Raw genomic sequence first — 65027 nt, 5'->3', positions numbered from 1 at the left:
CTGCGGGGCAAAAACAAAGAGATTCGGGACAATTTTCCTTTACCCCCTGGGTCTAAATTTTTGTAGCTCATTCTTCTTCAAGAAGCCCTAGAAGATGTTCTCAATGTTGAAAAAAACAATAGATTAGCAAAAACTTAAAAACACTTTTAACTTTGACCTGATAGTTTAGCCTTTTTATTTCCCGAAATACAAGCAATCCTACATATACAAACAGTATGTGTAAAATAGAAAGATATCTCCTCGCTCTTATTGGTAGATGACCACAATGGCTTAAAACGGGAGCAAATATACTTCAGACTTTCCTGTCTAAGTCAAATTCAGTCATTATTAAGTTCTAATCTTTAACAGAGAAATCTATTTCGCCCCAAAAAACTTATGATGTCATATTTTTGCGAAATATATTTCTCTGTTAAAGATTAGAACTTATTAATGACTGAACTTGACTGATACATCTAATGTATATCCTACTTAAAGTACCAATAAGTGCTTTCAAAAGATCAATCTTGGTTGAATGCCGTATTTTTTATTCAAAGGTGAAAGGCAAGTGGCAAGAATATCTAATCTCATTTTACTGCCCACAAGCTTTTGCACAACCGGCTTCTTCAGTGAAAAGAAAAAACGAAGTAACCCAAGCTCGCCCTCAATGATGTATTGTTGCTGAAAAGCAATTACAAATATCAGCCTTTGTCATATGCGGGGATTTTTAAGTAGAATATTCTATTAATCCCCAAAAATTAAATCTAAAAGTTAATGTTTTTAGGTATCATATCAAAACAAAAATTTATCGGTTCGTTCTAAATTTACCACAAGATACATTAGCGTCTAGATTTGAAACCAGCAAAATTAATCACATTTGCACTAGAAAAGGAAAAAATGTGAAACGTTTTGCTAGAAGCGACTTAAAACGCTAGACGTCAACCCTCAAGAAACAAAGCCTTGTTGTTCGACCTTAAATGGGCTGAATATTACGCCATTATCGTCATAGCACGCTTGAAAAGAAAGGTGAAAAGCGTTATGTTCTTACGGCATTCTAAAACGCCTAGGAGTGGCCGAGATAACGCAGAAATCCTGCGTATACGTTAAAGCTAAATCGGTCTCTTGGGCAAACACACGGCAACCCATCTTAGGACCAAGCCCAAACTGAAATGAAGCGCGCAAAATCCGCTTGGCAAAACCGCTGCGTTCTTGTTTGACCCTATAGAAAGATCGCTTTTGACGTATTTTGAAATAAGTGTGGAGGTGCCGAGATCTATCAGTTTGGAACCAGCAAAAACAGAACATCGGTAGTAACTGGATCGTCACGCACTTTTATAAAATGCAAGTAATTTTAAAGACTAAGAAATGATATATTTTTTAACCCATGTAATTGAAGCACTTGATGTATAGTTCGAATATAGTTCGGAAAATAAACAGTATAAATGCCAATGTCAAAAAACGACAAATTCATAAAGTTTATTATTATACTATTGAAATTATTATTTGTCAAACACATAACTGAAGCTACAGACAAAACTGTTCTTTCCAAAAACATTTTCCTTAACGCTTTTCAAAATACCAATTATTGAGATATATTGAGTTATGCTTCAGGCCAACGCCCAGGTCCACTGTTCCGATTCGTTTAGAAAACGAATAATTTCGTGCCAAATCCACAGCTAAGCTTAGCTTGGAAAACAACTTCACATATAGTGTGTTGATGTGTCAACATTGACACGCCCTGGGAGACTAAAAACAGGAGTATAAAGCGACAACAAACATTTTTCAACTGACTGAACTCGCAAAGGGTAAAAGCGTATTCGCGTCCCTCGTAGTTATTGTTCACTTTTGGGATGCGTCATGACAAACGTCAAATGAATATCAATGCGCCCGACTAATTTATAATATTTTCTCGTGATCCACCACTTTACCACGCCCTAAATAACCACAATTTGGGGTGAAAACAGTGTTCATGAGATTTTGATAATTATATACACTAAAATGATTGTCAAAGTCAGAAAGTCCGAGTACATCGACACAACCTATGTATTGTTACCTTCTTGTCTTTTATAAATATGTCATTTTTAGTTTGCATAATGCTGTTTATGAGGATACAAATTCGTATCTAAACGTCTTTAGTATATAGGTGCCTATATATAAAGACGTTTTGATACGAATTTGTATCCTCATAAACCCACTTACATTTAAAAAAACAAGTCGTATGCAAACTAAAAATGACATATTTATAAGAGGCAAGAAGTTAAAAATATATGGGTTGTCATTTTTATAATACGATCTTTTAATTTTGCGGGCCAAATAAATTTTAATTAATAGAGCGTTTTTCGTAATTTAATTCCAAAAAACTATGACTATGCATCTGCGTGAATATTGATAAATAAATGATTTTGTCTGCAAGACCAAGATTAAACTATGAACGAGCTAACAAAAAGAATAAAATCAGTTTTTTGTAAGATGTATTTATATCTAGTTAAACTTTTAAACAAACTGATTCTAGCTGTAGAGCTTGCAGGTAAGCCTTTCCCACTTTAAATACTTTAAAAGTGAGTCAGGAAAATTCGAACCGAATTTGGGCGCAAAACAGACGCGACCTTTGCGTTTTCGCGCAAAAACACGCACCAATAAGCGTCAAGCCCCCCAAATAGTGCTTTTCGCGCAACATATTGCCGTGCAAACCACTTGAGTGCCGCGCTAGGACGTTTAGAGGCGAAACCAAGCGACACAGCCAATGTTCGAAAACAGCTACTCGCGTTATTTCCTGACAAATTGCCGCGCGTGTTGCTTCAAGAGGGGTTCCGTTGCCATAGAAACGCGGGGTGTGGCACCGACGAAGACCCCGAAGCGGTTTTATGGGGTCCATTCTCCGCTCACCCACCCGGGCCCCAACGCGTCATTCGCATTTCGGCGCCGTTATAAATAACCAGCGTGTCGGGCTTTTGTGCCTTGCAATGTCGAAATACAGATTTCGCTTGTCATTACCCGTATACACAGTTTTCGCGTCAGGGCGTGCGTTTTGGTGGCACCTGAAGCGCGAAGTCGGATCTGCACGCGATTTTTTTTATTTTCACGTCGGATTAAGGCAATTTCCCGCGCACTTGGTTTGTATGAAAGAGCTTCTACTGCTATGACATACAATAATCATGGGTCCCGCTAATTCGATAAACCTCCATGGCAGGCCCGAGCAAATTGCGTCAAAGCGACCGCGCGCTGAACTTCACCTCGCCGTAGTTCTTTAACAAGGGATAAATACATCGTTTTGCAGCAGTTGCGCAATATCTGTTGATTTCTTATTAACGCGGATCAAAAAAGGCGGGTTATGGCAACAAAAGAATTTTGGTGCCACTTATATTTCGACATCCCGGAAGACGGTGTGGTAAACAAGTCATTTTAAACTGATTTGGGTCCCAGTCAAGTCATTTGTGATATAACTTAAGTCTAAGTCAAGTCATATGTAAAATAACTCAAGTCCAAGTCAGGTATTTTTGAATAATTAGAGCAAGTCAATTCGAAGTCAAGCTCTTGTCATAAAAATTATACATTCAACTATTAAAATTGGGTAAACCCGTCCGAATATGAGCAATACCTCAATTAAAAAAGGCAATAGAGGCAAGCAAATTTTTTTATGTGCAAAATTAGAACAAATAACCTAATTTAAAACAAAAAGCTCTATGAAAACACTTAATTCCCCAAGTCATTTGTTTAAAAGACTTAAATCAAGTATAATCACTTGCCCAAAAGACTTAAGTCAAGTCATTCGAAAACAGTGACTTAAGCGCACTTGAGTCATGCCATAGACTTAAGTCAATAAAACACTGTCGGGAAATCGTTTTTGTGACCATTTGAAAGGGAACGACTTATTGTAAAAGTTAAGTTTCACTTCTCCATATTTCTTGTATACTGTATAGTATCATTGATGATCGTTGATGTAAAATTGGAAAATGAATATCGCGGCGATTTGGAAATATATCGACACTCTGGAAAAATCAATTCGATAAATCAAAAAAAGAACGTCAATGCTTATTATTTTTAACAATGGCTTATCGTTTAGTTTCATTTCCATTTTCATGAAGGGCTACTAAAACGGTATTATTTTATGTCTTCACATGCCACCTAAATTTTGCCAAAGTTTAGCTGGTCGAAATTATTCTATAGTATATAGTTTAAATTTTTTCTTGCTTCTGTGAGGCTACATAACCCATTTTTTCAGTTAACAAATGATTCAGTCGGCAATTTTTGCGATAAACGTCGAATACCTCGCAAGCGACGTCATTTATTTGCACGCCCTTCGGTAATGGCCCGTATAGCAAACCATTAGGGAACGTCGCCGATTCTTTTAACCCCAAAGTGTTAAACAGCTTAGAAAATCGGGCGTACTCGATAAAAAAAACGGTTTCCATCCGAATTGTTAAAAGTAAGTAAATCGGCGCCCAATGAGTAATAATATTTTTTTAAAGTTAAAGGTAATTTACTTACTTTTAGCAATTCGTATGGAAACCGTTTTCTTCGAGTAAAAGTAAGTAAATTGGCGCCCAATTAGTAATACTACTTTTTTTATAGTTAAGTGTAAGCTAAATGATATTACTTGTTTTTAAAAGTGTTTTGCCAATTCTGGTTCGCATTCGCAAAATTGTACGATTGGTACAACGTTAGTATGATATCAATACGAAGCAGTTGGTTAACCTAAGTTTGTCAGGCGGAAAAACTCACTTCCTCGTGGAACTGAAATCACCCACGTGGGTTAAATAAACAAAGGACTTTTTGTACGCCTGGCAATGTCTAGTCAATTAGAAAACAGCGGAAATACCAGCCAATCCGCATTGGTTTCTCAACTTTGGTGAAAATCCCATTATACAAGGTATCCTAATAATAAAGTCCTTTAGGTGTAGGTCTGATGTTTTAAACCTTTTTAGGCTTACCACACCATAAAATATAACTAGTTCGCGACACCCTTACTTGCATTTTCGTTTAAGTGATTTACTGGGATGCCAGAATAAACTAACTTGAAACATTATATACCAGCTGTACACAAGGCAAAACAACATCCGAATTGGTTGCACTACAATCATACATGAACAATTGTATCAAGAAGCTCATAATAGAAAAAAATTGGGATCAAAATGGATTTGAAATACCTGGCATGGGTTTTTCTTATGGGGCTCCATGAAGGCCAAATTGAATTCAATATGTATCATTTAGAAATGAAACACATTTTTTTTAAGAAAAACGATTCGTTAAAAAAATAACCTGTAAAAACGACCTTTGAATGTTTCAATTTCACCTATATTTATTCCGAGGATCGCATAACTTCATTTGGAATCTGATTGGATCTCGATATTTGTTGTACAAAGTCGGAATAAAAAACACGTGTTGGACATCCCTATATAGTTAGCATAGTAACTATATTGCGCGCCTAATAATAAATGCATTTTTAACATTTCTTTTCTAAAAAAATAGATTCATTGTAAACAACCTAACAGAGCTAAATGGTTAAAGTCGCCGAATTTAAGCACGTTGAAGATACAACCAAACTCACGACAACCACGTCCTGTTGGCGACTATAGCCACAGAAAAACCGCGCCCAATAAAAAGTAATATCCGGCGAGGTGGGCGACCAGGGGTGGGTCGGCACGTTTTGGCCACTTTTCTCAATCCGAGCCCGTCAACGCTGTTTCCGGGGGTAAAAAGAACATTGTTAAGGAGCAGATTTGGGCGACAAAAGAGTTTGTGTGTCAATAGGTAACGCGCCGCCGACGTACTTCGCATTAGCCCCATGTTTATTTACTTAAAAAACGACCGATCATCGACTTTTAGGTGATTAATACATGTAGCCCCGCCCTAACGGACAATCATTACACTATTGTCAACGTCTGTGACTGTTTGTCGTTTTATTACAAACGCTTTTTTAATGGCCGGCTGTGCAATTGGATGCCGCGTTAACAACAAAAGTATAGTTGGCATAAAAGAGAAACAACTGCAATTATCCTAATAGGGTTCCGTTTCTCAATGGATAGCTTGTTTTGTAATTTAGTGAATGCAAAATCATGTAATCAACCGTTAATAGGATTATGAATGAGGGGTCGGTATCTGATTATCCCTATTTCGTACCACATTCCGTAAACAAAATTAGCACGTTTTGGCAACATATTTTACAGACAGGCATACGCCGTTTTCGATCGGTCGGGTCCACAAATAACTCGAAAGAACGGTTTTCCGCGCGTCACAACATTAAAAACATGGGCCCAACCTAATTCGAGGCAAGTATAGAATATGGACAAAACATAGCCGCCCTTATTAGCAGTCTTGACAACCATTCAGATTCGTCTAATCACCTTATACACGGGCACTGGGGCCTCAACGTTTGTTCCAACGAAGCGACTATTGCACTGCGTCCATTCGGTTCTGCTCAAATAGGCATTAAAGGCCAGAGAACGGCGATAAGCGAGGCCTTGAAAAGGTCCAATTGCCTTTGAGGTGCATTGGCCGCGCCGCGCGTTGTCTATGGACGCCTTTGTGATAGGTCAAATATAGCGACGGAGGTATGCGCTCGGCTCAGCACAACAAGCAACCACGTCATCCGCAAGCACACAAGAAGACAAAATGCTGCAGTGCTCATAAAGGCACAAGAGAAACAGAGAACATTGTCCCGACCGCGCCTCAGGCTACTTCTGGATTTGAGCGACAATAGAAAACAGGGCGAGGTCTCGGCTGATTCTTCTTTCATCACCCCTTGGACCCCCTGTCCCCCCTCATCCGATCTAATTCGAGACCCCGCGGGGCCAAAGAGAACCGCCCAGCTCGCACAATTGTCCTACAAGTTTTTTTTATCACAGCGGTGCGGCGGTCAAATTCACGCGCAATGATGACGGAGCTCGGGCGCGAGTTTTGTGACGTAATAGGGCGCGTCGATGGACACGCGAGGAAATCGCGCGTCGATGAGTCACGGCGCGACCCTGAATTTGGACGCTGGAAAGAGAAAGAAATAATGGCGACAAGTTATTCGTAAAGCGATTCTCAATACTTGGCATACTTGAAAATAAATGACATTTTATTGACTTTTTTTTAATCTTGAATAGTTTTCGACGAAATAAATATAAGGTTTTTCTAAAGCGCACAATATCTTTACATAAACACCTATCGATAATGCAAAAGCATTAAATAGCAACTAAACTATAGGGAATTTTTTTTTTTAGTTGAAGATTTCAATATAACGGTTTTCACATCATTCTTCTTCAATTGTGTGCCCAGTGTTGAGCGTAAAGGGCTCCATTTTAGTTATAATTCAACTGCCCACATTTGCGCCTGACAATGTTGATTTTAATTCTATATATTTTAAATAACTAAAACTTTATATAATTAGCAATTTTTAAGGGCGAATATCAAAAAGCTTGCTGCTTTTCATTTTTTTATGCGAAAAAAAATGTTTAAAGCAATTTACTGTCATTTTACGTGCAAAATACCTTTGATTAATTGATAAGCGACCACCGCGATTTTACAAATCCGCGAGTCGCAAGAAAAGATAAAGAAAAAATAGTTCTCAAGTTCTCGGTTTATTCGTAGGAATCTTTTTCATTATTTTTACGACGGGGAAAACCGGCGATGAAAGTTGCACAATAACGGAAATCCATTCGTTCATGGAAAAGACTTCCAGACTAAACATAATAGCGACCAAACGGGCCACACGGTTAAACCCTATATCGAGGTTCATATGGGCCTAGATGGTGCCAGCCTAAACAAATAATTTTAGACAGAAGGTAAGCCAAGTTATAACTGTATTTACGCGGATCCAGTCAAGGACTTGGCTCGGGGGTTTATGAAGGATCATTTGGGGCTTGAAGGGATTGTATTAATAGTCGCTTGAAGGGGATGTAGAATCGTCTGAAGGGGAATTGAACTCGACGGGGTTTTCCTGACAACATAAAAAGAAATAGTGCCGCTAGACATAATTTGGCAGTTTTTTAAATATAGTTGGATGTTTTAAAGATTTATTTTCGATGAAGTGTTTCGTGACCAACGTATTTCAGAATCCTGCTTCATTTTAAAACTTTTACCATCGTCTGTAAAAGTGATTTAAATGACGTCTTTTCTAAATGAGATAGCATACAATCTAGGAATAGAAAAAGTCACACAATCAACGAAACTTCAGAATTTAGCAACTAAAAATGACCAATACCCAACGTCCACAAAAATGGCGATCTTGTAAATATTTACAAGGATACGGTTCGCAAAATGCAAAAATCAAATTTCTCTCATATCAATGCCAGACCGCAAGAAACCCAGCAGTTCAAACGCTTTGCCAACAACAGAGGGTCAATAGAAATATGTTATGATTAAAAGCCTTTGTCGTGCGCCGGCGGCTTGTAATGCGGCATGGAATAGCTTTGAGTAAACACGGAGATAGGCTGCTGTAACAACAAACAGTGACCACCTGCGTAGCTATGTGGTCGGTCACTGAAAAGGCTAAATTTACAATAAAAAAAAGAATAGGTAACTATTGTTCTGCGAATCTGGGCCTAGTTTATGGCTGCACATAGCCGACGTACACATAAGATTATCCTCAACGATGTCCATTTGCCCTTTTATTTACATAGATACATAGAAACGTAGCCTTAGTGGCCAAATACTGGGCCATATAGGCACCAAAGCACAAAACTTCGAAATGTTAGATATAAAAACAACTTGCGTAAAGTAAAATGTGAGGGTGAAGATGAAAAATCATTGCCAAAATTCTAAAAAGACATTAAATGATCTATTAGCCGAAAATGTGCATGAAGTGTAGATAACACTTTACAGCATGCGGAATTTCACAGTTTCTGGTAAACGTTTAAATTCAAACAGATCTGTTTAGTTTAAAGTGAGCATTCACTTCATCTAAAAGAAATGTTCAACTATAAAATGTAACATTTTTCGAAGTGATACACACAAAAAAAACTTCGCAACCCTATTTAAAAACACCGCCCTCTCTTTTTCCAAGAGTTCACAATATTTAAGGAAAGCAAAAAAGTAGCAATTTGTGTTCAATCAAACCCGACTCCCCGACCAGATGAAAAAATCCACACAAAATCGATCACAACCATGTTGCGCAATTACAGCATAAAAGGTGTGGGCCGATCCAAAAGTAGTAAGAAGCCAATAACACAGGAAGCCGTGCCCCATTCGGGGGTTTAACCCGCCTTTGATATCCGATTGGGGTCTAAATGGGTCACAAAGGGGAAATTAATTTTCTCTGTGTCGGGGGCATTTTTTGGCAGATTAGAAAAATCGAGTGGGTTGGGGAGGTGTAGTGAACGGCCACGGAGCGTGAAAGAAATTCGCGTTTAGGGAGAGGCATGTATAACATTGCGAAGACTGCTTTATATTCTTAGGGCTTTTATAATGGGCTTTTATAATGACACAAAGACGGGCAACAAAATTAGGCTTACATTTAGGCTTAATCCGTTTCACAATAGTTGCATCGAAATACAAAGCCCTTTTCACTTGAACGCATCATTTTTACAGACTTACAAGGCTTATATACAAAGGACACGATACATAAAAAAAGTTATAAAACACCAAATAAAAATTTGGGTACCGAATATGCGCGGATCTCTAATGTAGCTGGATAATGAATTTGAGAGCCAAAAATATCGAGTATATCGACATCATCTAAATTAGGACGTTCGATACGAACTTGTATCATCCTTACCAAATAAAAAAAATGTAAAATCACCCAAAATAAACTAGAACTCTGACGGTTTAAATCGCTTGTTTTGCCAATTATATGAATAAAAAGCAAAAAGATAAAATATGTTCGTCTGTCTATGTTCACAGTTTTCTGGAATATTTTTTTTAATCGTTTTAACTTCTGAATGTTATAGGCTTTAGTTTTGACTACTTTTTTATGTTTAGTGTAAAATTCTGGGTCATGTTCTAAAAATATTTCAAACTTTCGCAAACGACGTTTGCAAAAAGTATGCCTTTAGTTTCGTATTAGGCCACAACAAGTCACTTCGTATTGCATTCCAATTTCGAGAATCGTTAACAAATTTTATGAATGACTCTGTGCCATGTTCGTAGAATTGTCACTATAGAAGATTTTGATTCTAAAAGTTTCTAGAATAACACTTCCAGAATATCGATATCTAGTATATTTTATTCAGTATTTAATTACTATTTTTTATGAAAAGGTTAGGGTAGGGTGAGGCTATTCCACCAGTTAATAAAAAATATATAAAATCAGGTCAAATTTATTTCCCAGATTAAATTTATTTTAACATAATGAAGTTAACCTGGGAAATAATGAAGTTGGACGTGATGCCCTCGACGAAAAGTTAAATTGGCCTCATGCCGAAAGGTCACATAAATATCTTTCGGTCAAAAACATAAGCAACAAAACGCAAAAATGTAGAAAGAATAAATTTTGAGTACCATCGGAGGACATTCAATTTTTTTTTCTTTAGGACAAATCCCATTAAACGATGACATAAGGTGCAACCACCATCATGGATTTTGTGCACCTATAGCATTTAACGTTAGCCGCTTGCCAAATACCATTCGATTGATGCTTAATTTCTAACACGACAAACCGCTGACGTGTAAATAAATGAACACATTTCACGCAAGCATGATCAATGTCGATCATCTTTATAAGAACTAACTTATCCAAATTAGACACTAGCGTATATCAACATCAGACCCAGCCTTCCCCGTTAAAATGACGTGTTTTGAAAGTACTATTAGCGGTTCCAATTATCAGATATAAAAAGCATAATCGAACAACAGATATAAACGACATTTTTTTGTTTTCCTTAAGGTTCCGATATTCTACTTTAGACATTCGTAGTAGCAATAATGTCACAGCACTGCAGAAAATTAGAATAAATATATATGTTGTCGAATATAAGCCAACAACGGTTTAAAACAAGCAGGTATTAGTTGTCTGACTAATAAAATGAATTTCGTATTATGAAGGTCCTATTGTCGAGTAAACCGCGTTGTTAAATTCCGGTATTGCTTTAACATCAAAAATAATTTACTTGTTTGAAGTAGGATAACCGTCCAAATCACGAACATGGAATGTGAGCGTTTTTGGACGCCCTGGAATTCTCGTAGGGCGTCAAAACGTCCTGAAATTCGACCATTTTATCAATAACTATATGTAGAATAATTTATATGGCACAGTCTTAATTAACCAAAACAGTTTAAAACTTTCCTGAATTACCACATACACACGAGTCCACATAATTTCCATTCTATGTTTCATATGTTTTGCATTTTTATCAAATCATTGTTACGTTTAGCCCATTTTGATTAAAAATTTATAGGCCTAAAGGTGCGAAGATAAAGTTTTAAAAAGCGAAAAGGTAAGGGCTCACGTGCTTTTATCTGATCAATAGGCAATTTTGCATTGTCTAGAAAAACGTACTGAAAATTTGAAAGTTCGGCTCCTATGCGTCCAATCTTAAGGTTTGAATCACCGATTATGAACACTGCACTCCATTAAACAAACAAGTGAATTAAAAATTTTTTTTTTCAAAATAATTAAAACAAAAAACAGGATAGGCATTAGAAAAACACTGATACATATAATGATGTCCTACATTTAAATTCTAACGTTGACAAAAGAAAAGATCGACACATATTTTACCACATGAGACACTATTTCGTCCATGTGTGTTAACTATACCAAATGTCCCTTTCAGATCCTACATTTGATTGACATTGGGAAGTTTGGAGTGAGGGGTATCGCTCTCTACACTGAGAACATGTCGGCAAAATATCCAAAAGACAGAAAAGGGGGTTTTAAAAGAAACCGTTTTCCAACAACCCAAGATTTACGAAAATTTTATGCGGTAAAAGTTCAATATTTGTCGACAAAATATTTTGTTGGCAGGATAGGATATGCACACATCCAAGTGCCAGCGAATTTTCAATACGAATAGGACAACATATTTTAAAGACGTAATATTCCAAGTATTCGTAAATGGTTGAAAGAAAAAATGTAGAGTTAAAACTAAATAGCAATGTATTACTGTCGGAGCGATAAGAGTCCTGTTCAAAATTTAAAAATATCACCTGTACCCCGCCGTGTGACTCAATTAATTCAAGAAGTGCGCAAAAGCCGCGAACAAAAATATCACCCACACCCTGGCATCAAAACAAAACCAAGCGACAGTGGGTGATATCGACCGGATACCGCTAACAGGGGGCGGGTGAAAGGCACCAGACGTAATCGCCGAAAGTGCTTTTCACTTTTTGTCACAAAAGCACTCCTCTTTCCAATCACTGGCAACCTTGCGGATAGACGTGAGGGTTTGGTCGACTCGGGCGGCTGATAGCTTCTTTTGTTTCCTTAATTTGTTCGTTTTTGATGTTGAAACATTGGGTGTGTGTGGGCGGAGGGAAGGGAAAGGGGCTCTAATTTTTTAACGCTAAAAAATATTTCCTGCGGTCCACCTTGGGATTGGTACCTCTATATAACGACGCGGCTGAACTGGAAAGGTACAGAGTCGAGAATTGGCTGCAAGTGACAAGAAGAAATTCGATGTTTTGCAACTTGAACGGTTAATAAATGCGCTTCGGTTTTTGCCCACTTTCGAAGAAATAGATTTTGCATTTTTTTAAATGTTAAATTAGACGTTTTATTTAAAAATGACAAGAATTCGTTTATACCCGTATAGCCTGGCGAATTAGTAACCGCTAGTGGTCGTTTCATGAGTTAAAATATACGTAAAGGCCGTTAAATATTTGATAAATTTTTAGAAAATTCGGCTTTGTGAAATTTAGCTGGGAAAAATAATGGAGTTCTGTCGGAAACTTTATTTCTAAAACTATAAATTACGCACGTGGGCCATTTGGACTGTCAAAATGTTTTTGTTGTTCGGAACTTTTACAAATAATTAGTTGAACATAAAGTTTTGAATAAAAATGTTCAAAAAAATTTTTCTTCTAATTTTTCTCCAGAAAAATTTTTCGAAAAAAAAACATTTAGAGAAAAATTATCGCAACATTTTACTTTTCAGCTACAAGCAAAACCTTTGAAAAAAAGCAAGTTTTTATTTGCCCGTGAACAAAACGAGAATTCAAAACGAAAAAGAAGAAAACAATGCAGAATTCCTGCTTACTTTTCGCCGTTCTTTTGATAGGAGCATGCTGCTACGTCCAAGCTGTTGACACGGATGCAGGTGAGTTATAAACATTCTTATGTTTTTTCGTTGTTAAACGTAGTAATACTGATTTGCTTTGCTTTGGTTTGTGCTTTTGCGTAAATATACTCTCAACATGTACCGTTTATGTAGAATTTTCTATTTGTTTCAACCGAATAATTTTTGGACAATTTTAGGCAAATATTGTGCATACTGTAGTATTTTTAAAGTATGCTGCAGTATTTTAAGTGTAGCCTATACTGTTGTATTTTCAGTGCAAACTGTAGTATTTTGACCGGTGAAAAGGAAAACCAAACATAACGATTCTTTTGCAGCTTTCTTCGTATACAACAACAACCAGACAGTGGCTGGTGTTCCGGGCGCTCCGTTAAATTACACACTCATCCAGGCCGGCCCTTTTGTGTATGCCAATGTCACCGAAGCCCAGAACGTGATCGCACTCCTTACGTCCACAGATGTTACAAGTAGGTTGAAAACGACATTTTATTTTTATGTTTGTTCAATCGAAGATGAATGAAATGAGCTGAAACACTTTAGAAAAGTAAGGGTCTTCCGCGGACCATAAATGTAAAAGAAAGATTCTTGTCTTCGTATGCAAACCTTTTCGGACTGTTTGTTTATTGAAACAGATAAAACATAAAATCGTCTCTTAAAATGTTTTAGAAATATATATTACTCCTATAAGGAGACTGACGATGCCTTATAGGCGTAATATATATTTCTGAAAGATTTCAAGAAAGAAATGATTTTATGTTTTATCTGTAAGTAAAATAAGGCAGAAAACATTCAACGGACGCTGATGCGCAATCGAGTCGGGGTATTTTTTGATATTATCGCCTATATACATATTTTTTGACAATAATTAAAAATGATAGACCACGGGCGCTAGGATAGGTGATAAAATATAGGTGTCACATTGCATCAAAAATATTTCTTTCATGAAAATCTCCAACATGTAATCTTGTGGCTTTCACTTCACAAGTCGAAGTTGTGTAAAAAGGTGTGCCTACCCCACATTAGCACGTTTAGCTTAAAAAGGTTAATATGTACGGAAAAACTACTTGGTTGTCTTCTTTATAAATTGCAAACATGCCTTTCGATTTGCAGTCCCGGATGTTTGCGCCACCAACAATCCGTGTGGTACGAACGGAAATTGCACGAACTTCGGACCTTCTGTGGCCAAATGTTCCTGTCCGTCAGGTTTCCAACAAAACCAAAGCACAGCCACGTACTCTAATAACCCCTCTGTCACACCAGATGGGACCAACTGCCCAGGTAAGATTTACCGCTACAGCAGTGTTTTGGCGACCGTATATTTTAAGAAGGTTCTTGACTATTTGACCGGCAATGGTTAAGAACCTGTTTCTTTGACATTTTGGACAAGCCACATTGTGACTTAATGCGATTCTTTTATTTGAATTGCCATTGCATTGATAAACGTTTGGCCTCTATTATAGGCCTAATAACAACCCACCACACAGAATCATAATACTGTATACTGAAGGATTTCTTGGCCCCATAGTCACGAAATATGTGGTAGAATAGTTTATTGATACAACATTTTCAGTTTAATCGTATAAAATTTTTTGTAAAAATACATATGTCAATTTGGTATCTTGTATGCCATAACATCCAACTATGCCAGTTTTAACTTATGTATCGCAATCTTCCGTAGGAGGGTTTGTATATTTTTTTACAAAATTTAGTACCTATAATGATTTATACATTTCCATCGGCCATGAAGCGTATTTTTGTGACATCTTTTAACGCCACATAGTAAAATGAATATGTATTGCATGAAGTCTACTCTCGTGCTAAATGTTTGCCATTTGGTACGTCGTAAAGCGTTACAGGCAGAGCAGCTGGATCCGACAACCGAAAACCGATTAAATATCAAACCGCATATGTTGTTTAAGATATTGACGAATGCGCAACCGCGAATTCAACCGTATGCGGAGCACAAACAGCGAATTGTAACAACACGGTGGGATCGTACTTCTGCACTTGCAACGCAAACTACTACTTCAGCAGCGCCACAATGCTGTGCGAAGGTAAGGCCTTTGGCGTAGAAACATGTCGTTTTACTACGTTTTATTTACTTTAAGGGTAATAGGCTTTTTTACATGTCATACAATCAACGTGGTTTCAATTAATTCCAGTGTACACATACTGTTGAGTTGTTGTTGTTGTTAACATGTTTGTCCCGTTTGTTGCTCTTTGTATATGGTGTCACGATAAAAGCTTTTTTTTTCAGTCATAAGACTATCCCTTTATTATCGTTAAATCGTTAATAATAAAAACGTTTTTTCTATCAGAACAAAAAACAAGTTATGCACCCAAACGACCTAAAGAAACTAAACTAATAGATAGCATCGAATGATGCAATGATTTAGTAATTATTTAGAACGTTTCTCTGTACATGGCCTTCATAATATAATTTACTAAAAGCATAACTTGCTAATGTCAAGCGAACTTATGTTGATATACAGGTTTAAAACACTCAATACTGTTTGTGGTCCAAATAAACATATTGGCCAGGTATTTTCACTGATACAGCCATCGTTTTAGTTTAAGTTTAGTAAAGCAACCCAGTCACTTTTTTAAAATTCCTGTTTTTACTTTAGACGTGGATGAATGCGCCAACTCGACTTTGAACAACTGCTCTTCCACCGGCTCAGTATGTACCAACACCCCGGGAAATTTCTCTTGCGCTTGTGCATCTGGGTTTACTGGTGACGGCGTCAATTGTACCGGTATGTTAATCAATATTGGTTTAACGAAAATAAAAGATACACACACTTCAGAATGTAGCGAGCATTGACGTATGGTTGTTTTTTGACTCCCTTCTCTCTAAGCCTGTGTAGCTCAATTTTAAGAGCGACTGTCCCGGTATTACAGGTGGTCGTAGTTCGAACCTCACTGGAGACTAGTTGTTTTCCAACCCTGCCTTGCTTGGATGACTGATCGACATATTCGTTGAGTCTGCGATAACTTTCGGTGTACTAACATAACGAAACGTTCGATTTTGGAAGAAGCTCGTTTGAGGCTCGGTTTCTATTTGGCAGGGCTTTTTGTGATCCGTTTTGTTGACTGTTTTATTTCGTACAGACATCATCGATTGTGGCAATGGAACGATATGCGGACCCCAAACCTTCAATTGTACCGACATCCCCGGTTCCTACCAGTGTACTTGCAATGCCGCATACGTATTTAACAACGCAACACTTGTTTGCGAAGGTAAGCAACTATATACGTTAATTGACAAATCTCACAGCTTAAGGGTCTCTACGATTTTTTAAAAACTTTTTCCAATTTGCCAATTTACCTGGTAAGCGTTTGAAGTTGTACAACAGATGTTGACAGGCTATTAGGCCGGGGATTCTTAAACTGGGGCCATGGACCCCTTGGGGGTCCGTGAACTAGTTTTAGTGAGTTTATGAAGGCCAATTTGAAATATTAGTTTAAATATATTTAGGAAGTAATCATTTTTTTTAACGGTTTTGCACTGATTGTATTTAGACTCTATTCCACGTTCACATTTTTGGACCGAAATCAGCAGACTAAGAAGTCTATTTGTACTATGACGTCAATTAAAGACGTCATTTTGATTTTTTTTGCCTATCGTGTCCACGCGAGGCAAAAAGAGAATTTAAGGGTCCGCGTTAAAAAAAGTTTAAGAACCCCTGTATTAGGCAGAGTTGTAATGACTGTCACTGTTTTTTATAACTTGTCTCAAATTAAGTCTTTTCGAGTAATTACTTGGCTTGACTTGCTTTCATAACGACTTGACTAGAACTTGCGTTGGGCAATTGATGACTTGGACTGGGACTTGTCTGAGATTTTACGAACTCGACATCATTTCATAATGACTTGTTTACAAGGCTGTTATAAAGTCCGTAAACCTCAAACCTAATGCAAAAAAATACATCGGCGATCTTGCCATTTATTTGGGCGATGGATCCATGTTTTGCGATGCAACGTAGAGATTTCTAATAAAAAAGTTAAATTTGTAAACACTAGAAAAATCAAAGATAACTAGACTTTCTAACGCTCAAGCAAATTTAGGCCTATTTACCTTAACATGATTATCATTGCCCTTAAAGACCATATTTGTGACGACAATTGGTATCGAACCGCGATAGTGCAGCCCAAACTATCGGATATCGCCATCGGAACAATTCAATTACCGGCCATTTTTATACTTACAAGTAGGAGTCTAGAATTGCACAAGAAAATATTTTTACCGTATTTTAACCGAGGCAATCGGGAAAAGCAAACGCTGTGAAAATAGAGTTGTTCGGTTTTATACTTTTTCAAATTCACGAGTATCTGTCAATAATTTCAAAGTACCACACGCAAGCTTAAACTGATTGATTCATAATAAGAATATTAAAGCCCATACAGAAGTAGGTATTTATTTTGAATGTTTCGAATAACTCTTTATTCATTTTCAACATGATTTTTTTATTACGTCTTACTACAACCTCCAACCATTATGCTCCAATGATTAATTCATATTTTCCCATCAGATGAAGATGAGTGCCTTACGGGCACCCACAACTGCCACACGGATGCCACCTGTAGCAACACTGTTGGATCTTTCACGTGCACTTGTAACACAGGGTACAGTGGCAACGGAATTTCTTGTAGTGGTGAGTAAACGATGATTATATTTAGCACGTATGGTTAGGCAACAACGTAGCACAATTGTTGATAAAAAAGTTTCTCAGTTGATTCGCCATCAGTAACCACCCAAAATTGCAAAGAAGTTATTCGAGTTACGAATCCGACTATATTTTGCAGATTTCCTTTAAACCGATTTTTAAGTTGTGCCAGATTTCAGATTTGTCAAACTGTTTCCTTTGAGCTGGGCATCGAACGTGACTAACTAATTGTATTCATGAATATGAAAAATCATTGTGACTGTTTTTAGACGTCGATGAATGTACTGCCGCGAATCCCTGTGATACTAACGCAAATTGCACAAACACGGTTGGAAGTTTTACTTGCACCTGCAACACAGGCTACACTGGCAACGGAACTTCTTGTATTGGTGAGTAAACGTTGAATATATTTAGCTATGCTGTCTTTTTAAGTATATAACTAATTGAAATAACATTACAATTCTAAAATTGATGGAAGATTGTTAACTTTTTTTCATTTCTAATAAGCAAAAGAACAGTATAGCAAAAGGAATTAACACTGCAAACTCTATTTGTTTTCCATTTTGTTCACAGTCAGCAACAACAACTTTTGTTACCGCGCGGTTTTCATCGTGACTGGAGCTGTCTCGACCAACGGTACCGCCGGAGCTGATGTAAGTAATTATACATTAAAGGACTATAGAATAAGGAATGCCCGATAACATCTGATCGGAGCCGATACTCAATGTATAGTATCGTTACTCGTCCGATATTAGGGTGGTATCGGTGCCGATCCGATACCAAATTAACATAGGAATGTCAGCCTGGTGTTGCGATCCAACCAGAGATTTTTATCTTGAAACACACATAGTGGGTATTACGTGATAAGATTATACCAAATTTTGACATCTTAACCTGAAAAATGTGATTTATATGATTTTATTTTATCTTTGTGCATGTTCAAGCAAATTAATAGCGTCATTTGGTATCGGATCGCGATCATATGGAATTAAAAACTACATGACATTCCTAACTAGAATGCTTAGAATTCTTCAAAAACAAAGGTTTCTCGCGTAGCGCCAAGACCCTCCCTCGGTTTCATAACTGCGCACTCCAAAAGTCTGCAGCTAAAATTGTTCAGCAAACGCTAAACGTATACAGCACACTATACAACGGTTCGCGGATATTGGCCTTACACTTGGCGGCTTTTGATTTTCCAGTTCTTTCTCTCTCTCTTAATGTCAAAACCACGTGCATTTCAGGCGATCACCATCATCAACGAAATAACTTCGTTCACGCATTCTGCTGTTAACGCCACTGTTGACCTTGTCAACACTGCCACGTCTGAGTTCATCATCAGCTACTGTTTCACCGGAGCTTCGAATACGGCTGACGAACTGACCGCTCTCTTGGTTGCGCATAACACAACCAGCGCGCTGAACACATTTGCTGTGACGTCGATTAACGGTGAGTCAATAGTTCTTACTTAATAATAAATGTAAAGCCAAAATGAGTGACCATACATTAAGTGCAGATCAAAGCCGACGAAGCTTATAAGCAGTGCAAAAATCATTGTTAATCGCAGAAATCATGTAACAGGTGTTAGATAACAGCTTTTGTGCTCTTGCACATTATGATCAAAACAAAATCACTTTTTTACAGCGCCTTCAGGCTAAAAAACTTGTAACTGGCAAAACGTAACATTGAATCGAAAAATATTGCATTTACGTAAATTTAATTTTATTTTAAATATATAGTTCTGGTTTCAATGGCCTCGTGCCTACGTTATAGTTCACGAAAAGGTGAAAAATAACTAAGCAATAGGAAATAATTTCGCACACTAAAAGTGACGGGTAACTTTGTCAAATTCCAGGGCGTTTTTAAGGCCCTATTAAAGAGCGTCTAAAAACGCTCTACACACCCTTGTTTTGATCCTATGTTGTAGAGCAGTGTTTCTTAACCTTTTTAGCGCTCGTACCCTTTGAGCTTTGGTGAAATGTTTTCGTATCCCCTGTCTATGATGGTCGACGGAAGATTGTAATAAAAGGAATTAAACTAAGTGTATTTATAACTTACGTGTTGAATGCATGCATTAAAAACAATCTTCTAAGTTCAACAATATTAACAACACACAAACAATCAGTCAATTTTATAATGCCTTTTTTGTTATTCCTTTTCGTAAATTACGCACTCTTCACAAATATGCCTAAGAACGCATAGTTTCACAGTACATGTCGTAACTGCTACGGTGCTTCGTACCACCAAAGGGTACACGTACCCCTGGTTAAGAAACCACGCAAGAGTGTAGATGATGCAAGTTCGTATCGAAACGTCTTAATCAACATGGTGGCTATCTACGCGATATTTCTGGCTTTACAATCCATTATCAAGCTACATTACAAATCCATGCATAGTGTGTTGTAAACTAGGTTTAGGGAGGTCTAAGCGTCAATGGTGCTTGATTGCTCGATTGAAAGCGGTGGTAAATAGCGAAAACTTAAAGATTAAGCTTACATTTATTAAAGCTATTTGGCTGCAAGAATGTCTTTGCATGAAGGTACGTTTGAAAAAATGTTGAAAAACAATGTTAAATCCGGTAATAGAGAAAAGATTTATTTGCCGAACAAACTAACGATTTTCAGCTGATGACCTAATATTAACGTATAGCAGAGTGTTGCTCATCCAGCAGTTTTATTATAATCAATCGACGTTTCGGCTACACAAGACGCCTTGAGCAGGATAATGGTAAAAAGCGTCAAGTTGCAACACATGCAAAAACAGCGACAGTTTTCTTTCATCACTACTAGGTGCGAGTCTGTAAGCGCACGCTTCGTTATTGCTTGTATGTGTTGCAACTTGTCGCCTTATCAAAAATCTGTCTTGCATGATATGATTATCCTGATGAAGATGTCTTGTATAGCACGTCAAAGGATCAATTGATTATAATGAAACTGCTGGGTGAGCAACACTATGCTATACTTTATGCCAAGCAGCAAAAGGTGATTTCTAAAATTAACATGTTCGTTTTGCAGACTACGACGAGTGTGCGAACGGCTACGGTAATTGCTCGGCGTTATCGAATTGCACCAATCAGAACGGAACTTATGACTGCGTCTGTCCAGCCAATCTTTACGATCAGTCGCCGGCAGGCTTTACCGGAGTCACTTGCAGTAAGTTGACTTACCTGACGGTGGTCTTTAACCGGATGACTGTGTCCTGCTATTTTTTTCCTGGGTATAAACTGGATTTTTTGGGCTGTATAAATACTAAAATTAATACTACTATTTACACTGACATTAACACTTACAGCATTAACAAAAAGGTTAAAACGTTAATCTTCTGCCGATGCGCAGTTCAACTCTGGCCCTACCTCCATGTGGCGGCATCGTCTCCTTTGGGAGAATGATTGTCCTGACGACTGGGCCTGAACATTTACTGACATATCAGGCATTCCCGGCCAATGGGAAGAATACGTCATTACACTTTACCACTTTGTTTACAGTTTTGTTTAGTTTAAAAAAAACGTAAATAATCGACAGCATTAGTAGCAAGCGGTACTGCAAATATTATTTAATATGGCATCATTTCTATAGTAACTATATACGTGCGATGTGTCAATCTGTTCCAATGCACCAAAAAATAAGTCCAAAAAGCGACATTTTACCTCCATTGTATATTTGAGCAACAAGAATGTTTCTTAATACCAAGCCATGACTACGCCGCACTTAACCAGTTCGATTATCACTATACAAGTTAGTATAAGCCTATTCGCCATCGCGCGTTAAGCATGCAGACATTTAATTAATAGTCCATTTCTACATGTACGAAAACTTTATTTACACCATTAGTTGTTTTACAACATATGAATCATAGGGCGACGACCATATTTGATTAACTATATGCTTTAGCATTTCTTTATGCCTTAAATGTTCCTAAATATTATGTGTTACGTACTTTTTTAGCACTTCGTAATATCATTTTGAGTATAGCTTATTCTTTTATTAAGAATTCATATTTATCGGATCGTTTTTTTTTAAGCTAGAAAAGTTAAAAATATATTTTAGGAATAAAATATCCACAATAACTTCCCTATTAATGAAGGGTTTCGGCAAATGTATGAAAACTAGAAATCATTTACCATAGTTGAACTTTTATTTTCAATTTGTTCAACAAAACTGTAAATCGGTTTCAGATGCACTTTGTCGGGACGCAGAAAAATAACATTAGAAAGGCACCTTTGTTAAGAGGTTTCATAAAATTGCACTCCAGAACCGTCCACGACTTTAGTGTTCGGTTTGAGTATTGTGAAAAATGTCTGATCGATATCTTATTTACTTGCAGAGATATTGCACGGATAATTTCCGAGCCGCTTGCTTGCCTCTGTTGGTGTTTGTAACAGTAGAAGTGCACCGCATAAAATGCAAATTACGTTACAGATGAACCTGTGACCGTTAACTGCATCGGAAGCAGAGTCGAAGTAACAGCGGTGGAGGCTTACTTCGTAAGCAAGGGCGTTGCCAAAGCGAGTGATCTGTTTTTCGGTGACTGCAATGCTACGGTAACAGGCGGAAACTGGATATACAATGGCACTTGTAGTCCTGCTTTAAGCGTAAGTCCAACCAGCATAAGCGATTTTTCGTGGCGTTATTGGTGTTAAGAGTAGTCCTGGTCTTGACGTTATACACAAACGTAAAACTCACGACGACTGCAGCGAGTGGTCGGTAACGTGAGAATGCTATCTGAAGATTTTGGCGAGATTAATAAAACCTGATTTTATAATTTGAAAGTAAAAGTCGAGTTGCATATTTTAGACGTTCGTACCTAGCCGAGTTGTAAATCGTTTTTGTCACTCTTGATGACATTATGAAAATGTGTCAAAATTAATAATTATGCACAGTAGCCTGGAACGCTTAATTTCAATGCATTAAAACGTACAAACAACAGAAATTGATTGTAGGGTTACGCCGCCTGCTGTTACTTGAGAAAAGAAGAATGCGCCACTGAAAGTTCACAATATTTTAAATAATAGCACCTTAAATTCATACGCCTTTCGTTGCTATGCTACACGCTAATAAGACTGTACAGCTTTACGCTTTCTGAGCCAAACCCGCTTATAATAATTTTAGCTGAACAACTTTAAAAACTTTGATCATTTACCGATGTGCTTCCGCTAACAAGAATGTTAGCTGAAGATGTCCAAGACTGTAATCAAGCATTTATAAATTGGCTGGTCATTTATTGCCTTTCTATACGTTCAAAATTGTGATATTGTTACAGGACAACGGAACGCACATCCTCTCAAGCTGGAACCTGACAACCATACACCCATCTGTGTCGTTCTATACCGGAGCTCAACCTCTTTTTCCTATCACCTGTCTTCTGAACAAAAACACCAACATCACTTCGGGCGGCATTAACGTATCGCAGTCGTAAGAAAACTGATGTTTTAAATTTAACCTATAGTTGTTAACTCTTGGTAACGGCCAACCAATTTTCGCGAAACTGAAAACGAACAAAATTGACAGACGGCAACTGTTTCATTTTAGTAGCAATTGCTAAATCTAAGCTAAAGTTAGGGATAGGTTGTATTTTAGGTGTTCGTTGAAAAATTTGAGAAATTTGAAATAACGTTTTGGTCCCTTAAATTATCTTAAATCACTTTACGTTTGTAGAAAAAATTGTTGTTTCTTTTCAGTAAAAAAACGAACGCTGTTTAGGCGAAAAGGGAAGAACATTATTTGCTACAGTTTATAAGTAAACTACCTGTTTATTCCGTACATGAAACCAGGGGTACTATTTCTACCAATTTAATTGACGACAACAATCTCTTTTCGCTGTGCATATCAGTAAAAGAGCAGAATTTCTTACAAACTAACATTTACCGAAAAACTCATTTAAAAGATAGAGGTGTTTCCTTCCAAAAGAGAACAGGAAGTGAATAAAGTCATGAAAGCGATAACACGCCAGTAAAATTGTTCTGAGGTGATCCATAGAAGACAACAACTATACATTACATTGCAGAGTTATTACTGGAAACAACAACGCAGTGTCAGGTTCCCTTGATTTGACAGTAGTCCTAAGTTTGGACGCAGGAGGCCTTGTACCGCTTCCGTCAACGGTTGGAACCACACAGAAGATTTACGCAACGGTAAGATTAAAATAAGAGAAGGAAAACTCAGTCGACAAAGAAACTGGGCGTAAAAAGTCCAAACCAATTCAACCAATGTTTAGACTAACCTTACAACACATGCATAATTTACCATTTTAAGGCTGTAGCAATGATTTTTTTGTTTTTCAAGGCGGTTTGTCTGCCCAGTAAATGCCTTACCAATTACTAAACTTGCAGATCGAACAATAGAAACAATAAAATGTCACATATTACCATATTAACAGATGTGCTGTAATGTATTATAAGGTGTCACCAAAAGAAACGATCGCTTCCGGCCTGTTCGTATACATTACCACCGTCTACACGTATGGAAAAGGCAATCCAAGCCAAACAATGCAGCTGATAACGTAAGTTTGCAACCAACACACGCATGAAATTTGAATGACAAGTTCAAATGGTTTAAATAAAACGAATGCGCGTCAAAAATAATGGTAACGGCTTTAATTCATCCCAACGAATTTGGGATCTTAAGAGTTTGAAACTGACCGGAGGCCAGAGTAAAAAGACAATCATACTTTTTCCGGCCGACTGATCTAGTTTATAATAACATAAATCGATGCAATATATAATTGATTTGCCTAAGTAACATTGACTGGAAGGTAGCAATAAATCCTACTTCAAAAGAACTTTCATTTTAGAAATAAGATAAAATATCTTAGTCTCCATTTTGCCCTGTTCTTAAAATCTTTCTTCAATAGCTAAATGTTACTGCTTTATTTCCCGTATACTTTTGAGCAATGTTTCAACAAAGAAATGCATTGTCAGGAGCGGGTGTCCAACAACATCACCAGCTACACCGAGTGCACTACTTTCAACTTTGGAAACAATCAGCAACGGGGTGTCAGGCACTGCTCAGATCGGCTTTCAGGCCCACTTTTTCTCGTCCAACCCCGAAACCATTGTTCACGTTGAAGCCACCCTATGTCAAGCTGGAAGCTGTGGCACTCCGGTAAGTCGTCGAAATAAGACAATCTTCGTCTTGGCTGGAAGAACAAACATCGGTTGTTCGTGTTTGGAGCTAATATAAAGTAATTTAAATATCATCTTGCCTATTTTTAAAGCCCTCGTCGTGCAAAAGACGCAAGCGATCTGTTGTGATCGCCAGAATGCGACGAGCTACCGCTGGAGAATCCGAAACAGGAGAAGCCATTATTACACGTGCTTCAAGTAAAGAAAATATTCCTATATGCATTTTGCGCATCTTTGCGAAATATTGATAAATGCTTTGCAAAAATATTTAAATCTTTGCAAAATATTAATAGTAGAAAATAGTCCTACAAGCTTCCTGTGCATATTTGTGAAATATTGATAAATTATTTGCGAAAATATTTAAATTTTTGCGAAATATTGATAAATACTTAAACTATACTAAAAACAAAAATAACGGTATGTACAAATGGCAGATGTGCCTCTTTCTCAACTACTTTAAAATGTAAAAAGTACTTTACTGATAAAAAACACGATTAGATTGTTTTTATAACCGACATTCAGTTTGATTTTTCAAAAAAATAAAAGTGTCGTGGTTGCCAAAATAAACGCATGTCATATAATTTCAGACCGAAAGTGTCTTTCTGTGCGTACGTTCACTAAACGGCGGCACGAGTCTAACTAAAACTACTTTTTGGTTAAATGTGACCTTCTTTACAGACGACACTTGCACCAAGGACTGTGCAGAGGGAGTTTGCTTTGTGGAAAACCAACTCGCCCAGACTTGTCTGTGCCCGACTACCACATACAAGACCGCCAAGGGAAAATGCTTAGGTAAGAAATTGTGATGTATGAACGACATACGTGCTTCATAATTTTGTAGTAAATATCGGCTGAACTATATCGGCACAAATGTACCGATACTGATATATCGGGAGGAAATATAGATTTTTATCGTTTTATCGCTCCATAAAACTAACGATACCTATACTTCTGTATAGGCTTTGATATTCTTATTACGTCTTACTACAACCTCCAACCATTATGCTCCAAAAAAATTCCAAGTTAGTTTTATTAATGTGCTGTTGCTACCAGGCATAGTATACTAAAAATAAGTTCTTCTGGTATATATTTGTTTATCCAACGTTGTGGCCAACCATTTAGAAAGCCATTCTTAATAACACATTTGGCCAACAAGACGCAAAGTAAAATGACACAAAAAAAAATACAAATAAAAAGCGATAAGACAGTTGTGATCCATGTGTGTCATTTCCCTGATTTCTGAATGGGCAGCCGAATCATTGGATAAACAAATATATACCAGAAGAACTTAATACTATGCCTTTTATAGCAACAGCATATTTATAAAACTAACTTGGAATTGTGGAGCATAATGGTTGGAGGTTGTAGGAAAAGGAAAGCCCGGTGAGAAAATGTTGTCTTGTGAATCGCTCGCGGGTTCAACGTTTCGAATAACTCTTTATTCATTTTAAACATAGCAATAATACTTACTTATGTATGGGCTTGAATATTCTGATTATAACTTGGAATTGATTGTCGTACAGTGATTGGTGTAACCGAAGAAGTCGAACAAGACACGAAAACCATCTGGATTCTGGTGGGACTCGCGATCCTCGTGGTTGTCCTGGCAGCCATCGCACTTGGAGTCTTCTTTGTGCGACGGAGCAGGTCCGGAGGCAAGAACTAGAGATCTTACAAATATCCCAGCTTACAAAAACGGACTGACCTTTAAAACCGCCCCCGACCATGATTCTGCCCCCTTTTTGTTCTACATTAATACATATACGTACTCGCTTATTTATCTGGCAGCGTACTTGGCTGCCATTGTAATGCATTCACCGTCCATAATGCCCGCTGTGTACACACGTATTTATCAAAAATTGCGTCGCCCTTTTCAAAGTTGCAAAACTAATTGTTCGAAAAGTTTTCAATCAAATCACTCAATTTTAAAATAATCTAAATTGCACACGACTTCTGTTTAAATGGTAAACACAACTTTGTTAGTTAACAAGCAGTACCCGTGCATAATAGCGTTGTTGTATCCTGTGATTTGTCGTCTGATCTTGGTCGTAGCACGCTGTGTCACTTAACTATTGACGTGGTAATTGTAACTGTTTCATCACAGTAGATATTACCGAATCATAAAGATACTTTAGAACCTTCTGAATATTCACGAATCTTGTATCGCACCAATAATAATGTAAAAGCGCTAAATGCTTAACGTTGTGAGTGGTGATGGTGGGTTTCTTGGCCAAAGAAGGAAAACATGCTTGTCGTCTATACCGTTGGTTAAGATTCGTGAATTTTTCCAGAGTTGATTGCTCAAACTTTAAAACACGTAGCCTATCGCAGTTCCCTGCGCATGAATTTGTTTGTTTGCCGTCGATGTTTTTCGTTGTTTTGATTGCGAAACATAAAACAAGCCAGCCTGCTTGCCGCAAAATACTAAAGAACCAATGCAGCCGACTATATGCCCTTGTGAACGAAAAGGCCTCAAGGAAATAGTTTGGCTGTATCGGCGAACTTCAGACTTTTTGCGGGAAAAGGCTGTTTTTGACGCGGCAGCGTTCATGTACGTTTTCCCGATGTTTCATTTTTCAACCTGCACGGTCGACCATGCGGTCACTGTTTGTCTGTCACGTGGCATTTTGCTGACGCTGTGTCGTTTCTGCCTGCCCCCTACCGTCGGTCTAATTTGTTTCAGTGGTGCTGCGATACGTTTTAAAGCGCAACAACTAATCAATATATGCAAAGAGATAAAAGTGGTGTTGTCAAATTTGCCAGTGTTCTAGTGACTTAAGTCAATAACTTGACTTAAGGGCACTTAAGTTATTGTTTTTAAATGACTTGACTTATCCTCAGTCTATTGGGCAAAATGACTTGACATTTTACAAATGACTTATCTGACTGGGACTTAAGCATTTTAAAATGACTTGTTTGCAACACTTCAGCTTGCTGTTTTTGTATCCTGTATTTATCCTGACTCATGTGCTAAACACAATTCAACTACATTTTAGAAATATTTACAGCACAAACAAAACTGACTGATTTGCCCCGTTGTGTGCATCAATGATAATAATAATAATTAATTTAGCAAATATGTGATTTTTTAATCTTTAAATTAATGTTAAAAATATTGCAAGTCCTGTACTACAGTTAATTTATCGCATCATCTTACGTCACTCCGGGTATTGTAAGGTATGGAATCGCGGTTCCAGTGCGACCCCACAACATTACATCACGCTCTATGTCTATGCGATGTCATATAACTGTACGCAAATGATTTAAAATTTTGAGTTTAAATTTTATTGTGTCTTTTGTTTATAAAATCAAATCGAGTAATGGCAGCGTTATTGTTTTACGATTTATTGATCGAAACCTGGCAAAATTAACGATACAACGTTAACCGACAAAGAATTGGGAAACACTCAAGTTTGTTAATAACATCAAAATACTAATCCTTAAATTTAAGTCGTTTCCATTACTGTTCTATATAGATGGCGAACACGAAATGTATTTTTCTGTGTTTTAACCAATATTGGATTTCGGGGAAAAACATAAACCGTTAAAATCGTCTGTTTTGCACACTGTGATATTAATTGGTCGCTCATCACGTACTGAGGAGAAAAAATCGCAGATTTGTTAAAGAAGAAAAAGTTATGTTAAGGTATATTTAGTATACTTTTTATCCCAAGTTGGGTTGCTGTTTGCTCAACTACGAGGCAGTTTTTAAACATAGTATCTGGGCACGGCATGTCGCGAAAATCATAAAAAATCCAAGTATTGCATTCGGTTCCGTAAGTATTAGTAATTTAAAACTATACTAAAGCCTCTGGAGAATATTTAGATGGGGGTTGCAATTAAAGTAGAGTGAAGATGTTGAAATTGATTAAAGAATTATCCGAAACGTTCACAATGCGCTACACTTCTATATATTATGATTTGGTATTCATTCTACTTAAGCCTCTGAGGGATAATGGCTGGAGACTGCAGTTAGACGTAGAATTAGTATGTTGAAAATAAACTAGGAATTGTTCGTAACGTTCACAATGCTACCTAAACGTCTATATACGTGCTTTGATATTCATTCAAATTTAGCCTTATCGGGATGTTTTAACAACGTTGTGCTGGTAACTAACTTCGCTTCACATTCATAAGCAAGAAGCGCATAGAAGGCTAGGCAGATATTATGTCGCGCCTAACGCAACATTTAGCGAATGTGCAAATATAAACGTTTGGGGTGTGAATCGTTGTGCTATGATGCGCAGATATGCGTCTCTACATTGACACGGTAGAGAAAAAAAGCCTTTCGACGTCATAAGATGTACGACAAAAAAGGGAGAAACTAATCTCCTGGGTGGGTCTGTGTATAAAAGGGGACAGAAAGTGAATATTGACGGCAAACGGGTTAAACCACTCGACTAGATAGATGCGCCTCTTCTAGCGACGTTAAAGCGTCTAACGAATAATTGGACGATCAGTAAGTTTACGCGTTGTCATTAAATCAGACGATATAAAAGAATACGAGGATAAGCGTAATCATAAACCGTTTTTCTAAACCATGTTGTGCGATTATATTTCACGAAAAACCTTAGTTGTGCAGCCAAAAAATGAGTAATGCTTAGACGTGGCAGCGTTTTCAAACGAATTCGCATTTTTAGATGAGCAAACGGTGAGAGACGTTCTTGTTCAAATTAAACCGTGAACCATGTCTTCATATTTGATTTTTGGCGAAAATCGTAAAGATGTTTATCGGAACACGCTGTAACATCAGTTCATGTGAAACAGGCGAAATAAACTATTTTTTATTAGTTTGATTTATTTTCGTCAAACGGTCTACACCAACGTGTTGATATTAGTGAATATTTGAAAGCCCCACATAAGTGAAATTTATAACACAGAATTGAAATACATGTTTTTAGAAGCGAGCTACCTGAAGCCTTATTTTGCGACAAATTTATTAACTTTCAAGTCAACATTCTGCTCGAATAAAATCTTCCAAAAAAGAAGCAATGGGAATTTCTCAGTTTCTTGCCGTTTTTGCAACGGTGCTGGTCTTCAGCCAGGTTTCAGAATCCGTGGATGTCGACGCAGGTGATGCCCAAATTATTCAATTGAAGCAAGTAGGATAAATAGCTATTGGGGTTGCAATGCAGTCGTGGCAATATTTCAATTAAACGATTTTAATTCGTAGGCTATACGAGAATATCAGTTCTTGTCAGTTACGACCAAACAGAAAATACCAAATTCAGCTTCATAATTAACCTAAAAATATGTTGTCTACTAATCGTTTCATAACCTTGTTTTTACGTTTTCAGTTTTCGTGATCTACAACGAAACGTCAACCGACCCATTTACGTTGATAACATCATCTACTATAATAGTTAGGGCTTCGACTAACGTATCGATCGCCCTTCCAATACTCGCCGGATTTGATTCATCAAAACAATTAAGTAAGTTTGTCATTTTGATGACGCACTATGGCGGTAGTTCGTAAGCTCAAGCAGCGGTGACGCAAATATTTTAATGATATATTAATACACCTTTGTAGCAATATTTGTATTGATTTATGTAAATCAAGATGCTGTCGATCTACTCGGCCTTTTTGGTTTTCCAATTCATTATCAAGCTACATTACATATCCGTACAAGGCATACCCAAATTTGTAAATATTTGTGGGAAACTGAGCAATGCGACTGCTTTCGAGCCAAACACAAGGCTTACAAATACTATTTTTTAACCATTTTTCATACATCAGATTTCATAAACGTTTTCAAATTAACCACACTTTAAACGGTGGTGCGTTGGAAGGCCACATTATTATTGAATCAATATAATAATCTTCAGTAGAAAGAGAGTGGCCCAAATAATAGATAAAAGATTCATTCTTTTATTAGCAAACGTTTCGGCAATTTCTTTTGCCATCATCAGTGCAGTAAGTGAGACTAAGATAAAAACGAGTCACTATATATACGCTCGGACGTTTTAGAACGTTATATAAACAGAAAAAGGAAGTCGCAAAGTAACGTTTGCTAATAAAAGAATGAATCTTTTATCTATTATTTGGGCCACTCTCTTTCTACTGAAGATAATCAACAGATCCGTGTTTAGTGTTCCCAATATAATAACTTGTGTTATTTCAAGCGTACGTGGTGCACCCTTTATCTCTATGTTTCATACATTGTCATGTTGTCATGTTGACCTAACCTGAAGCGCAAGAAAAACGCGCAGGCCCACTCGAGGTCTGTTTGCTTAACGACGCGACAACAGACCTTGCAATCAAGTCGAAATAATAACATATAATTTATTTGAAGAAAAGAAAAATATCAAAACACATTCTTGTATTTCCAGTAGTCAACATTTCCTAAAAGTTTAATTTTCCTAAATGTTTAAACATAGGCCTATTAATTTTAGGAGGGGATATTAAAAAAATCACGGTACAACAATTACTGTAACAATTAAACCACTACTCAGCTAAACCATACTTAATATGAGGTGGTTTATATCATTACGAGGTGGTTTATATCATTAAAACTCAAAGAAAATAAGTGGCATGCCAAAAATAAACTTTATAAGCCAATGAGTATTAGGACGTGGCATAGACTGCTTAAAACTTCCTGGCGGACCCTAGTTCGCGAATTGCTTTAATCCTTTACTTCTAGTATCCAACCTATGCGCAACCGGAGAAGTTCCATGCGCCGCGGACGCAACATGCAAAGACCTCAACGACAGCGTTGCACAGTGCAAGTGCAACCCCGGATACAATCAGACCGCAAGTACACAGGCCTACAACTTGTTGATTCTCGACGGTACCCTCTGTCCAGGTAACTGAGTAACGTAAAACACCGGTAGCCCAACGGTAAACGCCGGTGCTTTTTCGCAAATCGACACTATATAGCAGGTGGCCAACACGCGGCTGGCGAGCCACATGCGGCTCTTTACCCGGGTAATGCGGCCCTTACGTTCAAGTTGCACTTAGTTTTTAAAATGTTTCGATTATGGAATATTGATGGTTCCATAATATTAAATTTCAAAGCCAAAAAGGTCGAGTAGATCGACAGCATCTTGATTAAGACGTTTCGATACGAACTTGTATCCTCTTCAGTTAGTAACAAGCTCGTATCAAAACGTCTTAATCAAGATGCTGTCGATCTACTCGACCTTTTTGGCTTTGAAATTTATTATTAAGCTACATTACAGATCCGTGCATAGTGTACCCAAATTGATGGTTCCAACTCAAATAATATTGATAAATGCGATTATATCGCGAAATCTGCATTTTTCAATCAATGCGTCGCGTCTCCCTATAAACTGTCTATTTAACCTAATTAAGGCAAGTTTTTTTCGCGCATCGTGCGATCGCTTGGTGGGAGTGAGTAAGAAATGGGGTGAAAGGCTATTTTTTTAAAATGTTGAAAATAAGAAAAAAGAGAAATGCTGCTTTTGGAATCTGGCTGGTTGGCCACCTGCTATATAGGTTTTGACTATTTGCAAATAAGGTTTTTTGTTCGTGGCGTTTGTATAAGCATTTAAGCGAATATTCTTTGTCCGGGGAAGGGGAATCTATCCAATAAAATAGCATTGCGAACAAGATTAACCGTTTATCTTTGATTAAATATATTTTAAGTAGTAGGTATTATCGACAGTATACAGTAGAATATAAGAAAAAAAATTAGATTTAAGGTTTTGTATTCAACCTTAAAACATAAGACGTTGCGACCCGCCACCACATGATTAACAGGTAGTTCAAAAAGTTTTTTTTTTCTTTTTCCAATATTGTTTGCGAAACACAAAGTAGGAAATCTATGTGTGTCTGTCTCATGCATGCAGACTCAAAAGTTGTCGGGATTATGTTTCATTTTTGGGGTTAAAATTTCCTGCAGACAAGCATGCCAATTGATTTTAACTTTTTATCAAACACGATTGACAACCGTCCAAAGGCATGTGGTTGCCTAAAAACTTCATCCAATGCATGTGGTTGCCTAAAGCAGCATGATAAACATGTTCCTTAAAAAGTTACCTTATTTGAATTTACTATTTTTTGAAAACAAAAGAACTAGTAAATAAACTTATCACTTTGATTTATGCCAATTGTGTTATTGCAGATATCGACGAATGCCTAGAAAACACAACAATTTGTGGCCCACAGACTGCCTCATGCAACAACACTCCCGGTTCCTACGAATGCACGTGCAACTCGGGCTACGAATTTATCAATACCACATTATCGTGCGACAGTAAGTAGAAATAGCTTTTGCTTGCCTTCCATTTAGAGAGCAACATACGATTGTTCCGTGTATTTTTGGTCGAGTCGTAATAAATGGAACTATTAGCCTGCAAACAATTGTACTGAATGTACATTCAGATCAATTTGGGTATAATCATCTAGTCTGTATTATGTAAAATTTTCTTCAGTGGTTGGCGCTACATGCAGCTTGTCCTGTGTTAATAGCTTTGGATTCACATTTTTAAGTTTTTAAATATTTTTTTACTTTTAATTTGTATAAAATATAATGATGCCATTTACTAGACCAAATGCATGTTTTATATTGGAAGTTTAATTACCTTAGTGTGGGCTGATTTTGTTTGAAGTTGTGCGCTTCTTAAGCTATTTAATCTTTAGAACTTTTTTCGTCGGCGTTAGGTGTTCTGTTGGACGGCAAAATTCTGTTGCTGAAAATAGTACTAAGCCATGCAAAATAACTACAATTAGAGTAGGAAAATAAATTACGTTGAAATAAATGAAATCGACTATCGTAGCCGTCATTTCCACCTGTGATTATTAAATGGGTGCAAAGTGAATACGGTTGTCTGGGGAGCTACTTCTGCGCCAAGCCAACGGTAAGGACACAACGCGGGCTTTAAGCGCTTCATTGAAAGTGAATAGCGAATGTTCCAGCAGTTGCTTTACAATTACGCCGCGCATAAACATCGGAAAGCATACATAGACCAGGAAGGCGAACAAGAGTAAAATTCCTTGGGGAAATAGGTATCTTTTAACCAGTACGTAGGACGATATGAAAGCCATCATTTAAATCGCATCTCGTGTTTTGAAAAGTTTTTCCGGTATTTTTTAATTGAAATATATATCTGAAAGGACATACAAGCAGCGATTATTTTTAATTACTATTAGATTAAAATAGTTTACCGACTTCGCAAAGTCAAGCACACCACTCTTAAAAAAATTATAAATGTGTCTGACAAGTCACATTGTTACATGTTACATCAGGAGAGAGAATTGTTTTTTATTACAAAATCAGCGTTGTAGCCTGATGTATTATCACATTTGTTTTGTGCAAACAAATTTGTGAAACACAAATTTGAAGTATACTTTATTTCACGATTTATGAATCACCCAGTTAGGTAAAATTTATAGAAAACAACACTAGTATTTTTTTGGCAAATTAAAGGACGAAACTGCAATCACTATAGACAAATTAGTTTCTTCGCGATCAAATTTGCCGAATTTTTAATTTTAATTCTACTGCCATACGGCCCTGGGGCTGCCTAACGCGGGTCACTGTCCAAGGGAAAAGGGCCATTCAAAAAGGTTTTTCATTCAGCTGATTTTGACCTTTTCTCGTTTAGATATTAACGAGTGTGCCACCAGCTTGCATAATTGCCACGCCAACGCAGATTGCACGGACACTGACGGAAGCTTTAATTGCACTTGCCAAGGGGGATATAGTGGCAACGGGACTTACTGCGAAGGTAAGGTTGTAACTGGAGAATTGTATCTAAAATTTAACGCCCCCCAAACACAAAAAAAAAAAAAAAAAAAAATTATCATAAATTTCAATTCATTTTGTCATAAAATGCCAGAATTATTATTAATCATTAAATACAATATTTTATGTTCCAAAACATTGTTTTTTTATTTTCCATCAGGCATTCGTCCTTATCCATTTAAGCATTTCAGGCAATTTGAGACAAAAACAAAATCTGTAAAGTTTCAGGCTCAGGCAATTGGAAACGTCCCGATATTTAAGAACACGTTACAAATTTAATAGAAAATGCCTGTTAATTTCGTCATGGCAATGTCCACCTACAGTACACTGCGAAGCTAATGTGTTAAACAAATATCTTGAAAAATGACCCTTTTAGTATGGAAAATTCTCTCAAAGGGTGAAACCCTTTATTCTGTTTTAACCGCGATTTGGTATATCACAGAGTTTAACGAGTGCACCACTTACAACTACACGTGTGGATCAAACGGCACTTGCTTGAACACGATCGGCTCCTACACTTGCAACTGCGATGCTAACTATACGTTGAATGCCACGACGGATCCTTTGGTCTGCGTTGGTAAGAAGAAAATTTAAACAACATTGAAAAGCACCTTACTGTTATCAATTGTTTGGAATATCCATTGTTTTGACATTATATTGTGACGATGCTACCACATACAGTATAGGCGTACAGCAGGGTAGTTTAAACCAGGGCCCGAAACCGTTATCCGTGGCCCGTGAATTTTTGTTTAATTCCATAGCTTTAACTTTTGTCTCCTCGCGTATTATTTGGAAGTATAAAAATGGGCTGTGGTTTAAAACTTTGCTGTGATATAATGTTGAATCAACCTTTAACATTTTTTGATCACTTAAGTCTCCCATTACGTTTGGCTTAAGTTTATCTTACCAAGCCACCATGCCATACAAGGAATCCTACACGTAATATTAGGTGCAAATCTATTAGTTCAAAATAATTGTTGTAATGAGTCCAAAAATTTACAGTGTTATAATTTTTTCTAAACAACAAAGTTCTGGCGTCGTTCTACACTTTTATGGGCTTGTTTATCACAAAATGCATAACGGGTTCACAAGGGGTCGTCTAAGCGATTGATTTCATTAGACCTGAAGAATGATAGACCAACCGTTATCGTCGGCCAGTACGACTTTACAATTACCAGATCATAAGAACACGCATTTCTACATTCTGTTCGGTTTTTAATGGAATGTTTTCTTCCAGACATTGATGAGTGCATGAATACCACTTCACCTTGTGCTGCGGATGCCTCTTGCTCAAACATGGATGGCGGGTTTTCTTGCACATGCAATTCCGGATTTACCGGGGACCCTTACACCATGTGTAACGGTAAGCTGAAAAAGTTCTATTCTGCTTTCTGTGTATTCCCGGACCGCGACACTTGAAGTTGTTATGACCGGAGGTCGTGTGTTCGAACCTCACCGCAGGCTATAGTTGTTTTACTAGCCTGGCCTTGATTGCATTACAATCCTGATCAGACTGACGGATCTCAGTAGACCTCTTTAAAGGCATCTTGTGTACTATATGTCTGATCACATATTGCACATTGTGTATATGTATGTTTCAGTTAGCTAAAGTTGGTATGCCCCTTTGCTTTTATTATGCTTATATCGTATAATACGAGGCTTAAATTTTAAGTCTGCCACTATTTTTAACCCATTTTCCACAACCCTTTACGGCTGGCAATAATCAACGGAACAATGTTTGACTTTAACTAATGTTAACTTCCAATGAAAGATACACACATATATGTGTTTAACAACTGTGGTCTAGCACTTCTGAAGCTGCTTTTTGGTGAACGATTACGGCCAACGTTGTACTAATGTTAACTTGTTCAAAAATTTTGATTTACCCTTACTTTCAGAAAGGAGTGATATTATACAGATGTAACATTTCATGTAAAACATATAAAACCAAGTTTTGAAGACTCTATAGTCTTAACGTACTGCAAAATTGACCTACAATTAACGTTTGTTACCGTGTAGGGAATCAGGTTTAGCAAACTATTCGACTTGCAAAAAAATATTAGTCATTCTTATTTACTTAAAAGTTGTGTTTGAAAGTAATTTTTCTCTGAAAAGTATTCTATCATTTTTTTGTTTTGTAACCCACAGACATAGACGAATGTCTCTCCGGCAGTGGATCCAACTGTCACGCCAACGCAACCTGCACCAACACACCTGGTAGCTTCACGTGTTCTTGTAATACCGGTTTCGCTGGAACCGGAGTCGCTTGCACCCGTGAGTACTTTCATGTCTTTTAAGCACGAATTGCCCTTTACTTTTGAAGCCAATGCGCAGAAACAATATTGTAGTTGACATGAAGCTTGCATAGTCACCGGCAAAAATGGAATTGTCAAACACTCTTCGTAGGCAACTTGCTTTTTATTTCTACGCCTATTAAAAAAAATATTTAACCTGGGAAATTTTTAAGGCAAAAATCGAATCGTTTTGGAGGTGTGTAATTAAATAAATCTCTTACAAAAGCCCAAATTGTAACATCTGTCGAAAGATCCATGCAATTACAAAGAAGCGCATTATAGGTAATCCGTCCAAAAAAAATCCTTGTTGTCTTTCCGTAAAAACGATGCCTTACGTTTACTACAGCGGCCGACAACACTTACGACTACCGAGCGGTGTTCACGGTCGCTACTACATCGGTCAGCGAAACTACGGCAGATCTCCAAGGACAGGTAAGCACAGCGCGAACGGTTGCTTAAAAAAAAAATAAAGGGCCACGAGGTACAGTTTAGTGAGTGTACACTCCCTCAATCCGAATTTCAAATTTCCATGGTAAACGTCAACAATAGTTAATTACATCTAGTGAATATTTTGCTAAACTCTACGAATAACGATATATACAGATTTCGAGGCAATTTTAATAAAAAGAATAAAAATAAAAATTATCGCGATTTTTTTACAACGACGATCACATGAGTTATTGCGGAAAACTTACAAAACAGAAAAACATGTCGATTTTATGAAATGTCGGCTATTCGCGTTGAGTAAAAAATAGTTGGCAAGCTTGTAGGTTTTTATCAAATATTTATTTTGAAAGAGCCGTAACTAAAATGTTCAAGTGAAATAAGAGCTTATAGTGTGTGAAAATGTTTTCTCTAATGCTCAAGGGTGCCGAGAGTTATTTAAGAATTTTTAAGAATCTCATTTTTGCCCAACTCTTACTACTTTTATGTAAGATTAAAATGGAAGAAATCCAATTAAAACTTCCTGCATTGTGTAGAGTTGATGTGTGTTGTTCCAGTTCAGTTTATTATGACATTCTATTGAATCACCTACGGAAAAATGTCATAGGGGTGCCGCAATCTATTTATTATTTCTGAGGGGTGCCGCAATCCATAAATGGTTGGGAACCAATGCCTTAACCCTTCCGATCCTTAGATCAACATCATCCTAACGGAGATCTCAAACGGCACAGCGCTGGATTTCAGGGAGGCAAACGTCACTTACGAGAAAAACATTACTGGAACCACCGATACACAGCTGGTGTTTAACATTAAGTTCAACGGCAGTACCCAGACGGCCGACGAGTTCACAGCCCTGCTGAAAGCACACACCGCTACCGCTTTTATCTCATCGCAAGTTCCCACAGGAGATGGTAAGCAATCAGAAGGATCACTTAAGCGAGGTGTTGGCTTTGAGGCCCGTTTAAAGTAGAGCTTCACTGATCTGAGCATCGCGTAATTTGCATTTAAATTATATTGTTTCGAGCTTTTCACGCTACGCTAAACTCAATCCCACTGCACCTATGGAAAAACGTTACGTTTTGGAGCGATTTGTATGCCCAGCTCAGCTTAGCGCAGCTATAGAGAGAAAAATTTCACGATCAACTCAGCTCAGCGCAATTGTAGTGCAAAGGGGCCTTTTCTGGGGTCGTTTACGACTTTATTGTAAAGGATAAAACATGAACAGTTTCATTTAGGTGTCCTAACTAGAAACCCTAGGCCTAGGTCCATCAATAAAGAAAAGGGTCAAAAACTAATGACGTGCTGTTATGACACATTTCTTTCATCTCCCCCCTACATTCCCATATATTTGCCACCTGTTTTCTAATTCTATGTTTCCCACTTTCGCCTTGTCGCCTCAAAACAAATAGAAAATAAATGTTCTTTCCACTTTAGTATCAACAAAGGGTGCATTACAACGATGCAAATAGTGTTAGAAAGCTATAAAGAGTGATGCACTGAATATGTGAATGGAATTCACCTTGATCCTTGCAAGATAAATGTCGACCCAACTTGGAATTTTAAATGAATCAATAAATCAAATCATATTCATTCGAATGAAGATATAATGACGATGCCTTTGCTGGCAAAATATATATATATATATCAAATATATTTTAAGATCTTTCAATAGTGTCTTACCTGAATTGCCAGCTTTGCTATAGACTCTAGACTAGAGTATTCTGCCGAAGCGATAAATAGGGCATATCGTTGCACGCTTCACCGAGAAATTGATACCTGTGTGCCACTCAACATATAAAAATCACAAATCAAAATCTTCAGACTTCGATGAGTGTGCGAACAGTACCGACAACAACTGTTCCCCGAACGCGGTCTGCACCAACACCAACGGCAGCTTTACTTGCGCCTGCCCTAACACTTACGCCGATCTATCTGCAACCGGCGAAGTCGGAACCACGTGCAGTAAGTAACCAATGTAACTAATGTCATATAATAGTGTCCATCCAATTTCTGAGGTTATCTTTTGATTTTAAATGCTCAACTTACGTCCAAAGCATACCAACGAAGGGTACGTTGTTGTTCTGCCAAATTAAGCACTTATTTTAACCGGTAATCATAGCTTAGGTATAAGTGAGGTATTTTTCCTCTTTTCCTTTGTATTTCAAAAAATTAGTTGCTGTAAATACAATAAGTAACGTTTGATAAAGCTCTTCATGTTGCAAGGATTTTATTCATACAAGAAAATTTCTGTTGAGCCCCAACCGTTAAGGTGCTAACTGTAAAAAGATGTTCAAAATTTCTATGAGGTCGTTACTTTTGACGTGTTTTGTTTAAACGTGTTTGGTGTTCTGTTGCTACAAACACATAAGTGAGCACCTAGATAAAGAAGTAGCATGTGTAAATGCTTATAGTTAGAAGCATGGGTATAACACCAGTCATCAAAATCGTAAAAAAAATCTACCCAAGTACCGACAATCCCTTTCGTAATATATCGATCATGATTAAAACGGAAATTATTCAAATTAAATGTATCTCTGTGACACAGCCTTTCCCGTCAACTTTACGTGCCACAGCGGTAGCGTTGAGGTCTGGGCATTGGCCAGGTACTTCCAGGATAACGGATTTACCAACGAAACGAGGCTGATGCTGGGCAACTGCAGCGCGACCAACGACTCAACGGATTACTGGAAGATTAACGGAGCCTGTAACCCCGAAGTTACTGTAAGCGCTGCTGAATACATTAGCTGGGATGAGTGTTTTAAACAAAAAATGTTTGCGCGTAAATGCCAACACACAATTTGAGGTAGAAGTAAGAATGACCGAGAAAAATGGGCATTTGTCTTGTATAGAGATCGACCGATATTCATTTTTTGGACCGATACCGATACCCGATTTTTTACAACTTTTCAACCGATACCCGATACCGATTATTTTTATATACCTGAGAAATGTTCAAAACTTGAATTAATTGAAAATAAAATCCTAATAATGTTTTAGTATAAATACCTCTATTATATATTAAACTATAATTTTGCATATTAACTTTGCGGGATGCTGAAACGAATTTTGTTTTGATAAAAAAATTGATAAGTTGTTTGTTGTACAGGAAAAATTATATCATATTTTTGTACTAAAATATCGGCAAAAGTATCGGCCTACATTTACCGATACCGATATATCGATAGAAGCCAAATATCGGCCGATATGGTAAATTGATATATCTGTCTATCTTTAATCTTGTATAGTCAGTAATTTTGGCAGTGAAAGCTTTTAGAGGATTATTTTTAGCAAATTATGTTTGACCATTGCAAGTATGTCAAGCCTAACCTACAGCATAAGACAACAAATTGAGATAAACCAGTATTTGTGCGAAATAATTAGGTAATTTAATATTAAAAGCTTGGTATTTTAGGTAACCTTACGCTTTGTGATAACGGAAATAATAAAAGAAAACAATAAATACCCTCATCGGAGGTTGGTAGGATTACTGGTTGTCAAAACTGACTAAATTGAACAATGCTTGAACACCATAATTTATTTTAATTTGAATTAAAATCGGAAGGTTTTAACATTAGCGGGGTCGTATCGCACAACAAGCTTCAAATACTCATTTGTGAAAGAATATGCTGCTTTTTGATTTATCCAAAAACGTGTTCCATTTAGTTGGAGACCAACAGCAGCTACGTCTTTTACAAGTGGAACCTCACAACGCAATCCGGTCCTATTGTGTCTGGCTTCCAGAGGATTTTCCCCATTACCTGTTCATTCCTGACTTCGCAAAACCTTTCCGTAAGCGTCAATGGATCACAAGCGTGAGTAAATCGTTCTCAACTCGTTAGTTTTGGCATTTACAGCCTTGTTTATTTTGGGTAAACAATTTAAGATTAATAAACTGGATTTATCCAAGCCAAAATGACAATCGATGTTTTAACGCTGGTTTTTCTCATCTTTAATTGTGCCAATGATTTTTGTTTTGAGGCCATTGATGACGTGTGGCAACGAAGTGAATCTGTTCAAATTAAGCTATGTAAGCACGAGTTAAAATAACGCATACACGGGATAAAAAACTTTTTCCTAAATAATAATGCTATATACATCTATTATTCAAATTCGTCTGGGTTACATGACGGTTATAATGGATTGTAGCAAATACATAGCAACGCTGTGCTGGCCTTTTCACCTATATTCAAGATAGCAGAACTATTTCATTCCGCGCTAAATGTGCGTGACGTTTGAAGGCAACGGTAGCTACACGTATCTACCCTGATAACACAACTATAATTGGCAAAGGTTATAAAACCTTAAAAGGAGTCACTCGGTTTACCTAAACAAAGGACGTCCTGCTCTAATGTAAATATTCTAGTACAGACAGTTGAATAAGGCCTATTCTGTTAGCTGATGAACACAAACTACTCGTTAAGTAATACCTGCCAAACATTAAATTGAAAAATCAAGTAAAAAATTTATTTTGATTTGGGGTAAATTTAGGTTTTGCAAATACATGGATTAAAACTTTTTCTACATGTAAAAAAAATAAAGAGAAAGACAAAACGTTGAAATTGCTACCTACTTCGGTTTGGGCTTTGATATTCTTACTACGTCTTATTGCAACCTCCCACCAATATGCTCCAAAACGTGGATTAATATTTCTGTGTGGCTTTTAAATTATAGGCAAATCATCGCTGGGGTAGTAAACAATGTAATCAACAACGTCGACTTCACTGCAAAGATATACAAGGACGCGGGACTAACGTCGCTAGTCACGGGAGATGTCAAAACCAACGACATGCTTTACTTTAAGGTAAAGAATTTTGCGTTACTCTTATCATGCGACTGTTTAAAGACAAAAAAATACAGTACCTTAAGTTTTTTTTTGTCAAAATGTTATTTTTCAAGGAAAAAGCACTTTGTCTACCTCACAAATTCTTGGTGTTTAGATTAGCACGGGTAGTACACTGAACAACAACTTCAAGTTAGTGGTCGAAAGATTCATCACCTCAGCTGCCGAAGACCCATCAAGAGTTTTTCCGTTAATAGAGTAAGCTTTTAAGGTTTATTTGTGATACAAGAACATACCACCATTTTTTTGGTTGAATCAGGCTATTTATGTCAAATGTTTCAAGTAAAACCATTTGTGGCTTTAATTGTTAAACAGTGTTTAGGTTTATATCAATAACTGGACTTGGAGTTTACTAACTCTAATATAATGTTTTAACTGGAACTGAATATTTAATATTTTTGGCAAAATACTTGACTTGGACTTTAGTCTTTTTGAAAATGCATCGACGGGGATGTTAACTATTTTAAAATGACTTTTTTTTACAATACTGGTGAAGTGCTTATACAACCTTCCGAGAAATATGCCCTTATAAATTAATGACATTTTGTTGTTATAGAAACTCCTGTCCCGTTGCCACAACCAGCGACAACGAAGAAGTTCTAAAAACCTTGAGCCTTGTAAGGAACGTAGAGTCTGATTTTGCAGTGGTCGCGGTGCAAGCTCACTTCATGTCAGGAAGCTCCACGACAACCTCCTCCTTAACCGTCACGCTATGCAATCCAGCAACCAGCAACTGTACCGTATCGGTAAGTCCATGTGAATTTGGACGACTTGGTTCCTTTTGATAGGTAAACCAGTGCTTTTTAACCCGTGGGATGGTACTTGTGCGGATAAAAATAATGCGGATGACAAACGTCGTGCGCATGAAAATGGTGTGTATTATTATTTTTCATTATGTGTAATACAGTAATCAAGTAAGCTGGTGAGCCCATTTAAGCGTTAGGACAAGTACAGGAATGGTCTCTCAGTGGTTAATTGCAGCTTAAGTTATCTAATTTATATCGGTTAAGGCTCACGGTTTTTATACACAAAGCCTTATATTGGTATTTCACAAATAGGGAAAACTAAAGGTTGTAAACTAACTGAGTTTGTTTCGTGCCGATGAAATTATTTCGAAATAAAAAAGTGCGATAGGTTATTTTAAAGGTTGAAAAGCACTCCTATAAACTATTACTACCACTACCAGACATAATAGTCATGATAATAATAATTAAATAATCGTAATAATAATCTCAGCCTGCCAAAAAAGTATATTTAATCTAAACAGTTGAATATATTTTGTAGGAAATTACAACACACAATATCTCCATATACAAATTTTCACTGAAGGCGTTTAAAACACACATAGAAAAGTTCGACAATTTAATGCGTCTAAGTATCCTATTGTGATACCCGTAAATTTGACTAAGGAGAACTAAACTATTAGCTAAGAAGTATTTTAAGGCCATAAAAATAGAAAATACTTTGACGTATTAATTTTCTAAACTTTGGAGCATAATGGTTGCAGGTTGTAGTAAGACGTAATAAGAATATCAAAGCCCAGCTATGTTGAAAATGAATAAAGAGTTATTTGAAACGTTCAAAATGATAGCTACTTCTGTATGGGCTTTGATATTCTTATTAATTTTATAAACGTTTCACTGGGTCATTTAAGCATCGTCATTGAGAGGTTGTACGTGTCGGCAGAATAACAAGCGGAAAACCTTGTATATTTTAGTGCTCGAAAAAACGAAGGAGAAGGTCGGCACACCTTTTGGAAAAGCGTGACTTGGAGGGAACCGCAACCGTTTCTTTCAGCAGAGACCCAGGTAAAGTTTGTGCAAGAAAAGCGCACTTTGCCCGCAGGTTAAAGCAACTGCCACTGTACATGGTTGTATTTTGCAACTGACGATTACACTGGTCAACAAAATTTCACTTTTTTTTAAGCGAGAATGTGAATGTTTTATCTTAGATGTATTTTTTCGCGCTGATGTGGAATATACATTTCGTTTTTCTCTAGCACATCGCATCTTAAAAATATATCAACGCACAGCGATGATATATAAGGCCCGTAAAAACGTCTGACATCTAACTTTTTTATTTACATAAACGCGCCGAAAACACATAAAAAATCAATCTATCACATCTCCGTTTAAAACTTGGTGTTGACCAGTGTTATCGTTGTTCGAATAAACTAAATGAGACCAAAATAAGGCTCGTGAACCATATGGCACTTTTCTGACAGTCATGAATTGCCTCATGAAGACCGAATACTTTTATTTGTAGCTTTTTTATTAATAAGTTACTGGAGTGCAAACGATAAACAAGTTTTAAATAAATCAAATTACAATTTTACGAAGTCATTTATCAAGAAAATATTATTTCATTTCTCCATAAGTTTTATAAAAAAATTCAATAAACTTATTCACTATGTTAAAAATATATGAAGAGTTATCCGACACGTTCCAAATCTACCTATAGTTATGTCTGGGCTTTGATATTTAAAAAAAAATGATTCCTAATCTAAAACAATCGCTCGCAATTTCAGAGGATATTTGCCGGAAGGACTGCGGCAACGGACTGTGCGTTCTTGATGCTAAACTTATCCAGCAGTGCGTCTGCTATGAAGGGACCTTCAAGCATACCGACGGAAGATGCCAAGGTATTAGAAACTTCGCGCTTTCAGTACATTTTAATACAACCTATACAGACCTATCAAAGTTAAGATTTAGTATGTTACAATATAGAGGTGTTTATTTCGAAAGCACCATGAGTTTTTGCCTACAAATATTTCACTTATTTTTGTAATATATCACCTCGTCATTAAATGTAAATGGCGACAATAACAACAACAAAAAGGAAGCAATCTTCGTATTAATTTTAATAAAAATTGTAATAAATCACAATCAAATTAAGAGACTGGTGATGCCGTAATAACTTGGGGAATACACCTCTCTTTGGAATCTCATAAAAAGTCGTTCTATTTCAAAATCTAACTATATGTCATGTGCTAATAGAAAAAAAACTTCTTGTAGATCTGCCACAAGAAGATGACCAGATTATAGCTTCGGAGGACCGCACAACACTCTGGGTGTTGGTGGGCTTGGCTATTGTCGTATTTGTTCTCATCGCTGTTGCTTTGGCTGTTTTCGTTATGCGACGACAGAACGTCACTCAAAAAGAGTACGGAATGACCCATATCAACGGCAAGGCGATTTAAAAATAAAAACCAACAGTTCCAACATGTAATTATTTGACCTCCCCTTTCCATCCTTTCGAAATTTTAGTTTATTTTCTCGCAATGCTTTTTTCAGCTTCCGCTTCAAATCAACATATATCTGCCTAATTACTGCTAGCTTAAAACCATTCGCAAATAAGAATGAAAATGAACGTACTTGTGACGACTGGTTGAAAATTGCCCTTGTCTACTTTGCAAGATAAGAGCAATAACTACGCCTATGCACTTAACTACAAGTTAACTTGAACAGCGCCGCAACAAGAGAAACTTCGCGTCCAACTTGAACGCTGTAAATACTGACCACGGGAAATGATTTCCCTAACTTCGCTGACCGAGCAACACAATATCTAAAACAAGAACAGAAGTGATGAGAACTCGCCATAAATTCTTCCCAATCTTTTTTTTTCGGTTTCTGCCATGTAGTGCTACTTAAACTTCATAACGTAGAGAACTCTATAAAGGTAGCTCATGTATGTGCTCGCAAGTCTAGCGTGTGAGATTCGTTACTTTGCTGACAGGTTGTACAAAGTACAAACCAAATTTAGCAAAGTCCAAAAGCAACAAAATATTTTCAGTGGGAAATGCCGTTGTGCTATTTTTTTTTTAACATTTCATATACGAACTAAAATTATAGTAATATCGTATTCAAAGCTTTTACTTTCCAAGTGATTCAGCATTTTTTCATAACTATTTGCCTTTGCTGTACGTAACGAATTGATAAGGACATTTTCACTGTTTTTTTCCACAAGTTATCTGTTTTTAGATTTGTCTGGAATGTTTTTGTTTCCATTGGACTATAAATGACGCAGTAACGAACGAATCAAATCATGTTATTCGACTAGATAAACGATACTTCGCTGTCGGCGTACATTCCTTATAACTCAAACCTATCTTGCCTTTCCTGTTAACAGTTTCAAAAAGCATAACCTCATAACGTAATGCCCGCTCGTCAGCTTTTGCCCGCACATAAGAAATAGCAATGACATAGTTTAACGTAGAGGTATTTTATTCGTTCAAGTACAGTTTTTGCACGTATACTCATGCATTGTATCGTGGTAGATGACAAATTTATGTAAAAACAATAAAAAAAAGAGAAAAATTTAAACAAGTGTATGGTGTTATGGATGTATCAATTATCATCTAAGAGTAGTTCAGAAAGTTATTATTTTATTATATTACCTAACTTGAACATTGAAAATTGAGGCAGTAAGGTATACGAAATGCAAGTAAGGTATACGGTAAGGTATACGAATGCAATATTTTTTTTATATTTCAATTAAAAAAACAAATTCAATTTTTGTTTAATTTTATTAAAAACATAAATTGGGTTATTTGTGTTAAGTTGTATTACTTGATAACTAAGACTAAAGGCCTTCCTTATTTTTATTTCTACATATTTTTGTTTCTCGTATTTTTTTCGTCTTCCTACATAAAATGCCACAGAACCTTAATCAGTTCGCGAAATTCCACATTTCTTTATATCATGTTTAATATGGCACATATCAAGAAAATTACACTGATGAATATTTTCTGTATAGGCTTTTGAAACGTGAATTTAGTAACAAATATTGCTGAAAGAACAAATTGATACAATTCTTAACAGCAGCAGTTTATTAATAGATTTAATAGTAATGTCAAGGATAAATCCATCCTCCCAACAAAATACACAATGAACGTTTCAGGTTTACCGCCATTTTTCGACATATTTTCTATCATAAATTCACAAGATGTACCTTTATCCCGAATCTATTAGTAAAACCAATGGTGGCAAAAAAAGCAATCAAAAGTCAAAACCATTTATAAAGGGTCTACATTTTTTAAACACAGGTTATTAAATATATTGGAACACATGAATAGAATAAACACATTAATGATATTATTTTATTAAAACTTATGACCTGAACCGAGCAACTAGATCTCAGTTATTAACACACATATGTGTGAATTTTACTCAACAGAACAATTTATCGTTTGTGAGATTTAATCCTAGAAATGTTTGCAGAGTTACAAAGCTGCTTAATGTATAAACACTATAGGCCTACATTTGCAAAGACAGATAATTAAAAACGCAACTCGATATTGCTTTTACTCGTAATGTTAATGTTGCATATACCCGCAAGGGTTGGACTTTTTGTGTAGTTATACACTGTTGTGAAAAGGCCTTTCGAGCACAAAGCTTTCGTTTGTCAAAGTTCAAATTCAAAGGATGCCGTTTCACAGAAATTCGGTTGCCCACGGTTACAACACAAACGTTAAAAAACGGCGATCATTATTGGGCACGCTATCAACTTATTTTGGGAATGCGCCACCGCCCAAGCCCCATTGGAAACCGCGACCGTGTCAAAGCATACTTTAACGACAGGCACAACAGATCGCGACGAGCTGATTCGAACGCAATGGGCGACTTATGACGTCAGCAAATGGGATCGCGAAGGTCGTGAGCGTTTGAGACGATCAACACTTATTTATCAGGGCGATACCATTTAAGAAACCTAAACTTACGCTAGGATGGTTATGAAATCAACGGGAAAACTATGACTTTCCGAGTGTTGTTCATACTTTATTGCCTGAAGTAACAATAACAAGCAATATCCAGTTGTGTGTTTTTATTGCACGTCGGCGAAGTTACTCCAGGCAATAAAGCAACGTCGGCGAATAAATATTAAAAAGAGCTTAACAATAGGTCAATACGCCACTTGCACTGACATCGAAGTAAACCTGTATTCCTTTATCGTGCACTGTCTTTGCTTATTCCTGTAATCGAAAATGATAGTTTTAGAAATGCAAACTCTATAAATAAATGGGAGTCGTTATGGATTGGTCTTAGTTTAGGTTTTATTTGAGAACTAAATTTTTCACTTGGAACTAAAATGCATATTTTTTTAATACTGTTGATCATAATGACAAGTTGACAACAATTACTTTTTTGTTCAGTCTTGACTCTGCGCTTTATAGATTGTCGTTCGGTAAACCCAGGTTAAAAACGTCTTATTCGGAAGACTCTATCGAGAAAGGACGATGTATTTGGGTCTTGTCATTATCTTAAATCTATTACACGCTGCACGAAAATTAGAATTACTTGTTTTTACGAATTTGTACTAGTCAGCTGGATAGAGTGGTATTGTAGGTTGTTTAAAAACTTTATAAAAGAGTTACAAAATAAATTAAAAAAAAATGTTGAAGGATGTCTTAATTAGTGACTATATGGATGAAAGGAATAAATTTGAACGCATCACAGACGTACAGTATGATAGAAGGCTGTATTACTACAGTTACGGATAATTTTATAGCTTTCATTAAAGCGGATAACAGTTTGTACAGACATGCCCGCAGAACAAACATGCAGGATAATTCTTGTCACTTTGCTATAGGTACAACTTCACCAAACTCGAAACAATACACTATTACTTAACACTTACAAACAAAGTGAAAAAGAATAGCTCGTTTTGGCCATCAGGATATCAAACAACTATAAACGTTGGTAAAGTATTAATATATGGCATTACTGAAATCACAGGTATTAAATTTAGATTTTTTGAAAATATGAACTCCATTAAGAATAAATCAACTCAATAAATAAACCGTAAACAACGAAGCGCATATAGCGTATATCCTTTGTTGAACATGGATATAACATAGGGCCTATTCGTAAAGCATTTTAAAGGCACTGTGTCACACAGAGTGTAGGTTAACTAAGTACCGGAACGAAAATTACCGCAAGATAAACGAATGTTCACGGAAAGTCGTCCATTTCGCGTACAAGAAAGTTGTCCATTTCGCGTATAAATAAAATAAAGTAAAGTACACGAAAGACCTTTCATATTTTAACTGAAGATGATTAAAGCTCGTATCGAAACGTCTAATTTAAGATCATTTTGATCTACTCAACCTTTTTGGCTTTGCAATTTATTGTCAAGCTACATTACAGATCCGTGCATAGTGTACCCAACCTTTCATATTCTTTTAAATATTTAAAAGCTAAACAACCAGGGCATAGTGGTATTTAACTTTTTTAGTGTCGTTGCTCTGAACAGGAATGTATTAATTTCAGTTTTCGCCTCTTAAAATTGGTTATGTGCTGGAGTATAGTTAAAACGCGAATGGCCAGTTAATTAGTATTTACATGTCCACCATTAATTAAAAAAACTTCATAGGCTGGATAGCACTTTATGCTTTAAGTTAAAACAAAGTATGTAATATTTTTTGCAAAATTACGCACTAAAATAGTCACATTTTATCCGTTTTTGGATAATAACCTACCGGTTAAGAAACCCTGGTGAACCCAAAGTACGCATGACGTAAAACATAATATACATATGGCTCAAAATCTCCCGATAGCGTGCGGCGAAGTGTTAGGTTGTGACTAGGTATATTCTCTTTGGACAACAGTCCTTGCTGGGGTATAACTGATGAGATTACCATTTTAATAAAAATCGTAAAAAAGCAAGAGGTAAATTGAATTACGGAGTAATATACTGCCAAACATGAGTTATATGCTGCTCAAAATATCCCGATAGCGTGCAAATTGTTAGGTTGTGACTGGGTATGTTCCCTTTGGACAACATAACAGTCCTTGCTGGGGTATAACTGATGAGATTACCATTTTAATAAAAATCGTAAAAAAGCAAGAGGTAAATTGAATTACGGAGTAATATACTGCCAAACATGAGTTATATGCTGCTCAAAATATCCCGATAGCGTGCGAATTGTTAGGTTGTGACATAGGTATGTTCTCTTTGGACAACATAACAATCCTTGCTGGGGTATAACTGATGAGATTACCATTTTAATATAAATCGTTGAAAAGCAAGAGGTAAATTGAATTGCGGAGTTATATACTGCCAAACATGAGCTATATGCTGCTCAAAATATCCCGATAGCGTGCAAATTGTTAGGTTGTGACTGGGTATGTTCCCTTTGGACAACATAACAGTCCTTGCTGGGGTATAACTGATGAGATTACCATTTTAATATAAATCGTTAAAAAGCAAGAGGTAAATTGAATTGCGGAGTTATATACTGCCAAACATGAGCTATATGCTGCTCAAAATATCCCAATAGCGTGCAAATTGTTAGGTTGTGACTGGGTATGTTCCCTTTGGACAACATAACAGTCCTTGCTGGGTTATAACTAATAAGATTATCTTTTTAATAAACATCGTCCTAGTGTGATAGAGTAAATTGAATCACTGGTTTCTCCAACCGCGGCTTTATAAAGGTCGGTTAATATGTGTCATAAAACTTGCAACGACAACATATTTTGACCGGTGTTAATACAAATAAACTCACTCTGAGACACAAAACGTTTCCCACTTCACTTTTCAAAGGCAAGTAGTTCTGGTCGTGCGTAACCCCGGGGCTTGTCCTATGACGGTTACCGTTTGTTTCCCCAATGGAAGAGAGAGGATACCAAGTGAAATTTCGGTCCGACTTTGAAGAGCCGATTACGAATAAAGGCTAAATACAAGGGATGGGCTCACCCACGTTAAACCACTTTCTAGCAATCTGGAAAGATTTAAACTCGCTACTTAACGCTTAGTTTCAATTTGGCTTGGCTTCGAATTATCAGGACTGGTTTTTACGCACCTTTGTAGTTTAAAGTTGGACTGGCGAGAATAAAATCAATTACACGCTGCACGAAAATTAGAATTACCTGTTTTTACGAATTTGTACTAGTCAGCTGGATAGAGTGGTATTGTAGGTTGTTTAAAAACTTTATAAAAGAGTTACAAAATAAATTAATTACAAAAATGTTAAAGGATGTCGTAATTAGTGACTATTTGGGTGGAAAGAATAAATTGAGGCTGTATTACTTAAAGCAGGGGTTCTTAAACTTTTTTTACCACGGACACTAACATTTTTTTGGAGCTCGCTCGGACCACGCTAGGCTAAAAAAATTTTAAAATGACGTCATAAATTTACGTCACAATTCAATTAAACTTAAATCTGCTGATTTCCGTCCAAAAATGTGAAAGTGAAATGAAGTCTTATTACAGTCAGTGTAAAACCGTTCTATTTTTAATCAATTTTTTCTTTTTGATAAATATACACTAATATTTAAACTAGGCGTTGATAGACCCCTAAAACTAGTTCACGGACCCCCAAGGGGTCCATGGACCCCAGTTTAAGAACCCCTGACTTAAAGCCTACAGTTACGGATAATTTTATAGATTTCATTAAATCGGATAACAGTTTGTACAGACAAGCCAAAACAATTCTTAGAATTCAAAAGTGCAAATCGTAACCGTTTATAAAATTATCGTCATGTCATTTTTTATTATTGAAGTGTTTAGAGATATAATTATATTTAATTAAAAGCCAATGGGGAGCTATGGTTTTATTTTCACCCTTCTCTGGATTGGTTGTCGAAATTTTGCCAATGCAGCCGTGGACACAAACGCCGGTAATCTCTAGCAATGATTTTTTCGCATTTTGGCATATTTCTTGGATGTGTGAACGAAATATAGTTTTGAGGTTGTTCTGTATTTGATTTCAGTTTTAACGATGTGAAAATCTAAAATCAATCTCGTTTCTTTTCGTTAGAATATGGACAACTTTATTTCATAAAACTACGATCATTTTCTCGCAGGGAGTCGAACCGGAACCGAACCGGAACTTTATGAACCGGTTTTGACTCAATTTCTTCCGAACCGTAGTCGAACCTGAAACGTTTTTTGTAAGATTTTAAGGACCCGAACCGGAAGTGAACCGAATAATTTGAAAGAACATGAACCTTAATTGAACCCGAACCTGTAAACAAAAGCGGTTCACTCCAGCATGACGTTACAACTTGTATTTTATCGAGTCAAGTTACACCATGTTCGAAATTTTAAGACAAAAATACGAATATTGATTAAATAAATCGTTGATTTTTTTTTTAAATATTTCACGTAACGTAACCTAGTCTAAATGACTTACAATTTAAAAATTATTCACTATACATTTATTGACCCAATTTTAGATTTAACGCAACTTATATTGTATCCGAACCGGAACCGGATTCCGAAAAAATCCTTGAACCCGCACCGAACCTGAACCGGAACAGTCAAACGGATTCTCGCTTTACGCTTTACTTTGTATTTGCAGCTTTTCCTCAGACGACACTTAATTCGTTCATAATAATTTTAATTCGATCCCATAAAGATGCAAATAAAATGAACAAAGTTTCTACGCGCATTTAATTAACTAAAGATTTTTTTTCACGAAATTTACTTGACACTTTTTTGAGCAAATTTGGTTGGCAAAACATGGAGTCCTCCTAGACTGATAATTTCGTTAACAATTTTTGCTGCAGCGTTCCTCAGATACAACTACAACATGTCAACGGCCAGTGTTCCAGGAACGCCAGTAAATTACACACTCAGCCCGAGTGAGCCTTTCGTTTATTTCAACCTCACAGAGGCCAAGGCAGCGCTTTCTCTTCTTAACACCATGCAATTCATAAGTAGGTTAAAAAGTGCATGTTGTTATTTTGTAATGCTTCAGTATCGGGGCCAACAAATTAAAAGGAAGCTGTTGCTATGTTATGGTGCCTTAATGGCAACCCATTGTATTAGGCCTACGCCGTAAATCAGTAATATTAAAGCAACAATTTGTATACGCAGCAACAATTTTGTATATAAAACAGTACTTTAAAACGTCTGTAGCAAATCGCAAGAAGGGGGAAATGCAGTTCCAAACACGAGTGTAGAACGACAAACGATAATGTGTAGTAGAAAAACAACGGATGACACCTTTCCGTTCTATAAAATAAATTCTTTTTTATCCAAAGAAGTTCAAATGATGGGTTCCAGATGTTTTGCGGGTTTGCCGAATTTATAAGTGTTTATTACGTGAGCCGCTACATAAAAGGCTGTAAGATGCCACAAAACCAACTTATATTCGGATTAAAATGATGAACGTTAGCAAATTTTTATTTCAAAAGTTGGCATAGAAACCAATATTTAGGCGCCCGATCCGAGTTTACACTTATAATTTACTTACAACGCTGAATAGAGGAAAACAACTCCTAGTAAAAACAAACGGTTTAATTTGCAGTCCCGGACATTTGTGCCACCGACAGTCCATGCGATGCGAACGGAGTGTGCACATCGTACGGACCTTCTGTGGCCAAATGTTCCTGTCCGTCCGGCTTCCAACAAGGCCAAAGCACAGCCAGGTACAGACCGTACAACACTACTATCCCCGACGGAACCTATTGTCCAGGTAAGGCGGTTTACAGGTTTGACGTGGTGAATTGCGTACATGTGTATAGGTTTATGATTAGATATATCCGGTTATATCGAATCGGAGCTGTTATTCAATGTCAAGTGGTAGTAAGGATATTCGTCCGACACTAAGGTGGTAATGTGCCGATCCGATGCCAAATTATTATCGTAACAATGTTCTTTAGGATGAAGTTTATTTCTACTAACTCTTGAAAGGATTTAGCGAAATTAATTGGCCTAATCAGAATCCTGCAAGCAAAACCAGCCTATAACAAATTATTTTTCCTTTATTTTTCTTGCAAAAATGAACACGAATTGAATCACAGCCAGAGGGCAGCTTATTAGATAAATTAACAGTCTTTCGCCGCCCCTAGGAACTACGGACGCTTATTTTTTATTCCAATTTTTGCACGTATATACCGTTGTTGCGAAATGAATTGTTGCAACTTCGACTTCAATAAAGATTTTCGACTTGAAACAACTTAAATAAAGTGATATTCAAATCTTTCAAAATGATACCTACATCTGTATGGGCTTTGATATTTTCAACTACGTCTTACTACAGCCTCCGACCATTATGCTACAACAATTATGCTACTACAATATATGTTGTTTAAGATATTGACGAATGTACACCCACGAATGCAACTTTATGCGGAGCACAAACAGTGACTTGTAACAACACGGTGGGATCGTACTTCTGCACTTGCAGCGCAAACTACTATTTCAACAACGCAACAATGATGTGCGAAGGTGAGTCGCCTGAAGTCAAAACGGAACATAGTTATGGTTATCTGGCTCGTATAACATAAATCGTTACATTGAAATGCAAAAATGATGGTTTGCATAAATATCCAGTTGCCAGCCTGTAAATTTTAAACAAATAGTTTCGACGCGAGACTCACCACAAATTTAATTTCTTTAAAAACTGAATATTACAGTTAGAGTTCTTCAATATTGTTCTTAATTTACAAGTGAATAAATTTCTTCCATTTTAGTTTTACTTTGCATTCCTATTTCGGGTACTTCGCGTTTAATCAGGATATTACTATTTATAATTGTTTATTGTTTTGTTTTACTAAATGTCCGATAATTAAATCTTAAATCGGTAATGTTTCCATTGTACTACTTTTGCAAAAAACAAAACAATTAGAGCATGGCAATTATTTTTATATTTAATCGATTTAATTTGGTTTCAAGCAGAAAGTTATAACTTATAAATAAAGCTTGTGTATTTTATATATATTGTCCTTTATTACACCAGACGTGGATGAATGCAACAATTCTTCCTTGAACAACTGCTCTTCCACCGGCGGAGTGTGTATCAACACCCCGGGATCTTTCTCTTGCGCTTGTGCATCTGGGTTTACTGGTGACGGCGTCAATTGTATCGGTATGTTAATCAATAGTGGTCAATCGGTGGGCGGCAATGACAGTTTTCTCATACCACTACGCCAGGGCACCTACATCATTGGTATGATCATTGGTGTTTGCAACACCAAAAATGAGAAACGAGTCGCTTCGATACAAAACGTTAGAAAGGCTCGTTTGTTCCTAAAATGCGCGACCCGTATAGCAACAAAGTCTATAGTAGATAAGTTTGAAGGAAATCATCTGCTTTTGAGTATAATGTTCCAATGTTATTTTTTTAATTTGAGATGATGTTTTTTAGTTTTTTGTATAGCTACATAATGGATGTCCAACCTTTTAACATAATACGAAACCCATGGGCTGATATATTATCCTTAAAACGGTGCGCAAAAACGCACATTTAGAACTCTCGCTGAACACTGTTGGGTGCACAAGTGTTCAATCGCTGTTGCGACGCGGCAGACCATTCAAAAACATTCTTAAAAAAACTACGGAATTACATCAAATACTGCGTGCTCTACACGTTTTGGTAATAGTCGAAACAATTGTTTTAAAAAATGGGTACACTAAGTGAGAGTAAATGGTGGGCAGCACGTAAACATCAGGCTGGTCGCGTGTTGAACATCCCTGATCTACATAACAGTTAAATTTCGGTACCGATATTAAATTAAAACGCATTAAACCAAAACCATACCTGTGTTTGAAGGCCACTTATTAGTGTTCATCTGCCCAACACTTTCTTACAATCAGCTATATATGCTGTATGTGTTTTAACAAAATGTATGTTGCAGATACAATTGATTGCGTGCTGGGCAATACAACGATATGTGGAGCTGAAACCTTCAATTGTACAGACATAGCCGGGTCTTATATGTGTGCCTGTAACGCCGGATACGCATTTGACAGCTCAACTTTTTTGTGTGATGGTAAGATTCGAATAACAGATGAGCAATAGAATAAAATTGCAGCGCTTTGACCTAAGTTATATACTGCACCTGTTTTATTAACATGGTGAAATAAGACCATAAACGCCGATTTACCCGTTTACGTTACTGTCAAGCACTTATATCAACACATATTTAACTGTTTGTTTATCTATAAAGTACTGTACTTAACAATTTTTTTATTTGCTAACGTTTGAGCAGTTGCAAGTTGCTGCTGACACAAGTTTTTTAGAAGAAATTCAAATTTGCCAACTTTTTAACCGAAAATTGATTGTTCGACTCCTATTTTCCCAACAGATGAAGATGAGTGCTTTACGGGCAACAACAACTGCGGCACGAATGCCACCTGTGGCAACACTGTTGGATCTTTCACGTGCACTTGTAACACAGGGTATAGTGGAGATGGTATAACCTGTGCTGGTAAGTCTTTTGCGCGTGTTAATGCGTAAAGTACCACTAATGTAGGCTACAGTCGAAAACTCGAGTAGCGACAGTGAGGTTCAATTCGTCGAAAGCTAAGAATACCGAATCGTCGGAAGAAAGTTTAAATTTTACTGCATGATTTTGTCCGAAAATCGAAACACCCAATGACGCCTCACGCATCTCAAATCGCTGGGGTGCGTAATCGTAATAGGAGCCGGGACTCGACGGAGGCGGACCCAGGACTCGAGTAAGAATGCATAAGAACAGAGTCCCACGTGTGCATGAGCAGTACCCAATAAGGCCGCAAACTGTAAATCGTTACGGTGGAATAGTATATGGTTAAATACCCTCTCCCATGTATTGGGCTTACATGATTTATTGACATCTCTATGAGTAGATTGCTTAATATCCATCTTATTTTAGTTACGTAAATACGTGAAGTACAGGCTTTAATGTCGCAGACATACTCGGGAATCGAGAACATCACACATGTGACCGGAGTCGGACTACGGTGATTTTTAACCAACAGTCCTGCTATAAACGTATACATCCCTCTTGTAGGGGCAAAATATAAAACATCTAAAAGTCATGATAACTTTCATTTTATTTACCCCTTGCGTTTTGTATAAAAAACGGGGCAAAGCGATGACAAAATGATAAAAAGAAGGTCTTTCGGTTGTCCGACGTTTCGGAGTCCTGCATAGGTAGCCAAAATGTCGGACAAAAACAAAACCATATATATATACCTAAAGAGCTTATTTTTAGTGTCTCTAGCTGATAGCAACAGCACAGTTATTGAAAGGCAACCTTGCTTTTTATCACGAAATGGGGGTCAAAAACAGTTACACCAACTTTGTGATTGTTCACAGACATCGATGAATGTGGTGCTAGTCCCTGTCATGTCGACGCAGCTTGCAAAAACACACCTGGAAGCTTTTCGTGTGCCTGTAACTTGGGATTTACGGGCAACGGAACATATTGTATTGGTAAGGCATCGGTATACTTAGTTATTGCCGCCTTTTGTAGGTGAACGCTAATAATTAAAAAAAATCAACGTTGGTAAAGATTGTAGATTGCCAGTCTAAGATAAACTCATGAAATGCTTTCGATTACCTAGGTTTATTTTCACATTTTTCACACACAGCAAAAACGAAGGAAAACGCTGGTTAACAGATTTCAATAACCCTGTTGTCGATATTTAATTTCGCCTATTTTTACGACGATTACAAGCAATATACGGCTATTGCTTTGTGTCAAACTTTTTGAAGTATAAAACCATATACGGTAGAAAAATCACAATGTTAAGAACCAAAAAAATAAGACATTAAATTGTTTGTATATTCACAGTCAGCAGCAACGACTATTGTTACCGTGCTATTGTGAACGTATCTGGAGCTGCTACAGTGTCTGGCTCCACAGTATCTGATGTAAGTATATACCACTTCTATTAAACGTCGTCAAGCTTTTTTTTGCTTGTTGTAATAGTGAAGTTGGTCTCGAGAAAAGTGTAGATTTGCAATGGTAAAACTTAGCTTTACTAAAGTCATTTTAGGGTGTTAGATATAGAAGAGGTAGTTTTATCATATCATGGGACAAGGGTGAATGAAATCTGGAGATAGATGCTAGGGGTGAACAAAACTGAAAAACTTTAAGAAGCACTATCATAGGTACTGGAGTTAAATTATGTGTTGATATTCATATTGCCCCCCTCTCCCCTGGAAAATTTTCTGCCGACGTCTCTGGAGACAACCCATAAAGGGTTCACAACCATTGAATCGTGTATGCCTGTTATTTTCACCCGGAAAATTAAAACCACGTGCATTTAGGTGATCACCATAATCAACGAACTCACGTCGTTTACGCATTCCATCGTTAACGCAACCGTCGATAATACAGTGAGCGGCCCAACATCGCAGTTTATCATCAGCTACTGTTTCACCGGGGCTTCGGGCACGCCTGATGAACTTACGGCTCTCTTGGTTGCGCATTCTGTAATCAACACGCTAAACGCATTACCTGTTACGTCGATTACTGGTGAGTAACCATTCGCTTGGATAAGTCCAACCCAGTTAAACACAGCACAGAATTACTTATAACTAAACATCCAGTATACAAATGAAGCGATAAGTTGTGTTAGCAGTAGCAACTTCGTTGTTTTAAAAAACGCTATGTCTCACTCCTACTTTAAATCACCCAACTGTTCCTTACAATTCAACTTACTTTAAAAAAAGCCACCATGTCTTCTAAACTAAATTTTAATAAGTGTTAGGCTGAATCCATATATGATGCGCGGCTTTGGATAAAAAAGGCCCTGCTGACTTTGCCTCACCTCCCTTAATCCAATCTAAAGGGGTAAATGGAATGACAAATAAACCGATTTCAATAAACTGATTTGTCTTGAAGTAAAAAAGTTATTGGTAAACAAGTAACCGCCTCTCATTAAAATATCAAAGAGCCAGCATCGCAAAAATCTTGCAAAGGTTTGAAAAACACTGGTCGTTATAGCTTATGTGTGGATTGAAAAACTTTCTAGATTACGACGAGTGTGCCAGCAATTACGACAACTGTTCCCCAAACGCCGTTTGCACCAACACCAACGGCAGCTTTACTTGTGCCTGCCCTCAAACTTACGCCGATCTATCTGCAACCGGCGAAGTCGGAACCACGTGCAGTAAGTAATCAATGTCACATAATAGTGTCCATCAAATTTCTGAGGTTATATTTCGATTTTAAATGCTCAACTTACGCGGTAACGAAGTGTCCCAACAAAGCTTTGATTTTTGTCATGCCCCGGTAATCAAACCCTAAGTGAGCCACGTAATATTTCTCCTTTTCAGTTTATTAAAAAAATCCAGCTGCTGTAAATAAGTTTCAAGTTTTAATTTTTATTCTTTTTTTTTCTCCCCATCCACGACCGATGCAAAGCACGCAAAATAGGAAAGTAAATAACGTCACCGGATTAGAGGAAAGAACAGCCTTAAACCACAAGTGGTTACACAACAGACTGACCCTTAAATACAACAAGATATCGTCTGACAAAGCTCTATAGGTTGTTGCTACAAGGATTTTATTCATACAAGCATTGTGTGGCTTATTTCAAATTTGTGATTCGTCCAAAGCGTTAAGGTGCCGTAACTGTAAAAAGAAGTACATACATTTACAACCGGTCAAGTCGGAAAAACGTGCACCAAGTGACTATATGTGTATAAAATATATGTGAAAGGCGTACGAAGCTTTATTGACGTTATAATAAAACCTTCCTAACATACGTGCTCGACTAACGCGACAAACTCATGGGAGAATTATCAACAAAGCCTCAGCATAGTTGTTATAAAGTTTTCCCCAATAGGTAAACGTACCTCAGTTGTGCTAAGTTTCATTATGCTTTTCAACCACGGGGTTGAACATTAATGCACAAAACACACATAAAAGTTTCGAGCATAACGGTTGGAGGTTGTGGTAAGACGCAGTAAGAATATTAAAGTCCATAAAGAAGTAGGTAACATTTTGAACGTTTGGAATATCTCTTTATTAATTTTTGGTCGAAATAAATATATTCGAAACAATCAAAATGCTATACTTACTTCTGTATGGCCTTTAATATTCCAACTATTTCACACATAAAAGTGTTCAAAACAAGCCTTGTATTTTTGTTCTAGGTTTTGCCTAATGGAAATATTAGTTTTTGGTGGGAAAGTTAGGCAACTCTCTGTATTTTATTTCAAGGTTAATTTTGGATTTTAACCCCATGATCCATACATACATCTAAATCTGAACAATATCTGTATATCAGCCTTTCCCGTCAACTTCACGTGCTACAGCGACCGCATTGAGGTCTGGGCATTGGCCAGCTACTTCCAGGCTAAAGGGGTGTACAACCAATCAATGCTGGTGTTGGGCGATAACTGCATCGGCACCAACGACTCGTCTGGTTACTGGAAGTTCAACGGGACATGCAACGCAAACGTTACGGTAGGCGCTTATTAGAGATGATTACTGGAAGTAAAGCGACGCTTGTATGTTAATAGTTTCAGTAGGTACTTCCGAATTACAATATGTTACGTCATTTGAAAATAGGCATTTCATTCACGCACCTTAGAATAACAGAGAATTGTTAGTGCGTTGCTATCAGGACCGCTAAGCTATTATTTTCCAGGTCTGATACTTGACATTTAATTGACAAAACTATCATGATGCGACCCGACACAAAATGCCGCCATTACTATAACAAGCAACACAGATGACATTAAAACATGTAAAGGTATTTTTCCTGGATTCGGTCCCAACAATTGCTTGAGTGTTGAGACATTTAGTTTTCTAAGGTTGTTAACCAGCTATTTTGACAAATTTACATTTCAATACATCACTGCGTTGAATAGCAAACAATGGCTAAAATACTTATAATTTTGGTATCGGATCGGCACCGATATCACCCTGGTATATCAGACGAATATACTATCACTTGGCATTGGGTATGGATTCCGATGTGATATTATCGGACATTTCTAAATTGTAAATAAACTAAAAACAAGAAAAAACTATTCATTTCCCTAAAACATCTACAAATTACTTTTTGTACATCAATTTGATTCATGAAGTGTCACCAGAACACTTTTGCATCTGGATTTTTACAAAATGCTGACTCATTACAAAATAATTTTTAAGTCGATGCATAACAGCAGTTCAGTGTTTTAGTTTTTTTTTCAGACTAACGGAACACATGTGCTGCGCAAGTGGAATCTTGCCATTGTGTATGGCGTGATAGTGACAGGATCCGAAATCGTGTTTCCTCTCGCCTGTAGCTTTTCGACTTCTCAAAACGTATCGATCGATTTCAATGCCACACAGCCGTAAGTAAATCGAACCTCACACGCAAGCGTGTTGTTGATCTAGCCTGCCTTACTCGCATCACTAATTGACAGATTCGGTGAGTCTGCGATGTCCTTTCAGTGTACTGTCGCCGTAATTAACTGCTATTTTACCAACCAAGTTACAACATTTCTACCGAAATGGTTGGCGACAAGTTTTGCCTTTACACACAGCAAATGCGTCATAAACGATAATTTTTTTTATAAAAAGGGTCATTACTGCTCCGGAGGTTAACAACCCACTGGTCAGCGCTACCTTCACTGCACAAATCTACAGCGACGCGTCTCTCAAAACACCACTTACTGGAAGTGTGAAAACAAGTGATCAACTTTACTTCAAGGTATAAAAAGTATGTGTGTCCTACTAGCTCCGTTACGTGCGGTCAACCGATACTAAAAAAATGCCTATAAAAATATTTTTCAAGAGAATAGTTACGCCCAAAAATCTATTCTTCAGTAGTTTTTTAAGTTTTTTCTAAAAAAATGAAAAACTTTATTCACTTTTAAAACAGGGATAACTAAAACACCGAAGAATATTTACTCTATATGAGTACTCATACCAACTACTCGTACAAGCAGTGAAACAAATATGCACGTATATTTTGTTACTTATGGATCCCAGTTTGAGAGTTAAGACTCTAATTTTTACATTCTAGCCATGAATCATTTCTATGCTACGCCTACCTTGCGTTACACTACGTTGAGCAAATAAAATTTGCTACCTTAATATTAACGTATAATCGTATATTGTTTAAAGGTGGGCAGTACAGGTTCCAATCTGTGGAGTTCCAAATTTGTGATGGTGGTGAAGGAATTTTGGACGGCGTCCGCAGAAGACATAAGCAAAACGTTGCCGCTAATAGAGTAAGGAAATCTATTCATATCACACTTAACGTTCGTAGATAAATTCGAGCTTTCAATGTTTTTTGTGACCTTATACATCTTGGGCAGTATTGCATTCTGAGGACGTAGCAAATTAGAAAAAGTTAAACGTTTTTCTTTCATGAATCGTCACTTTTTAAACGGTCCAGGTTGTATGTTAACGTGATAAATGATAAATGAGTACAACGAAACAGCTAAACATTTGAGGGTAAAATAACGTGTTAGCACCCATGCCTGACATTACATATAGGAAATATTTCTTGAGACTATCATAGGCGATATTTATTTCTTCGAGCTCCATAGATAATATTTATATTTCGAGAATTCATAGGCAACGTTTATTTCTTTGAGACCACCTAGGCAACATTTATTTTCTCGAGACTGCATATATAGGCAATAGTTAGGGCTTCGACTATAAAGGCAATATATATTTCGCCGAGACTTCACAGGAAATATACGGTGCCGATATTTACAGTAGGCTACACATCCGTGAATAAATGTTCAAGCATATGTCTATTACCACCTAAATACGGCGACTTCGCTAACAGAAAACAATCGATTTTTTTAAGAAATTATTGCCCGGTGACAAAAGATGGAAACAACGACGCCATTCTCAACAGTTTGAGTTTTGTGAGCGGCGTTTCTGGGAATGTAATCGTATCAGTGCAAGCTCACTTCCAGCAAGGCAGTTCTACGACAACTTCATTTTTCGTGGTCGAGATCTGCAATCCGACAACCACCAACTGTACCCGAACGGTTAGTCAACGTAAAGCGTGTCTTTCATGGTTCGTTCATATGTTTTAGCCGCATAGTTTAATATATAATTTTGCGCCATTTTAAATGTGTTTTTTTTTAATGTGGTGATTTTAAAACATGTGACAAGTTTGTTATGTGGAGCTTTAGTTACACATTTCAAAATTTTCACCACTAATCACAAACATATCTTTGTTCTTGAACGAATAATAGGGCCATTTACTCTATGTGCCTGTAAAAGGTCAATGTCGATAAAAAAAATATTATTTTCATCACATTCTAGTGTTCTGGTGCGAAAAGGAGAAAAAGATCGTTACATTATCAAAACAAGCGGGACGTCAGTGGAACAGCGAGCGTTTCTTACAGCAGAGACCCAGGTAAAGCTTTGTCAACTTGTCACGGTCTGACAATGAATTGATAGTTCGTCCCACCTTATGCCCACAATTATTAACAGCTCTTCGCACCCTTTTGAATAGGGGAAGAGTTTTTTTTTGAGACAACTTAAGCTCTTTATTGTTGACGCCCTCTCTGCAGCGTGATACAAGGCCAAGATATCATACTCTGTCGGTTTACTAATATTAAAATCAGATGAATGAACTTTTGCTGCCAGGCATTGTATCATATATAAAATTGATTGTCCTAAAATTATTTTAATATTTCCCAACGTTTTAAGACCTATTGTGGAAATCTTTATCAGGGCAATTAACTTGCAACATAATAAAAAAGAGATATTTGTCAGCTGTAATTAATCAAATAAGATATGATGTAAGGCAATAACAATACGAACGAACAATCACATAACACAAAACTTCGTTTTTTCAGAGGATGTTTGCCGGAAGGACTGCGGCGACGGATTGTGCGTTCTTGATGCCAAACTTATCCAACAGTGCGTTTGCCTTGAAGGAACCGTCAAGGATTCGGACGGAACATGCCAAAGTATATATTCAAAATTTAAAGAAGCAAATATCGTTGAAAAACGACTAGACGATATGAAAGCGAAACAAGATAGCTTCACATTTGACAAAAAACATCTTATATCATTACATGAATAGCAGTCATTTTTTGAAATAAAAAATATAAATTTACATATAATATCCACAAAAAACAGTTCAGTTCGATATTAATAGTAATACACAAAATAAATTTAAAACTCGTATTTCAATACACTGTTTCAACCTAAAACCTAATTTCTGTGAAACATTCGGATTGCAAAAAAATCACACAAAAGTAATTTTCGCACAGAAATAGTATTTTCTCAAAAAATCACCTCATGTTTTTATAGGATCCCCCCAAGATGATGACAAAATAACAACCACAGAAGATCGAACAATACTCTGGCTGATTGTGGCCCTGGCTGTGCTCCTATTGCTCCTCATCGCCGTGGCTTTAGCTGTTTTTCTTGTGCGACAAAGAAAAGACAAACAAAAAGAATACAGCCTGACTTACATAAACGACAACGCTGTAAGAAGCAAAAAGTGAACCTCCAAAAACTTTACCAATGTAAAATTGCATTTATGTACCATAAACGTGTAATTACGTTTTATTCCGTACTTGCCCTCCCACTAAATCAGTATGTATTTATCTCACACAATCGTAGCACCACGAAACAACTTACCGTGTACATTGACCGCTTAAAATTGATGAAAAGGGCATTTCTTATAAAGCGTTAATCAACTACATACAAACTCCGATGAACTTAATTACCAAACACTACTGATCTATATGCAACTACAACAGAAAGGCTATTCGACAGCAAGACTGTTGACATTACATTCAAATATTTCAAAACTTTGTTCACTGGCAATGTACATTATTATATTATTAATAAAATTGATTCAATGTACTTTTTTCGTTCATTTTAAAACAATAACATTCACAAGTATTGCAACAGGGAAGAAAGTACCTTTCCACAGTTGACTAAACCTAACACAGGTGATTAATGAAGACTGTTTATTTTCTGGTAACTAATAAGCTACGAATTTCAACATCATCATATTGTTGATTCATTACTGTAATTGTTGTCCATCTAGAAGCCAGACTGATAAGGCAATATATTTATTTTTTTAAAGTAATGTTTATTTTCCGTTGGCGCTGAAATTTAAATACACAGAGTATAAGAAGAAATAAATTTATGCGTGATACAGCCGAAGCAGTGACGGGTCC

General features: G+C 36.9%; 3 protein-coding genes and 1 long non-coding RNA gene across 4 annotated transcripts; all 4 read left to right on the top strand.

Moving 5' to 3' along the window:
* The first annotated feature begins 12800 nt into the window (after window positions 1–12800).
* On the top strand, window positions 12801–64343 carry LOC146145704 (uncharacterized). The gene is made up of 19 exons (XM_083390653.1): window positions 12801–13151; window positions 13448–13597; window positions 14241–14408; window positions 15050–15184; window positions 54888–55016; window positions 55786–55920; window positions 56236–56358; window positions 57231–57347; window positions 57709–57788; window positions 58188–58395; window positions 58895–59032; window positions 60155–60333; window positions 61069–61211; window positions 61441–61570; window positions 61987–62093; window positions 62681–62867; window positions 63148–63241; window positions 63687–63800; window positions 64147–64343. The coding sequence occupies exons 1-19, from the start codon at window positions 13073–13075 to the stop codon at window positions 64341–64343; spliced, it is 2613 nt and encodes an 870-aa protein (XP_083246779.1). The 5' UTR covers window positions 12801–13072.
* LOC146145707 (uncharacterized) lies at window positions 19000–26752 on the top strand. The gene is made up of 10 exons (XM_083389677.1): window positions 19000–19243; window positions 20809–20946; window positions 22213–22385; window positions 23054–23205; window positions 23798–23924; window positions 24192–24292; window positions 24711–24894; window positions 25007–25112; window positions 25593–25706; window positions 26438–26752. The coding sequence occupies exons 1-10, from the start codon at window positions 19015–19017 to the stop codon at window positions 26578–26580; spliced, it is 1467 nt and encodes a 488-aa protein (XP_083245803.1). The 5' UTR covers window positions 19000–19014; the 3' UTR covers window positions 26581–26752.
* On the top strand, window positions 29812–30569 carry LOC146145706 (uncharacterized). The gene is made up of 2 exons (XR_014498686.1): window positions 29812–29987; window positions 30212–30569. It is a non-coding gene; the product is annotated as an uncharacterized LOC146145706 (long non-coding RNA).
* LOC146145705 (uncharacterized) lies at window positions 31384–46524 on the top strand. Its single transcript, XM_083390066.1, has 18 exons — window positions 31384–31408; window positions 31556–31717; window positions 32999–33130; window positions 34374–34604; window positions 35064–35198; window positions 35808–36029; window positions 36770–36895; window positions 37262–37347; window positions 38054–38270; window positions 39181–39321; window positions 39905–40080; window positions 41023–41171; window positions 42031–42160; window positions 42297–42397; window positions 42756–42945; window positions 43917–44007; window positions 44727–44840; window positions 45196–46524. Exons 1-18 carry the CDS (start codon window positions 31384–31386, stop codon window positions 45396–45398), a joined length of 2631 nt encoding a protein of 876 aa, XP_083246192.1. The 3' UTR covers window positions 45399–46524.
* Window positions 64344–65027: the final 684 nt, after the last annotated feature.

The sequence above is a fragment of the Ascidiella aspersa genome, chromosome 5 (genome assembly GCF_963924565.1).
Source record: "Ascidiella aspersa chromosome 5, kaAscAspe10.2, whole genome shotgun sequence".
In the NCBI taxonomy this organism is placed as follows: Eukaryota; Metazoa; Chordata; class Ascidiacea; order Phlebobranchia; family Ascidiidae; genus Ascidiella; species Ascidiella aspersa.
The sequence above is the reverse complement of the archived record's forward strand: the minus strand, read 5'-3'. Positions and strand labels throughout refer to the sequence as shown.

Coding starts and splice junctions, on each gene's coding strand:
- LOC146145704 (XM_083390653.1), top strand. CDS start 13,073: ATGCAGAATTCCTGCTTACTTTTCGCCGTTCTTTTGATAGGAGCATGC. Junction 13,152..13,447: donor AGCTGTTGACACGGATGCAG/GTGAGTTATAAA, acceptor ATTCTTTTGCAG/CTTTCTTCGTATACAACAAC. Junction 62,868..63,147: donor CCACCAACTGTACCCGAACG/GTTAGTCAACGT, acceptor ATCACATTCTAG/TGTTCTGGTGCGAAAAGGAG.
- LOC146145707 (XM_083389677.1), top strand. CDS start 19,015: ATGTCAAAACCACGTGCATTTCAGGCGATCACCATCATCAACGAAATA. Junction 23,925..24,191: donor CACAGAAGATTTACGCAACG/GTAAGATTAAAA, acceptor ATGTATTATAAG/GTGTCACCAAAAGAAACGAT. Junction 25,707..26,437: donor CGCCAAGGGAAAATGCTTAG/GTAAGAAATTGT, acceptor ATTGTCGTACAG/TGATTGGTGTAACCGAAGAA.
- LOC146145705 (XM_083390066.1), top strand. CDS start 31,384: ATGAGGTGGTTTATATCATTACGAG. Junction 42,946..43,916: donor CCAGCAACTGTACCGTATCG/GTAAGTCCATGT, acceptor TGTATATTTTAG/TGCTCGAAAAAACGAAGGAG. Junction 44,008..44,726: donor TTCTTTCAGCAGAGACCCAG/GTAAAGTTTGTG, acceptor TCGCAATTTCAG/AGGATATTTGCCGGAAGGAC.